We start from the raw sequence: 70,982 nt of genomic DNA, 5'->3' as shown, positions 1-70,982 counted from the left end.
GGTCTTTACATCTGATATCGTGCGCATAAACCAGGGATCTGGATTTGAGAAAGTCAAGAGGTCAGCCGAGGGCATTCCCAGGGCCTGGGAGTGTTGTCAGGGGAAAAGAGGAGAGAGGCTGAAGCTCTCCAAGACCTGTTGCTCACCCCCCCCATTCATTTGTGACATACTCATTCAACACACATGTGATGGGAAACTAGCGCTGGCCAGGAACTCTTGCAGATGCAGATAATGCAAAGATTAATAAAATACAGACCACTGGAGGACCTCACAGGCAAGCTGAAGTGGAGATTAGCACCCAGTCCTAAATTTTCTCTGTGTGTTCAGGGCACAAACGATGCCCTAGTTACCCCCTTGCTGCATCCCCAGGTGCTCCATCACTTGCTTCCCAGCTCTCTCCTTTTGGAGGCCCCTGCAGTGGCCTCAGCTAGGGCAGCACCCATCCCACATCTGCCCACAGGCCCCTTGTGGCCAAGATGGGAGCCAACAATCCAGACTTCTGACCTGAAAGTGACTTCTCCAGAGAATATGGAAAGAAGGAATTGTGAAACCATTTCTCCCCTTGCCTCGTCCCATCCACTGTCACACTCTGCTCAGATCACAGGCTTGGGTGCCAGGTAGGAGACTGATGACAAGCCAAGAGGAAACTCTGCTCAGAAGCTCCACGTCTGAGACCAAATATGTCCCAAAGCCTTGAAGGGAGAAGACGGATGTTCCCTCCCCCTGCTTTCTGGACACCTGGTGGGAGGGAGAAGGCTCTGCTAGCGGAGAACAGGAGGGGCTGGACAAAGCAGAAGACAAGGAGAGATAAGTCACGCATCTGGTGAACAAGGAGGAAGTCTCCTTTGATGGGCCCTTGGCAGAGAGGGGAAGAAGAGCAAAGAGAGCATGAAGGGATCCTGGTCAGGATGGTGAACCACGAGATCTGTCCGCTCATTGGCAGCTTCTCCAACTAGTCAGTTGGGGCTGAGGATACAGCTGGAATTCCTTCTTTTGTGGAGTCAGGAAACATTCTGCTCACTGCTAACAGCTGCCCACAAGGCTCCAAATAAAAGGGACACAGCTCCAGGGGTGGGGATGACAGGGGATAAAGAAATGGGTGAATGTTTCCTGGGGACAAAAGAGCACATCCTTGAGCCCAAGCATGCAAGGGCTGAACCCAATCAGGAAAATCTCCCCAGAATCGGGAAGGAGAGAGCAGCAGCTCATCTTCCTGGGGACAGGGAACCCCGTGGCTGTACCTAGAAAGAGGAGAAATGAGACAACTGGAAAAGCCAGAGGTGGGAGACACAATTGGACAGCAGGAAAGACAGGGTCTGGATGTTTAGGGAGCTAATGGTGGAGAAGAACCAAGCTGGGATGATAAAACCCAGGACTTACAGAGAGTGGCCTGCAGCAGGATGGAGGCCACAAAGCCCAGTATCAGGGTAATGACTGCAGCCCGGACCATGAGAGGCTTCCTCAAAACCAGGTACGGGTCCGTCTTGGGAGGAGGATCTGTCAGAAGAAGAAGAGAACATTTGTTGAAGGACCTGCCAACAGCGGAACACACCACAGCAAGCAGATTCTGAGCAGAGGCTGGTGCTTGCCTCGGGGCCAGAGGGAGATGTTCTGCTTATCCACGGTGAAGTGCGCATCCGGGACCTCACTCTCAGCAGCCTTCATCCCGCACGCTCACCCCTGCAGCACAGGTGCTTCCAGCCGGCTGGCTCCCTGAGAACCTTTTATCCAGAAAAAAACAGGAAGTGAGTACCAGAGGAGGTGATCTTGTCATCCCAAAGTTCCCCATTCCGGGTTTAGACACCTGGCCTCAGCCCTCTCTGCAAAGTTCCGAGCTCTCAGGAAGAGGCCATTTGTCTTCTCCACAGGCCTGTTACACAGACATTTTAACTCTACTGTCCCAGCACTATTCCAGATCTCTTATAAGACTCCTTTCAACCCTTATCGATCCACACAGGCATTCATACCATAAATACACATCGAGTGCCTCCTAGGGACCATACACTGTACAAGGACTGGGCCACAAAGATGACTAACTCATAGTCCGTACTCCAGCAGCTCACAATCTGGTAGGAAAGACAGACCAGAGCAAATCAATTACAATAGAGTGTGAAGGGCACATGCACCATTCAAACAAGTGCAGAGATGGAATAATGGTAAAAAGTTCCAGGGAGAAGGATTAGCATATTCAAAAGTAAGGGGGCATAAGACAGCACAGAGGGCCATTTGGTGGTGCTGGAATGTAAAGTGTGTGACAGGCGTGGGAAGGGCATAGGCCGAGAGAGACAACTGGGGTCATAATAAGCAGCTTGAATTTTGACTTATGGATGACATGAAGCCAGTGAAGGCTTTCAGGCAGGAGAGAGACAAGGACAGGGCAACTGAAGAAGGTTCACTCTGAGAGTGGTGAGGAACATCGAACAGGATGTGGGAAGCCTGGAAGCAAGGAGACCGACAGGGAGACCACTGGAATCATATACTTGCTGATACTAAGGTCTTCCACATGACAGAGCATCGCTTTATAAAGTGGGGCTTGGAGATGCAACATGTAAGTGTAAGATGGGGGTTCTCCTCCCTGCCTTCCTGCACTTGTGAGCTTCTCAAAGTGGGGAGGATTAGCCCCATCAGGCCAGGAACTGCTCCTTCATATGTGGGAGAAGCTCAGGGCAGAGGAGCTGAAGCGAGGCTCAGGGAGGGACTAAGATCTCTCCTGGGAAGATTCTCCTCTTTGAAGAAGTCTGCCACAGCTGAGAAGCCTGGCACATCACAGACTCTAAGCCAATATTACTTAGAAGAGAGGAAAGAGAAGACAAAAGAGTGAAGAGGAGAGAGGGAGATAAGGAGAAAAGGAAGGGACGAGGTCCAGATTAGATGGCTGGCTGGCTGAACAGATGGGAGATCAGTGGATGGATTTGATGGATTTGATCCATCCACTGGTGGCCGATCATTTCGCAACCCTGAAACCTCTAGTCTGTGGATTGGGATCTGTCTTCTAGAAGCTACCACTTCTTTCTAACTGTTCCCATTCATTTCCACAGCAAAAACACGAGACAACTGTGATTTATACCTTACTCCAAAATGCATGACACTTCTGACCACGGGACAAGAAAGCTGGCCCAGCCTTAATGAATCTGAGCCAATGGATCTGGATGACAGGGTGGTGTCAGGGACAAGGGCTGGAAATAAATGAGGAAGGCCAAGGAAACAGCCACCTACTCCTGCAGAGGCTTCTGCTGCTTTGATATCTGAGAGGATCCTACCTCCCTCCTCAGCCCGCTATACTTATGGGCCCCTTGCTGCTCTCTCCAGGCAGACTGGGCCTCACACTGGAGCTGCTCCTCTCATGAGATGAGGACAGACGCCCAGCTACAATCCTTTTCCCACGTGGTGGGAAAGAAACTGGGCCATAGGGGTGGTGTCCCTTTTGTCCTACCTCATCTCTTCCCTACCCACTTTCTGTCTGTAGCTTCCAGGACTGCTACCTCTTCTAAACTCTGACGTTGGTTCATCCCCCAAACTGAAGGCCTCACCCTAACTGACTGCTTGTCTCTAAACACTTATGACTATACCCACTCTCTTCAGGCTGCTCATTTGGTTGCAGAACTTTGGTTCTACCAGTGTTCAGAAAGGATTAGAATGTTCTGATTCTGGGCTTTCGTGGTTGGTACCCAGTCAAACTCCAGAGTCATCTCAGACCTTCTGCTCCTGGCTCCTGGCCTGACATTCACAACCTGTCATAGTCTAGGGCCTGGGGTAGAGAAGAAGCCAAGTTACTCAAGACTCTGGTAGAAGGGGCATCGGGGGTCCTGGTCCCCTTCTAAGGCATGGGAGGGGCAAAAGCCGCCACACAATATTACCTGGAGTGTGTGGCCTCTTCCCTGTCAAAGAGCTGACTTTTCCCAGACCTCTGCTGGTTTGTAGCATGAGGTACTGATGAAATGCCTCTATGCCCTCCCAGAAGAGGTCCAGAAGCCTCACCAGGATGGAGCCCACTGCATAAGAAGTCCTGGGTTTGGGCGGCATCTACTCTGAGTAATGGAAACAGGTGCCTCACATAGATATTCAGCTGATCCAGCATGAGGAAGCTAAGCAAGAAGCAACCGAAATCCCGGGCTGTGGGCCCACTGGGGTTTTAGAGATGGTGGATGTAAAAGTCCCAGCCATGAGGAGTTTCATTTCCCACTTGGCAGGGAAGGAGTGAGTCACGAGCTCTTTTCCTATGGCCGTGCTCATCTTTCCATAGGCACTGACTGAGCTCATCTCCCGTGCATCCCTCTGGGGGCCTTTCTGGCCCCTGAGCTGAGACCCTGGGAAGGAAAAAGAGAAGGAGGCAGGCACCTCAACCATACTTTCCTCCCAGGAAAATGGGAGATTCTCTTGGACACTCGGGCAAGCCCAGCTCTTCCAAACAGAGGAGGAACTTTAGGCCAGACTTAGAGTGACCAGAAATCACTGCTATGACGACAGGAAGGGAAGTTCATGGTCATCTCTGTTTTCCCACTCGCCGTGCCCCTGGGACTCTAAGACCTTCTTTGTAGAACGGCAGTGGGAGGAGACCGTTTGTCCACTTTTCCCCTTCTCTGGTCAGGACTCTCTTTCTGCTTGGGGTGGACCATGGACACAATCAGTAGGAGTGGAGAAGAGACGTGGGTTGCTTGAAATGCCCCAGCAGGACCAAGAGTCATCTCCAAGGAGAGGAATCCAGTTCCCTCCAGTCAAGGCATGGAGGAAACTAGAGTGGACAACACATTAGAGAGGGGTGGGGAAAAGAAGAGGAGCACAGAGAGGGGGAAATGGCTATGATGCGAGAAAGAAGACACTGTGACAGCTGGTCAGGCTTGTTCACAGCCTCAGAGGGCACCCTTGTGTATCATGGGATGCCAGGTTTGACCAGCAGACCCCAGATAATCAAAGGCTCCTAGGCTACCCTTTGGGTATGTGCTCTGGCAACAGGGGCAAGGGCAGAGAAACCAATAGGAAAGCGGTGCTAGGTGGGACCACTCATCCTTACATTCCTCTGGGACTCCCACTGTGCACCAGGTGTGAGGAGAAAGACAGCCAGAGACCCTGCCCACAGAAATAGTGTTCTTCTTGTTGAAAACATGTACATCTCCCAAGACTCTCCCAAGATTGAAAAGGACCAAGGGCCCTGCAGGGGGCCTCTCCTGGCCTTCCTTGACCTTGGGAAGAGGTTCCTCTTTTTTGGAACATTAGGTAGGGGCAGGTTTCTCTGAAACAATGACCACAGGCCAGACGTCAGTAAATATACCATTACATCTGGCGACACCATGTGCAGGGTGGTGTGGATATGAGCGAGTAGCCTGGCTCTGTGGGAGGATCGCTGTGTTTCAGGCAGAGGAAGCTGCTCTGAACCATCCAAGCCAAAGAGTTCTTGTATAATCATCACTTCGTTCATGAGCACAGGGATCCTGCTTGGCAACTGGAGTCAGGTTCCCAATGCCCAGAGTGAGTGAAACCCAGCCACTGTCCAGTTCTGTCTTGATGCGACTTCTGTGACGCACGTGCTACGCAAATCTGTACCTAAACCCACAAAAAAGAACAGGACCTCCGAAAACCCCAAATCCCACAACAACATCTCCAATGTCACAACAGGGCTTTCTGACCTCTGCAAACGAAAGCCACTAAGCCAATAAGTTTTAAAATCCCAATATATACCTACGCTCTAACAAATCGTAACACCATTCACTTTATGCCCTGATGCTGTGTATGGTTCCCTCCAACTTTCTTCTTCAACTTTAGCAATAGGTTTCTCTTTCCAAGTATTTCAATTTTGCTCCTTTGTAACAAGTGATGAGATAACTGCTCTCAGCCACCATTTTATGCTTTTAGGTGATTCTCCCAGCTTCCCTTGTACGAACTTCTTTCCCCAACTTAAGATCTCCAGCTGGCCCTTTAACTGGCTGTCTTCCTACCTGGAACCTTAAACTTCCTTTGCCTCCTGCTGCTCCCTAGAGACGGTCCTGTTTCCTACCTGCTGCGGCTTTCATCCAGGACCCTTAGGGTGAGTGTCTCCCATCCTGTCTCCGGATGTTCCTCTACGGGGAACATCCCCACGGGAATTCATGGTATTGCCTTGCATCCAGTCACCCCAGCATCTGTTTACCCACCCAGTGAAATTTATCAAGTACTTGCTGGGTGCCAGTCTCGACGCCTAGCTGTTGGGAGCTCCACCTTGAACGAAACAGTCATGGTTCTGGTCCTGCAGCAGCATGCAGTTCTCTCTGAATAATTCTTGGCATTCCACCTGGGTTCTTGCAAGGAAAATAAAGTGTATCTCTGATTAAGCCTAAAGCAACAATCAAAAAACCTGCAGTTTTAAATGGTGTAAAATATGACATTCTCCCAGACTGCTCCTATTTAAAACACAGTACAGGGAGTGGCACCTGAGTGTCTCAGTCGGTTGAGCATCTGACTCTTGCTCAGGCCATGATCTCATGGGTCCTGGGATCGAGCCCCATGTCAGGCTTCAGGCTCTGTGCTGAGTGGGGAGTCTGTTTGAAGATTCTCTTCCTCCGCCCCTCCATTCCCACTCTCTCCTTCTCTCTCAAATAAACAATCTTTTAAAAAAATCAAATCAAAGCAAACACAGTACAGAAATTTAGGTCCAGGAGCACCTGGGTGGCTCAGTAGGTTAAAGCGTCTGCATTCGGCTCAGGTCATGATCCCAGGGTCCTGAGATCGAGCCCAGAATCAGGCTCTCTGGTCAGCAGGGAGCTTGCTTCCCTTCTTCTCTCTCTCTGCCTGCCTCTCTGCCTACTTCTGATCTCTGTATGTCAATTAAATAAATAAAAAATCTTTAAAAGAAAGAAAGAAAGAAAGAAATGTAGGTCCATGCTTTCATTTCCTGCAGGTAAACTTTTTTCTCCTAATATATCTGACTTTCAACCACATGAAAACTATATGCTCACAGAGCTCCCTTCCCTGGGTGGGGTGGTAGAGCATGAGAGTTACGTGTCTAGGACCCAGTACAGGGGTCCTCAACTCATGGAACACGTTTGTTAAAAAAAAAAAAGCCAAGGCCACGCCCCCCAAATTCTGACTTATTTGGTGTGGGTTGGGGCTCAGGCATCAACATCTTTAATAACCCTTGAGTGAGTCCTACATGCAGTCAAGGTTGAAGACCTTCAATCTAGTGGGAAAACCTGAGTTCTAGTGGGAAAACCTGAGTTCTGGCATGGGATCTTGGCTCTTCCATACAGTGCTGCGTGGATGAGTTATTTAGGGGAGCATATGTCACCTGTGTAAGTTCAAGAGCAGTGAGACAACTTTCTATGGAAACACCTTAGTGCTGCATAACAAGATTTGCTCTGTCTAGATGACTGGTGGATGAAAATGCCTGGCAGCACTTGTCCAGAGTTAATGATCTTGAACTGGAAAGGGAAAAAGGAGAGAGCCATGTTGTGGCCAAGAAACCCAAACCTCAAGACTCTACAGCTTCATTGCTCTGGGCCTTGAAAAACAGTAACCCACAGACCTGGCAATCACTCACATAAAACACAAACATATTCACAGAGAATCAAAACTCTCACCAAAGGCATTCAGCAAAAGTCACCTTCTGGGTATCAGACTGCACTGGGTGGTCAGCAATAAACATAGGAGCTTATAATAAATATAGCCCAAATAAGTATATCACGTGCTGTGTTAAGTGACATGCAAGAAAAGGACAAGGAGCACTCAGAGCATGTGAATGAAAGACCTTGTCAGAGCTGGCCTTGTAGAACAACAGACTTGGGCCCTGAAGAGTCTGTTGCAGTCCCAGCTAGGAGACAATGCCTTGAAACACTGGGAGGTGCTCAACAGCATGTAGGATCTGCTTTAAAATAGGGCTTTTTGTGGGTGCCTGGGTGGCTCAGTTGGTTGAACATCTGCCTTCGGCTCAGGTCATGATCCCAGAGTCTTGGGCTTGAGCCCCGTGTTGGGCTCCCTGCTCAGTAGATAACCTGCTTCTCCTTCTGCCTGCTACTCCCCCTGCTTGTGTTCCCTCTGTCTCTCTCTCAATCTTGCTCTACCTCAAATAAATAAATAAAATCTTTTTAAAATAAAATAAAATAAAATATGATTATCTCAGGGCACCTGGGTAGCTCAGTTATTAAGTGTCTGCCTTCAGCTCAGGTCGTGATCCCAGGGTCCTGGGATTGAGCCCCACATCGGGCTCCCTGCTCGGCGGGAAGCCTATTTTTCCCTCTCCCACTCCCCCTGCTTGTGTTCCCTCTCTCACAGTCTTTCTCTCTCTCTCTCTGTCAAATAAATAAAAGCTTTAAAAAATAATAATAAAATAGGGCTGTTTCTTCCCCCACAGTACATGGATCTAGAGTATTTATACTAAGGAGTATAATTAGGTAGTTATCTCTCACATTGACAGAACATGACCCATCCTCAATGGTCTTACTTCCCTTCTGAAAGTCTAGATCTGCTGACTGGGGGTACCCAGAGGAGAGATACCCTGACTTAGGAGCTGGGACTGCTATCAGGCTATTTCAACACCTCATGCCACTGGAAAAACAGGCTTAAGAAAAAAATTCATACTTTTGGCAATGTCTCAGACTTGATTTTCCAAAAGCAGACACTGAGATGGCATTTGGTGTATAGGATTTTCTATGAAGGAGCAACATCTGCAGAAGGGAGTGGGCGAAGGCAAAATTAGGCAGAGAGAGAAACAAAACTGTGGAACTTCAGTACAGGACCAACAAACCCGAGTCAGCTCCATGAGGAGCTCCAGAGCATCAATGACTTGCCAGACTTGTCCCATGTTAGACTAAAATGTCCCTACCTGATGAACCCTGCATTAATTATTCATTGAGTGTAGGCCACCCACAGAAGTACAGCCCTGAAGGAGCTGACAGCTGGAGACCATCTGCTCACAGCTCCAACAACCAGTTCAAGCAACAAGCTCTTCTTTGAAGGGGGATCTGGGAAATATATCTCCATGTCTACCATGTAGAATGGTTGATCTGACAGTCAAGGGAAGAAGGTTCGCTGACACACAAATGGGATGTGGTGGCATCCTCTAAGATGGTCCCCAATGATCTCTGCCTCCTGGTAGTCATGCCCTGAGGATCTTGAAAGAATGACCCTCCCCCCACTCGTCATGTCTTCAGATGAGACCACAGTCGCTGGTGCCCAACAGCCGGAACGTAATCTCATGAGAGACACTGAGGCAGACGTGCCCAGCTAAGCCACACCTAGATTCCTAGCCCACACACACTGAGGTAAAGAGTGTCTGTTGTTAAAACCACTGAGTTTGGGGGTAATTTGTTAGTCAGCCATAGATGTCTAATATAGGGGGCAGGGAGGATTTTGACTGGAACTCAAGCAATAGATATACCCTGGGGCATCTTCTAGGTCAACCTGTCAAGTTTGGCATCCTTAACAAATGGGCTGACCAACAGAGGAATAAGACAGCTCAGAAACAAAAGTCACACTCATCCCTCCAAGTCAAGAACACAGGCAGTCGACATGCTGACTGAAGAGCAAAGGAAAACAGAATAAATGGTTATGGAGAGTGGTCACATGGCCTTGTGAACTTAGCCGAAACAAGGTCTAAAGCCACTATACCTGTATTTCCTTCTTGCTGTGTCATGTATCTTTTTTTTCTTTTTCTTTTTTTTTTTTTTAAGATTTTTTTATTTATTTGTTAGAGAGAGAGAGAGAGATACAGAGCGCAAGCACAGGCAGACAGAGTGGCAGGCTGGAGGCAGAGGGAGAAGCAGGCTCCCCGCTGAGCAAGGAGCCCGATGTGGGACTCGATCCCAGGACGCTGGGATCATGACCTGAGCCGAAGGCAGCCGCCCAACCAACTGAGCCACCCAGGCGTCCCTCATGTATCTTTTTTATTTAATTTCATTTTTCTTTCTTTTTCCTCTCACTTATCATTGGATACCCAGAGGGGGTCATGACAGAACTAAAGAGGACGACACGATCACTCAGTGATGCTGGACTTGGAGCTGGCTGCAGTAACTCAGAAGACAGTGGGCTGTCCACTCTTGGAAAGAAGATGTGTCTGGACAGCTTACAGCTTCACTAGGTCAGGCAAGAGCAGCTTGGGGAAGTGCCAGGATGAGGGAGAGTGTGTATACGGGTACTGGGCTGTAGAGATAACTTGTCTCTTTGTCCAGGATGGCAGTACCCTTCTTAATAATGAAAAATCTCAATATCAGTGGTAAATAGGACCACAACTCTGAGTCAGAAGACAAAAAGGATCAGACATTACTTCTTTCAAGCTCCCTCGAATACTACTCAGGCACAAGCAATCAGATGTCACCATCTGCATGACCAATACAATAATGCACTACCTCAGAGATACCCGAGACTTCTAGGGAATTCAAGGGAATTCTTGAAGGGAGTCTTCTCTGATGTCCTCCTTTCCTTGGTCCTGCCCCATTTTCCAAGCCTTCACACTGAGTCTGAGAACAAGTGGTTACCTTCTCAATAAACTTCTTATATGCTTAAACTATGCAGACACGGGCTTGTTGTTTCGATCAAGAACCTTAACTGATACACCCACAGACAGGTCTCCTTCCTATTAAGGTTGATCCAGTTTTCCCTGCCGTGTGTTAAATGGAACACTAGTCCAGAAGTATGGTCAAAATGGGTTCAGAGGTTAAATAAGTTTGGTAAACAGTCCATGCTGTATGCCTTTCTTGAAGAGTCATGGTAGCTGCGAGCATATTAAAGGTTCTGAGAAGTTCTGTGTTAAGAAAATCTGTTTAACATTGTTTATAAGAGGGTTTCCATTGCCATTTTTCTTTTACACTTAATTGATGACACTTCTCACTCTGAGAAACACTGTCCTGGAGCCAAAAAAAGGAAGACTCAGAGAGAGACTGCAGTTCCCTCCAATTTCTAAGTTCCAGTTTGTTTGCTCTTTGAGGTCTTGCCACTTCCCCAGCTGAATCACACAAAGAGTCATCACCCCCTTCCAAAGAAACTACCCATAGAATATCAGCCCCAGTCTGTTGAATAATATGTACCTTCCCCCTTAATTTCACATAGTTTTCTCTGACATTAATTATTTTCTTCTCAGGTCTGTCAAAGGCCTCTCTATGTACCTTTATTAACCTTAGAATGACTAATAATTGCTTTACCAAATCTGAAAACACAGCAGATCCCCCTTGTTAACCATTTTTGAAATAAAATTTTCTTAGCCATTCTTGTTCTTTCAAATTACCTTTTGGTGAAATACAAAAACAAAGTCCAATGCAATTTTATGCAAAGGTTAATTTTAGTAAATTTAGTAATTTTAGTAAAGTTGTAAAATAATTTAAGAAGACCTGACATCCTTAAAATAGTCTTCACATCTAGAGCCATATGGTATCTGCTTCTGTTATATCTGTCAGTCTACATTTTTGAGTTTCCTTCAGGCAGGTCCCAGGATTTTTCGTTTCAAGGGAAGAAGACAAGGCTATTATTATTTGTAGGTGAAATGATGTTTTCCCTAAGAATCTGAAAGAACCATCTGGAATAGTAATTTGAATTGATAAGAGAGTTCAATAATCATATGGACAAAACAATCCACATGAATAACTTTCCTGGGTACACAAAACAACCCATTAAAACTACAACTACATAGAGATATAGGGGAGATCCCAGATATATTTAGGGGCAGAATTAACAGGAGATGGTAATGGGATTGGTGTCATCTGTGGGCCCCCTTCTGCCCCACAATCACTCTCCAGAAAGAACCATATTGGATTATACAATATCATTTCAATTTTAGAGCCCAAATTTTATGTCTAAAGGACACTTTCAAAATTTTTGGCCTTCCTAGCTTCAGCCCTGCTAGTGAGGTCTTTGCTACATTTCCTCATCTCGTTCTTTTCATTCCATTCAGGCGGAAGTGGTTTGGTTAGCTGGTCAGCTCCCACCCCACCATTTTTCTCAAAAATCTGCCTGTAAGCCTCTCTGTGACTATGTCCCTCTCGCTCTTGCCTGATTGTCTGATGAAGCAGGTGGAGATGATCCGCTAGAGTTGCACTGGGAAACTGAAAAGAAGAATGCAGATTTAGAATAGCAGTAAAGAAGAATGGAAGAGGAAGCTCCCTGGGGGTAAGGAAATAGACAGACAGCCCTGAGAGGATGAATTCATACAGTGGCCTTGTACATTTCAAAGGCTCTCAGATCCTTTGAAAAAGGAATCTACCATGCATGGAGGTTGGCAAGGGAAATGACAACGTTCCTTTTCTGGACTAATTCAAAACCTCACAAGTTATACCTTCAGGAAAAAATATATCAATGTAAATATTGTTATCAGGACACTGACTTGTTGAGTGACAAGCAATCAGAATTACAGGCTTTCAAGAATTAAAGGTTACATTCACAGCATTTAACAACCTCCGAACTCCAGACATCCTAAAAGATTCCTTTGTTATATGAAAACAGAACAGGATTACACCTGTTCAACAAGTCTTCTCACTGACAAGGAGAATAAATTTGGTGTTCTTTGTAGATTTTCTCAATATACCTGTTCATCAGAACTCACTTTAAATAGGTCTGTTTCGGGGCACCTGGGTGGCTCAGTGGGTTAAAGCCTCTGCCTTCGGCTCAGGTTATGATCCCAGGGTTCTGGGATCAAGTCCTATCCTGGGATTGAGTCCCACATCAGGCTCTCTGCTCAGCAGGGAGCCTGCTTCCCTTCCTCTCTCTCTTCCTGCCTCTCTGTCTGTCAAATAAATAAATAAAAATCTCAAATAAATAAATAAATAAATAAATAAATAGGTCTGTTTCCCTACAGTTACGTGGGAGGGAATGCTTTCTGCTATAGTTTCTAAGATCTTTTTCACCAGCGAGCACGCTTCAGGTTAAACCTACTCTCAAGATTAAGTCCTTTAGTCCAGGAGGAAAGTCCTGGGAAACTTTAATATGGGGGGTGGGGAGAGGTAGAAGAAAATTTTAAACAAATGAAATATGCAGTAGTATGCTCAAAGACGTTTAACAACGGGCTCTCTAGATCTAGAGGAGAAACCCCGATTTGTAATATTTGCCAACTGTCATTGTGTAAATATTTCCACCACGGCCATTAAGTAACCAACACGATGTCACTGAAAGCAGAGTTGAGAAAAGATGTATATGATAGGCTCTTCACAGCCTGTAAGGGCTAATTCTAGCATACCACTAAGAGATAAGTAATGTTTTCTTCCTGTGCCCCAATCTATCTAGTTATGTGGTTTTTCTCCAACCTTGCACTCCAGGAAGGAGAGGAGGAGATGCAGCTGTAGGTTGGCGACAGAAGGACAGGGGTACCGTTAAATGCTATCAGGGAGACCCAGAGAGCGGAAAAGATTCAAAGACCCAGCATAAAATAGAAAGAATGAGTGCCCAGCCCTCTTGGGGGTCCTCCATTCTGAGCATTTATTTGTCCATTTCCACCAAAAGTGTGCTATTGTTTGTTTTAAGTTCTGTCTGTAAATTCCAGAAGGAACTGTTCCTCTTCCCTGGCCACAGGAGGCCTGGCTGTCCCCCACGACCACAACTCCCTGATGAGGGCACAGCTCCCTTTCCTGGCTGTGGCTTCCAATTACCTTCTTGGGAGTGTGTGACTTGACAAGGGAATCCCCGGGTTTCTGAGTACTTTCCCTGAAGTGAGAACCATGCCCAGTGTTTAGCCACTGCAGAAATGGGGTGGGGGTGGGGGGTAGCTATCTGTCTACAAAGAACAAAAACTCTTCCCATGGATATAGTAGCTCCAGGTACCTTGGGACATTTCCCAGGTATGGGAAGAAATGAGATGCATAATGGGATTAGGCAGTCCCTTGCTTCAAAGGATTCTCATTACCCTGGAAAGAAAATTAAATATCTATCATCTTCAACAAAACACTTCAGGATCTGGTATCTGTCTACCTCCATGTTCCTATCTCCCACCACTCCTTCTCACTGACTTTCTTCACATTTGGAAATATTCCAAGCTTGTTTCTTCCCCAGGTCCTTTGTACTTGCAAATGTATGTATGTATATATATGTATGTACATATACAAACTTTCTCTTGCTGAATCATTTGAAAGTGAATTGCAACACGGTAGCATTATTTGATATTTCTGCATTTATTCTAAAAACAAGGACATTCTCCTCCATAATCATAACCATTACCACACTCAAGGAATTTAATGTGGCTGCAATATCTAAACTATATATAAATGTCTAAAAAATAAGTCCCTTATACCTGGGGGTAGGGAGAAGGTCCTGACTCTAGGATCCAACTAAAGTTTGTGCATTGCATTTGATTGTCATGGTCCTGGAGTTTCCTATAACCTGGACCAGGCTCACTGCCTCATCCTCACATGTGTGCATACACACACACACACACACACACACACACACACACACACACACACCTCTTTTTATCATTCATGACACTGACATTTTGGAGAGTCCAGACCAGTTGCTTGTAGAATGTCTAATTGATTCTTCATGATTACAATCAACTTACGATTTTCTTTTTAAAACACTGTGCAGCTCGACAGTCCCTCACAGGTAGGGTGCTGAGTGGTGACTGAGCTGGGGATGCAGCAGGTGTGCACCAACTGTGGCTGAGCCTGGCCTCCAGGTGTCCCCTGGGATCCACCGTCCTGATGCTGCTCAGGTCTTGAGTCCTTCTAAGCTGGAACAGTAGTGAGGAATTTTTCAGCTAAGGGCCATGGAGCCAAGGATCTGTTGTTTTCTGACAGCAATATCTGAACCCCTGGGGCAAACATGTCTTAATGGAGGACAAAGAAACCAAGAAGTGGGACACCTGGCTGGCTTGGTTGGGAGAGTGTACAACTCTTGATCTTGGGCTCATAGATTCGAGCCCCACATGGGCATAGAGCTTACTTAAGAAGAAGAAGAAGTCCTCAGTAAGGAGTGTGGGAAAGGGAGGCCTGGGTGGCTCAGTTGGTTGGGCAGCTGCCTTCGGCTCAGGTCATGATCCCAGCGTCCTGGGATCAAGTCCCACATCGGGCTCCTTGCTCAGCAGGGAGCCTGCTTCTCCCTCTGCCTCTGCCTGCCATTCTGTCTGCCTGTGCTTGCTCTCTCCCCCTCTCTCCCTCTGATAAATAAATAAAATCTTAAAAAAAAAGAAGAAGGAGGAGGAGGAGGAGAAACAAACCAACCAGGAAGCAACTGTATCCAGAAAGCTGTGTCACAGGGACCGCTGACCAAGACTAAGAAGATGCCCCACAAAGCGGAAAGACTGTTTCCTGCCAGGACTGGCACTCAGTGTGTAACCTGGAACCACAGAACCAGACATGTCACACATCTGGGACACCAACCACACCTACCTATTGTGGGGAGGGATGAAATCTTTACTATGTGAACCCTGAGAGCAGAGGTTGGGCCCCAATCTCCCGAGATGCCCTGACACTCCGCTAGTGGTGTCTTAAAAGCCATCCAGGAACTTGGGTTGAGCTAGTTCAAAACTAAAGTGACTGAATGAAGACTTCTACTTCTGGCCAAGAAGGAATAACAGTGGAAGAAGAAACAACATTCAAGAAACCATGATCTGTAAGACACTGGACATCATCAGGATGCCTGGGTGGCTCAGTCAGTTAAGCATCTGCCTTCAGCTCAGGTCATGATCCCGGGGTCCTGGGATCAAGCTCTGCATTGAGCTTCCTGCTCTGTGGGGAGCCTGCTTCTTTCTCTCCCTACTTGTGCGCTTGCACACACTCTTTTTCTCCCTCACCAATAGATAAATAAAATCTTAAAAAGAAAAAAGACACTGGACAATAGGCAATAAAAGACGGGAACCCTGAGATGTAGGAAACAAGTGAGGGGAGCCCTACAGTTGCCCCTGCTGTATCTTGAGAGCTTCCACAGTGTACAAGGAAAGAATAGGCGGAGCCCAGCATACCCCCTCAGTTGACGGGACAGAACTGAGAGTCCGAGAAGACAGAGGCCACTACAGAGCACAGCACAGAGCTCCCAAGAAGAGAGAGCTGCACAGATGCTCAACTCCAGAGAGCTGCTGAGGTTCTCCTTGAGTGTCTGGGAGAGTACTGGCCACGTGTCTGGTCATTAAACAAAGATCTGTAGAGCTCACACTTCATTAATCAATATGTTGAACACTACATCAAGTACTAGTGATGTACTATATGTTGGATAACTGAACATAATACTAAAAAAAATCAGTAGGAAGAGTGTGGAATCCCATTCCCTACTGTCCTGCCTCTGCCTCTCCTTATCACAATTACACCATGCGTTCTCCATCAGAGGCCCATAGATGGCGCCATTACCTTTGCCAGGACACAGAATTACTCAAGGCTACCACTTAGAATACTGTTTTCACAATGTGTGTGAATCTGGTCCTCCTTAAAATTTTGTAGGATGGCATGATAGTTATATGAAATCCTGGTCTTCCAGGAATTCCAGACCCCTTAATAAATGTAGCAAGCAATACTAGTAATCCTGTCCCTATCCCTCATTCCCAGGCCAGGACCCATGAGGCTTCTGTAAAATGCATAAAGTAGGGGGATTCTTTGAACAGAGAGAGACAGGTGATGGCTTTATGGAATGGTCTTATCCCCAAAAAGCAGACATGAACAGTCTTGGCCTTCAGAAACCAGCCAGAGTGGAGGTGGCCTCTCTCCCACCAGCTGTGATTGTTCAATACAGTAAGCCCTGATGGGATCAGTCCCAACAGTCTAGAACATTTAGAAATGCCAGGTCCCTGTTGGGAGAAGAGCCCCTGCAAAAAGGGAGACAGGCAGCAGGGGGACTCCATGTTTGCCTGCTCCACCAAAGCTGTTCTTGCCAAGGGCAAGAAGACCTCCACCAAAAAAGAAAGACACCTGGACAGCAAGTGCCTCCTGATATGATCCAAGTACTACTCATGAGGTTCTATTGTCCAAAACCAGAAAAAAAAAAGAAAAATCAAACCTGAATCTGATAAATCCTCCAAATCAAACTGCCAGAGAACAGAGCAACATGGTTAAAGACACCAGAGGGGCCAGCAAAAGCCAGCATCAAAAATTTGAAGGATTTATTGTCTAGTTTTTACATGTGTGTGCATGCACACACAAAGTTGAACAGTTACAGACTTTAAAAGTCTAAAAGAAGGGCATCTGGGTGGCTCAGTTATTAAGCATCTGCCTTCAGCTCAGGTCATGATCCCGGGATCCTGGGATGGAGCACCTCGCCTTGGGCTCCCTGATCAGCAGGAAGCCTGCTTCTCCCTCTCCCTCTGTCCCTGCTTGTTTTCCCTCTCTCTCTCTCTCTCTGTGTCAAATAAATAAATAAATGCCCAAAAGAGTGTGTCCGACAGATATGGGTTTTTCTTTTTTGGGGGGATACTGACTGAAATAAACTACTTGTAAAAAGACATAGGAGATAATATAGAAAATATAGACAATGACTAGATATTTGGCAATGTAAGAATTAGTACTAATTTATAGCTATCATTATTGCATTATTGTGGTTATTCTAAAGAGTTCTTCCTTTTTTTTTTTTTTTGAGAGTTCTTACTTCTTAGAAAGTCATACTGGAGTTTTTGTAGCAAAATGATATCATATGTGGGATACGCTTTAAGACAATTTGAGGGAGAACAATAGGAGTGGAGATCAAATAAGATCAGTCAGTTGTTGAAGCGGCGTAATTGGTATATGGCAGTCATTATACCAGTCTCTCTGCTTACGTATTTGCTTAATACATAATAAAATACATAATAAATAATAAATACATAATAAAAGGCTAAAGAGAGAGAATTTCTTAGCAAAGTGCCCCAGGCAGCCACAGTCAACCAATCAGAGCTGAGATGATGGAGCAGCCTTCTCTGCTCAGCTCTGGGCTGGGGCATGGTAATCCTGGCAAAGAGACTGTGAACCAGGAAAGAACCCAGTGGTCTTAAAGGTGAGTCTGTTCGGATAAGGTCAGAAATCTGATCCTTAGAACCTGGCTATTTTTAAAGAATGCTTGCTTACTTGCTTTCCTTCTTTGTGCATGTGTGTGTCTGTGTCTTTTCGTTGTTACTACTTTTCTCCCTCAATCTTTGGTAAAATTCTTTTATGAAAATTCCAACTTCCTTCAGAGGTAATCAGAGGGACCAGGGAAGTTGGGTTCGCTTACTAAATGCTAAGACCTGCACTCTCATACCCAGCCCTCTTCTCCCGCTGGCTCCCAACCTGCTGGCAACTTCGCCTTTCCCTCCTAGCATGAAACTGGGAGGAACTTCTCTGGGGCATCTGACCAGTCCAGGAGACATATTTTCAAGGCAATGAAATGGATAGAGGTCTGGGAGGAGCTGGAGACTTCCAAATGACCATACACATAAGGACCAGATTTATCGGGCATACAACAGGGTTTGAGGTCAAACGTTTGTTTGCCTGTGTGCAGTTTGGAGCAAGCTACATTTCCATGTTTTCATGTTTTTATATTTTTAAGGAGCCTGGGCCATGTCTGTTTGCCTCCTCCCCCAGATTCCACGAGGAGTGGGGGGTGGGGGGCAGACCAGCTTGGAGCAGGAGGGGACATGAGGCATGATTGTAGCTCTTGGCATCCAGAACAGAAGGGACAGTTTTGACCTGGAGGCCACATAATATATTTTTAAAACTGGGATTTCAAGGTTATTCATACAGCATGAGACTCACAAATAACATCCCTTAGCCTCTCAATAAGTACCCGATTTGATGTAACTTTGCCTTATTCTCATTTATTGCCTACTATTACCTTCATCTAAGTGTAGCTTCCTTTTCTCTTCCGTTTCTATTAGGTTTCTATAATAATAATGAAGTTTTCTTTCCTTGTGGAAACCAAAACACAGCTGTTGTTAACCTTTTGTTCAGAATACCTCTTCTGCATATTTAATTTTCTCTCTTTCTATGACTTCTGTTATCTGGACTCTGGCATTTGTACTTCTACTGCCATACCTCTTAACTTCAATTCAAAATTTCCTAATTATTTATTCTTCACTGCTTCCTTCTGTAAGACATCTGATCCTGCAATATTAATTGTGCCCATTCTATTATTTATCCCATCTGTTGTGTTATTTCAACTATTGTATTGCTCACATTTAATATTTCCTCTCACTTCTTTTTATAATTCCTTATTCTTTTTTTTTAATTTTATTTATTTATTTGACAGAGCGAAATCACAAGTAGGCAGATAGGCAAGCAGAGAGAGAGAGAGAGAGAGAGAGAGAGGGGGAAGCAGGCTTCCTGCTGAGCAGAGAGCCCGATACGGGATTCGATCCCAGGACCCTGAGATCATGACCTGAGCCGAAGGCAGAGGCTTAACCCACTGAGCCACCCAGGCGCCCTGATTCCTTATTCTTATATTATTAATATCTTCCCTGCTTCCTTAAGTGTATTTATTGAGGTTATTTTAAATTATTGGTCCATCTGTTCTAATACTTCAAAAGATACATGTTATCTCCTTTGTTACTTTCTTTGAGAAACTTGTTTTCCTCAGGTGTCTAGCTTTTTTGGCTTGTGAGGTCATATTCTCCACAAAATTCCAACCACTCTGTCTGAAAGTGAGTTCAGGGAAAGAACCAAAGTTCAAACTCTGGTCCTTCTCAGCCATGTGAGCATAAATGGAAGGGAGAAGATGAGCCTGAGATGAGCACCAGAACCACAGGTAATCACACCTGTGTGCTCTTACCCCACTTTTCTACTTCGGATCCCATGGAATGGGTAGTCTCTTGGGTGACCCCCTAGCCCTGGGAGTGTAGAAGAGGAAAAGTAGAGAATAAATGCAGAAGGCCAGTCAGTTCCCAGTGACTTTCCCAGTTACCCCAACAAGACCTGTTCTCTGTCCAAATAGTACCCTAACGACACCTAACCAAGCTCAATGGGTCATTTTCACAGAGTGAGGGAGGACATGATGTTTTCCCAAAAGCAATAGAGTAGGGACAGGCCAAATCAAAATTAAAATAATATTCTGCCCGAAATTAAACAGACACTTTCATCTCTTTGCGGCTTTTTAAGTTAATAAGTATCTCAAATACACACAGACACACATACACACACAGTGTCTTATCATCAGATTCCAGGGTCCTCCCCCAGCCTGTGACCCTAATGTCTAGGTGGCTACAACACTGTCCATGTTGAAATCCTCCCCATTTTTACAACCCACCAAAAAATGCCACTTCCTTCATTATGCCTTCTCTGAGCACCACGGCAAGAAGGTCCTCTCCTCTCTGAACTCAGCCCACATTGGCAACAGCCTTTATAGGTCCTGATGGCTTTCTACCACACAATTTCATTATTTGTATATCTATCACATCTCCTCTGCTCATTCATTTGGCCTTGAGGAATGCTACTTTGCTGAAACAGGCCCAGTATTCAAAACACCACAAATTCCCAGTGGCATCATCCAGGCTCACTTTAGATGATTCTCATGCACAGAAGCCACATATTTGCCCTTCTGAATGGCCCCCAGCCACTGTCCTGAACACGTGTCCACCACATCCAGGGCAGTGACGTGAGGAGCACCAGGATCTCACGTGCCATACCATTTCCTTCAACTTTACATACATGACAAAATGGAGCCACAGAAACCAACAGTCCAAAGTGACCAGATTTAGAGATGACAGCAACAGCAACAGCCTCTGACTCTCTTCTGTGACTGTTTTCCTGGAGAACAGTACTTAGTCAGGGAAGGCCTTCTCACAGGACAGAAGAGCAGGCTAGAAAAATCCTGTCCTCCTGATCTTTCGGAGAACCCAACTTCCCCAACATTTTCGGTATTTTTGTTGTCATATTTTACCTGTTCAGCTAAAGACAGCAGTTGTCCTCTTGTTAAGTTGGCAAACACAGTTAAGAACTGTTGCCCCATGGTCTTGAAGGATCTAATCTCAAGCCACCTGCCCAAGATGTGTGACAGGAAGCTCAGGAAAGAGCCAGGTGAGGCCTGGAACAAAGCAGACACAAATGCACACATCAGAACTGCCCCACCCCCATCTGTCCTCCTGAGGTCCTTCTGCACAAGAAAGTTCCACCCGGTGGGCTCTTACAGAGTCTACCGTGCTTGTTCAAGTGTAACTTTATGGTGACCCCTGACCCTCCTGGTACCAGACTTGTTCTTTATACTCACAGTTATTCTCATATCATCAGTCTGTGCTATTTGCTCCTGTATCTGTTTCCTCTACCAGACACTGAAAATGACTACACTGAAGGGAGAAGGATGGTGATGTCAGGCCACAGGGCGGCCTGGGGTGGGGGTTGTCGTTGTTCACTACCACAAGGTGGGTGTTTTCATCATCCTGGTACCCTCAGAACTCAGGAAGGGCTTCAGAAACCAATACAGAATGCCCTTGGGCCCCGCGGCCACAGCTCTCTGGGCTCCGGGTGGTAAAGTCCCGCCCCCTTGCCACCCCCCGCCGAGGTGCCGGGGTTTAGGGAGAGCGGACTCCAGCACTTAGCGCAGACAGATAAACCAGAGAAATGAGACCCGCTCCTGGCCTCTGTTCCAGGCGTTCCCGCCGACTTCACCGGGTTCTGCATCCGGCTCTAGGAGGCTGGGAGAACCAGGAGGGCCGGCGCCCTCGCCCAGCGCGCATGCGCAGGGTCGTCGGCGCGGGGCGAAACCCCCTAGTCTCTTAAGCTCGCAACCAGCAGGGGGCGACACGAGGACGCCTCCCTGCTTGTAGACGGGAGCTGAAGACGTCGTGGCTGGAGGGTGGGCTGGCACCTCGCTGGGGACGGCGAGGAAGAGAAGAGAATCGCCCAGCTTCTCCCGGTAAAATTAGCGGAAGGATAGGACGTGGCAGTAGAGAGCATGCTGGCGCGACCCCCGCCGTCCCCGCCACCCCGGACCGAGCGCTTACATGCTCCCCCCCACCGTCAGCGTGGTGTGGCAAGGGGTTGAGAGGTGCAGTGGCTGAGGAAACAGGCTTCAGCCTGAGACTGAAAGACTTTCAGCCTCACCGTTTACTCTGATTTTAGGCACCTTATCTGGCCTGAGCCCTGGCTTTCCTACCTATTAAATGGGGGTAGTAGACCCCACTTCACTGGGTCATTATGGAGCTCGCAAGCACACAAGTAAGTGCGTAATGTTAACCCTTATCAGAGCTTTTCTTCATACAACACTGTTGCCTGTCTGTGCATCTCTGTACTCCCCCATGAACCCCCACCCGGACCCACCACATGGCCTGACTCGGTGAGCTCCCCTGGGTACATAGTGTGGGTCAGTCAACTTGGTATTACCATGCACAGCACCAGCCCTGGTAAAAAAAAAAAAAAAAAAAAAAAAAAAAAAAAAAAAGAAAGAAAGAAAGAAAGGGAAGGAAGGAAGGAAGGAGGGAGGGAAGAAAGAAAGAAAGAAAGATAAAAGAAAAGAAAACCTGCTCAGGGAGCCAGGGAGAAGCCAAGGTGCTGAGTTGAGATGAGATCCCAAAGGGTCCACACGGGGTCCTACAAGAGCCCCTGCTCAGATCTCAGTCCAAATCATTTGCTCAGATCCGCAGACTCCAGCCCCATGGAACCCAAGGGCTTTGCTGTGTCCTAGCAGCCTAACCTCTCTGCTGTGTGGAAGGATGGGCTGCTCCCTCCCTGAAGCCCCCTGGTCCACCTAGCCCTCAGGGGGTGTTTAGTCCTCCCCAGAGTGTTTTGTCTGAGTCTCCACCCACCTCTGTGTCTCAGACTCTGCCTGACTCTTATTTGTGCTTGTGTCTATCTCTGAGGCTGTAGATCGGAAAAGAAGAGGAGGAAACACCACCTCTTTCTAGTTCCTGCCTGAAGTTGGTATATATGATTAGCCCAACTCAAGTCTCTCCCCAAAACACAGCTGGAATCTCAGCCCTTACCTCAACCTGCAGCCTGTGAAAATTCTACTCTTCTGTTCACTGCACAGCCCCACTCAGGCTCAGCCCAAAGGGACATGGAGTAGGATCTCCCTAAAGGGGCTGCAGAGCCCTGAGAGACTGCTGGCAAGGAAAACATGTCCTATTCAGGAAGAGATGGCTGGCGAGAGAAAGGTCCTGGGGACTCTCCACTGGACAGTTTCCTTAGTGAGCCTAAGGCCAGGGAGCCCTGGGCACTCTCTTCTCCCTTGTGGCTCAAAGGCAGGTCCACCTCTAACGCACGCAGCACCCTTGTGAAAATTAGCTCAGGCTGGTTTTCAGTCCCCATTTGCCTTCTAGGCCTGGTGACCTTGTATAATGCCCAACCTACTCAAACTGTACATGGCAGAAAACTGCATCCTGCTAGTCCCCATGGAGTGTAGAAACTCAGACTGTGAATCAGGCAGATGTCCGCTTGTCCACCTCTACACTCCAGGACAGTGATGGGGGCAGTGACTGCTCCTATAAGAACATAACACTTCTGGGGCACCTGGGTGGCTCTGTGCGTTAAAGCCTCTGCCTTCAGTTCAGGTCATGATCCGAGGGTCCTGGGATCGAGCCCCGCGTCAGGGCTCTCTGCTTATCAGGGAGCCTGTTTCCTTCCTCTCTCTGCCTGCCTCTCTGCCTACTTGTGATCTCTGTTTGTCAAATAAATAAATAAAATCTTAAAAAGAAGAAGAACAACAACATAACACTTCTTACTCCCATCAGGGGACCCACAGCTCCCTGTGCCTCCCTCCAAAACCTCTGACTCTGAAACTGATGGAATCTACAGGACAGTTTCTGGAAGCTTGTGGCCTCTTCCCCCACTATTTGTCATGTCTTGGCCAGGAGGGTCGACTACTCCTCTGTGCTCAGCTCTGCTCCCAGGCACAGTCCTCACTGCCTAACTAGACCTGCAATGCTTTTTCATATTTCTAAAACCAAGAGCCCCTCTCGGTGATGCCTTCTTTCTTCCCAAACTCTTGTCTCTGATTCCCTGGTCTTCATGACCTTTGATTTGGCAATTGTTTCTTAGATATAATACCAAATATATAAGCAACCAAAGACATAGATAACTGGACTTCATCAGAAGTAAATATTTTTGTACTTTGAAGAACACTATCAGGAAAGTGACAAGACAATCCACAAATAGGAGATTTATTTGCAAATCATATATCTGATAAGAGACTTGTACCTAGAATATACAAACAATCCTTCCAACTCAATATATAATGACAAGTAACCCAATTAAAAATGGTCAAAGGGTCTGAGTAGACATTTCCCAAAAGATATACAGATGGCCAACATAAAGACAGTCAACATCATTAATCATCAGAGAAATGCAAGTCAAAGCCATAATAAGATACCACATCATACCTACTAAGATGGCTGTGATCAAAAAGACAGGTAATAACAAGTAACAACAAAAATGTAGGGGAAACTGGAACCCTCACATGTTGCTGGTAGGAACATAAAATGGTGCAGCCATTTTGGAAAACAGTGTGGCAGTTTCTCAGATAGTTAAACACAGAGTTAACTCTTCAACCCAGCAATTCCACTCCTAGGTATTTAGCCAAGAGAAAGGAAAACGCGTGATCACACAGGAACTTTTACGAGAACATTCACAACAGCATTATTAATAATAGTAAAACAGTGAAAACAACCCAAATGTCCATCGACTGATGAGTGGATAAAATGTGACAACCATATAGTAGAGCATTATTTGGCATTAGTAAGGAATAAAGGACGGCTACACGCTAAAAGGTGGATGAATCTTGAAAACGTGATGAGAAATGCGAAAAGCTGGTCACAAAAGACCACACGTTATACAATTCCACTTGTATGAAATGTCCAGGAGAGATAGGTAAAGCTACAGACACAGAAAGTAGATTAATAATTGCCCAGGGCTTGGGGCGCCTGGGTGGCTCAGTGGGTTAAGCCTCTGCCTTTGGCTCAGTTCATGATCTCAGGGTCCTGGGAATGAGCCCCACGTCAGGCTCTCTGCTCAGCAGGGAGCCTGCTTCCCCCTCTCTCTGCCAGCCTCTCTTTCTACTTGTGATCTCTGTCTGCCAAATAAATAAATAAATAAATAAGATTTTTTTTATTTAAAAAATAATTCTAATTGTCCAGGGCCTGGAGGCATGGGAGGATTGAGTAGAATAGCTAAAAGCTTCTCACTGTAATGATGAAAATGTTCTAAATTTGATTGTGGGCATGGTTGCACAACTCTGTGAGCATCCTAAAAACTGTTAAATTATATACTTTATGAGACTGACACGCTACCTACTGCACTAACGAGGCACCTAAATTATATACTTTAAATAGGGAACTGTATGGTATGTGAATTATATCTCAATAAAGCTGTCACAAAACAAAACAAAACAAACAAGCAAACAAAAAACCAGAAGCCAACTGAAGGGAATCCCATTGACTACATTTGGAATAATTTGCAAATTAAATAATGATAGTAACATATTATAACCCATTGAATAAAATATGAGTTCATTGTACTTATTGTTATAAACAATGCTTAGAAAATTTGATGAGTAAAAGGATAGATATTTCTGTAGTCTCTGAGTTCCTCCCTGAAAAATATTTATTAATTACAAAGGAAAAATATACTAACTTTAGAGAAAGAAACTTGGCAGACACAACTTCACAGAAATGATCAAAATTAACATCACCCATAATCGGATAAATAAAAATCATGTCCCCTCTGACAGGAAAGAGTAAGAGAATTCAGCACCAGTTCAGTGGTATTCCCACCAAAGATGCATAATCTAAATTGCATCACAAGAAAATATCAGATAAACCCATAATAACTGGCCATGGAAGTCAAGGAAAGACTGGGACTGTTAAAGATTGAAGATGAATAAGGAGACAATGACAATCGAATACAGCATGTAATCTTGGTTGGATCTTTTTGCTAGAGAGATTGTCAGGAAAACTGGCAAACCTTAATGAGGTCAAATTTGTCCATGGCAATAATGTTGATTTTATTATTTTGACGATTCCATTATGATTATGAGGGACATGCAAAATAAAGCATATGTCAGCAATCGATGCTCAGATGGGGCCAGGGCAGGGTGAATTCTTTATACCTGACAACTTTTCCATAAGTTTCAGATTGCTTAAAATAAAACAAGAAACCATAATACATTTTAAAAAAATACCTGGCCCATGTTCTTCAAAAAAATATCTGTTACAAAAAGGCAAAGAAAAGTTGATGAAATGTTTTCAGCTAATGGAGACTAATAAGAACTCAAAAACTAAATGCAATGAGTGATACTGGATTAGATCCTGGATCAGAAAAAAATAATAAAGGACATTATTGGCACAAGTGGCAAATGTTGAATAAAATCTGAAGATTATATTATAGTATGTTAAATGTCCTGATTTTGATCATTGCCCTATGGCCACGTAGGTGAAAGACTTCCTTCTTTGGAAATATAAGGAGACATGGGGTTGCCACTTACTCTCCAATGTGTCAATAACAATAATTTTCTAAATATATACGGAAAGAGAACAATAAAGCAAATGCAGCTAAGAAATGGGTTTATTGCAGTTCTCTGTACTACTCTTGTAACTTTTCCATAAATCTAAAAGTATTTAAAACTAAAGTTTTTCAGAATAATATTTAAAAAACAAAATGAAATATAAAAGCCAACACACATGAATGAAAAGCACACGCACAAAAAACAATGCATACTTTGTGAGAAAGTATAACAACAAAACGTACATTCCAAACACACCTCAATGGTTCCTTATTGAATGGGGGAGTGGGGTGGGGAGGAAAGTGGGAGCTTGTGGCTAAAGAGAACAAATAAAACAACCTTTTAAAGACTGGAGTGGGGGTATTTAGAGGAACAAAAGTCAAATTTCTGACTTCAAACTCCTGAAGAATAAGGTGGGATAAGAGTGGATGGAGGCAAACATGAAGAGGAGAAACATCATACAAACACAGGCTGTTTTGTGTTTTATCTTTGTGTTTCGGCATTGTTTGAATTGTTTTGTGATATAAAATATATTCATGTATTATTTATGTAATTTTCAAAATAGAGGAAAAATGGAACATCCATATAATGTAATCTAAAGGAGCTATTGAAACTGAGATAGAGAGAGAGGTGTCCCTGTCACTCGGTTAAGCATCTGCCTCCCACGGGGAAGGCATGATCCTGGGGTCTGGGTCCTGGGATAGAACCGCATGGGGCTCCCCACTCCACAGGGAGTCAGCTTCTCCCTTTCCTTCTTCTTCTCCCTCCCACCCCCCCTCGCTCTTGCGTGCGCGCGCTCGCTCTCTCTCTCTCTCTCTCTCAATAAAATATTTCTTTAAAACACTGAGAGAGAGCTACATCCAATGATATATAAGAATGTCATGGTCTACGGTTAAACTTTTTTTCCAATAGCGATTTGCTGAGTAGCAGGAATAATATAAGCAGTAGATGAAAAACACATAGTTTGTACATGCAACATTGTAACTATCAGCTATGTTACTTAAGGAGGGAGGATTAAGGAGAAGGGACTTATGTACATTTCAGCCTGGTTATTTTACAATGAGCTTGTGTTAGCATAATTTTTAACCACAAAATGCATGAATATATTCTCATTTTGGAACAAAATCAAGAAATATATGTATGGTTTTAAGATACATATCACTGTAGCTAAGGTAAGAAATTGTTTCTTAAAGGACAATTGGAATTTATTTTAAAGGGAATGTAAATTCCTTTTTAACAAAACACTACTTAAAACAATAATTATGTAATTTCGTCTCTGTTCCTATAGCGGACAGTTTAAATAGTGCATACCCCTAATGAGGAGGTCGTTGGTTTCCAATTCCGTTGAATGAAAGGTGAGAGTCTTACCTTGCCAGAGTTTCTCAACCACCCTCAATACTCCCGCAAAGTATAAGTCTCTTCAAAGTTTGCCCCTCCAAACCCAGAAAGCCCTCCAGCTACCCAACCTGTGCACAGGAAGGTCCCCATGTCGCTCCCTCGGTTTCTACTTGACAACTCCTGCCTGAGGCTGCCGGGACATCACCTCCACTGGAAAGTCTTCCTTTCTCCAGGCAGGAGACGGAATCTCCAGTCCTTCTCTCCTCCAGCCTCACCAGTCCACCCCACTAACCCCACACCCTCCCCATCTTCACCTCCCTTCCGTTGTGGCATCTTCCCTCCACCTAGAGGGTTCATCACTTGGCGCACTGACTCTCGCTTCGGGGACCTGTCTCAGCAGAGGCATAGGGTGTGGGGAAAATGTTTTAAGGCAGTTTGGCACTGTATTAACAAGAGCAATGCAAAGGTCCCTATCCTGTGGACCTAGTAAGGAACCTAATGAAATACTCCTCCCCAAAGGAGCAAACTACTTATTTGAAGATTTTGGTATGAGCATCATTTTAATGCTGAAAAACTGGACATGCGGAACATTTAACAACTGATTACCAGGAACAGCCTATCTCTTTGCCATTGAAAAGTACGGACGAGGACAATAGCACATGTCAAATATTTAGTTGAGACCTCAACTAGAAAATGCAGAATATAAAACTGCGTGTTCACCATGATTAAAACGATGCAAATTAAGTGTGCAGTGAAAAGAAGAGTGGGTTGTTTTTTGGTTTTGTTTTTGTTTTCCTTCTTTCCCAAGAAAGAAGATGATGAATTTAGGTTTGGGCACTAGGATTTTTTTCCCTTCTCTCAATTCTATTATTATTGTTCTAACTGTATGACTAGTGTGCAGAGGCTGGAAGAAGCGTTAAAAGGAGTCTCAACCTTGTTTACAAGAGGACTGCTTTTCTTTTCTTTCTTTCTTTCTTCCTTTTTTTTTTTTTTTTTTTTTTTTTTAAGGACTGCATTTCTAATCGAGGGATTCCGGCACCTTGACTGTCCAATGGGGGCTGGGGGCCGGGAACAGGATTCCCAAGGTCTTTTAGAACAAAGCCAAGACCACCAAGTGCACCTGGAAGAATTGGTACGAAAAGGACCCCTTGCCCACTCCGCACCTGCGACTCAGGTCAGGCTGAGCGGAGCCGATTGCCGGTTAGTTGAGTGCATGTATTTCTCCAACGATCCGTCCCTTTAAACTACCTTCCCCATTAACAACCTGCCAGTTCCCACTGAGACCAGCCGGCCTTGGACCAAACCGAAGAAATCGGGAGAAACTGGGGGAAAGGCCGATCACTCTCCGCGGAGACCAGGCGGCGCTTTGTCTGGATCGCAAGCAGCCTCCCGGCTTCCGGCTCCGCCCCTTCCCACTCTCCCTCCCCCTCTCCCCGACTCAAGCTCTCGCTCTAGGGCTCCCGCACCCTTGCTTTCACGGCTTCTGCCCCCTCCCCTCGGCCTCCTCCTTCCCACTCTCTCTCCCTTTCTGCCATCACCACCCACCCAACACACACACACTCACTCACTCACACCTCTCCCGCGTCTGGACCTCCAGCACAGTCTTCGCCACCACCATCCTCCCAAGGATTTGCAATTTTTGTCCCAGGGAACGGACCCTAAAGAAGGGGTCTCTGCGGAAAATCAGTAGGACTCAAACTTTCGTGGAGATCAGGACGCCAGCCATAGCATCTCGGCCCCATCATTCCAGACAGCGCCGGCCGCGTCCCTGGGGAAGGGAAGGCGAAAGGCTCAGGCAGGTCTCTGGAGAAGGAATGACGGAGTGGGAGGACACTAGAGTGGGCGACCAGGGTGGGGCCGTCTCCACTTGGTGACTTTGAGCGCTATCCGTCGTCTATCCCAGCGTTTATTGGGGTTTGGGGATGATCTACCAAAGCCAGGATTTCCGAGGGGAGAGCCCACGTCGCATCCCCCGACATCCCCAAGTTTGTTCTCCAAGAGTGTCAGGGGGAGGTGGGAGAGAACGAGCTAAGGAATATATCAGTACATTCCTATTCTCCTTAAAAAAAAAAAAAAAAAAAAAAAAAAAAAAAAAAAAAGGTCAGGTCAGGGGCTTCAAAATGACACACATTCCCCCAAACACTCGCTTTTTTCAGGAGAAGAGCTGGCTCTCTCGGCGGTCCTCCTCCACGCACATACAGGACACAGAAACGTGTAAAGGGTGGGTCGTGGTTATTTTTACACAAATGGTGTGACATTCCGCGATTGTCCCGCAGCGGAGGCCGCCGAAGCGTGCCTCGGGAAGGGAGAGAGACGAGCTCTTGACAAAAAATTCCTTCGCACTGCTCGGTACTGTCTGTTGAACCATGTATGTTTGCCTAAAACGTATTTTACCTTGTCAGAAAGAAAAAAAAAATATTAAAAATAAAGAAAAAGAAAGGGAATTAAAATCTAGAAGAAAAATAGGTAAACCCTGTTCCTCAGACACACATGCGCACAGGCGCGCCTCGGGAGCTCGGGCACATTCGCTCTTTATTCTTTGAAATTGCTTCGGACTCATCTCTGGGCTCTCTTCGCAGCCCCTCATTTAGTGTGGCCGAGGCCCAGAATCCGGAGGTGTCCTAGTCCCGCGGCCGCAGGAACCCGTCCTCTAGAGCCTGCCAAGGCCATCCACGGGCTCGGAACTCAGGCTTCTGCGTGCAGCCTCCCGAGATCGCAATCCCCCCCGGTGCTGTCCCCAAGCCCGGCCCGCGGATACCAAGGACCTTGACCTCGAGGGGACCTCGTCGCCTCGTTTAGCTCTCCCTGACCTGCTTTTGAACCCGCTAATCCTGTCCGAACTCTCGCCCCGCGGCGATCCCTCGCCGAGGCCCGGCGCGCTAATTCCCACTGACCCCGCGGCCCCGCGGCCTCTCTCCACTCCCCAGGCTTTGAAAGGGCGGCGAGGGCTTCAGCCCCCGAGGGCGGTGCGGTGCGCTGCGCTGCGCTGCGTTGTGGCGCGCGGGTTAGGATGCCCGACCTCGCTCCAACCCACATACACGCCCTCGGACCAAAAAAGCAGTCTCACACATTCTCTCTCTCTCTCTTTTTTTCTTTCTCTTATTTCCCCTTAGTTTAATTCTCGTTTCTTTAAGAAACCCATCAGATCCACAGAGATAAAGATTTTAGGTAACATACTGAACTGGCGAGGCTGTGGGGAAGCGGACACTTTCGCACGAGGCTGGCAAGCAACCAGGGCGCAGAAAGGGTAAGCGGGAGTCGGACTATACCACCGAGCAAGGCGCGGGCGAAGGCGGGAAAGGGCAGGAGGGAGAACAGAGGGACAGTGTGACTTCGTTCCTGTTTTTAGGTGACGGCGGGTACGTCTGAGATGGGGCAAGAATATGGGGCTTCTGGGATGGGGCTGAGGATCTGAAGAGAACCCTGTTTGTGATTTTATAATCCTTTGTGCTGGTTAGAGGGTTTTTTTTTTTTTTTCTCAGATGAATGCTTTCTTTAAAAAAAAATAAAATAAAGCTGTTTAAAAGTTAATTAAATTCATGCACAACATACACACTTAGGAACAAAAGCCACACAAGCGCGCACACACCCAAGGCATGGGACTGCATGTTTGTTTGGGGTTTTTTGTTTGTCTGATTGTTTTCCTTTGTTTCTTTAGCCAACTGAACGGGAGAAAATGCATTCCCCTTCTTGGATTTTCCTTTACTACAGAACCACTAAGGCTGCCCAAAAGCACCTCTTTCATGGGTTATTTTCAGAGGCTATTTTCTAGTCCCCAAAACAAACCTATGCTTAGTCACCGGCTGGTCTGTGAGTCTCAGCAAACCATCAATCAGGCCAAGTGACCCCTCAAGACCAAAGATACAGGTCCCCTGCTATGACTCCATTTTGGGTTTCACTATCTAAGGGAAGGTTAGCTGCCCCAATAATGTAGGATCCCCAACTGTGGGGATTTAGGTCTGTTCGGTTCAAAAATGTCCTAGTACCTGACATTCTGTCCAGAAGTAGTAGTAGCTCAATAAATATTTGTTAGAGGAGGGATATTCCAAAGAGTGTGCAGTAGATCCCAGTAGATATACATTCTTAGCAACATGCGGGGGGGGGGGGGGTAATAGGACACGCACCCTAAGGGACTATCTGGAGGGGGCCTTGGCTAGCCATCAGGGTGTTCCCAACATTCCAACAAGGCCCAACAGTCATCCAACATAGGCTGCCAAGCAGCTCCTTGATCTTCCACACTTGAAGTTCTTTCCCAGGGTCAGGAGATGGAGAATTCCTCCAGGTTCACCCCATGCTCATGGCCAGCTAACTTCCTTTCTTCATGGCAGCAGATGCCAGGCCACCCAGTGAAGGGGCCTCAGATGCTCAAATCTGGACCTGTGTGACCCAGAGAGCAAGGAAGTTTCAGGTGGAGAGGTAAGGGAGTCCCTAGATCCAGAGTAACTGCTGAAGGGAGTACCAGGCATCTTGTTTCTTCAGCTTCCCTTTCTCCAACGTAGCCTGGAACCCACTTTGGGGGTGATGTTGATGGCAAAGGATCCCTTCTTGGGACTAAGGTTCAAGACTAGTGGGTTCCCTTGGGACCGGGGTGGTTGGTGACCCTGAATGTGCAGTGTGGCAGCAAGCACAGCAAAGACAAAAAGGAACCCTGTCTACAGGGTAAGTCACTATAGGCCAGCTCCCGGAGGCACAAAGTAGGGGAGGAACAAATAAGCACCTGTCTTTGATGGGGCCATCAAAACAAAATACCTCTTTAAACTTATTCTAACAACATTTAAAAGATTGCTTAACTAGATTCATTTGAATTATAACACCCCACAGATTCAAAGGGTGTGAAAGGATATAAAAGCCACCATTGCTGGCCTCCAGGCTGCTCCCCCAAAGGTAGCCTAAGGAGCCATTCCTTCTCTCTCCTGGGCCAGGTGTGATGGGAAAGGTGGGGGCCAGGACACCTCTTGCGGGGATCTCCCTGCCTCTAGGCTTCGGGGCTCAGATCCTTCCGGGGTTCACATAGCCCTTCCTTCCTCACCTGAGCCATGGGCCTGGGTCTTGGGAAGGGCTGTAGGCTGGCTGGGGTTCTTCAACCAGGAAGGGTAAAACCTAGCTTGGCGGCAGAGGAAAGAGTGGCACTTTAAACACTGAATGCTCCGCAGTGTCCATGCCATTGGATGACTGAGAAACACGAGGCTGGATGAGAGCAGCAGATTTGCTATATAGAGGCCTTGGCGGTGAGATGCGTTTCTCGAACAACCCCATCCTGACCACCTAAGCAGCTGGGCTTGAGGGCCTGGAATCTGGGTTCCCAGCCCCAGGTCAGAGAACCTCCCTCTGTCCCTTTGGGCATGGCTAAAATCTTCATTCTTCCATCCATCCAGGAGAAGGGGAGAGGGGGATAAACTCTTGCAACCTGTGAGCTCTGGCCCTAAGTCTTAAGTGATAAAAGCTTAAATTTTCTTCCCTCTAGCACCCCACTGAGTCCTAGGTACCAGGTCAAATGCTCTACGCGGATTAATTTACCCCTCATAACAACTCCAGGAGTTTGATACTAACATCCCCATTTAATGGATGAGGACAGTGAGGCACAGAGAGGTTAAAAAACGTATTAGCAACTAGGTAGTGGTAGAACCAGGATTCTAACCTAACCTAGTCAAAAGTCGAGGCTCTGGATCTTTTTTTCTTTCTTTCTTTCCTTTCTTTTTTAAAATTTTTTTAAAGATTTTACTTGACAGAGAGAGAGATCACAAATAGGCAGAGTGGCAGGCAGAGAGAGAGGGGGAAGCAGGATCCCTGCCCAACAGAGAGCCTGATCATGACCTGAGCTGAAGGCAGAGGCTTAACCCACTGAGCCACCCAGGCGCCCCAAGGCTCTGAATCTTTACTACAGAGCTAGAATTCCTACAAGCCTTCAGTCCACCCATCCCCTCCTTACTGGACAGGAATGGAAAGGAGGCTTCTGGAAAGTGAACCATTCGCTTGGGACATACAGCCAGTGCATGCCCCAACCCTGAGCTTCACCATGCTCCTCCCAGAAGACCTCCTACCTCTTCTGAGGTACCAGTGGAACACCTTGAGACAGAGGTGTACCCATACTCTCCAACAGATAGGTAAGGTAGAAACCATCCAAATGTCTACCAATAATTAATGGAAAAACAAATATGATAGAATCATACAATGGAATGTTATTCACCCATAAAAGGAATATAGTACTCATATATGCTATAACATGAATGACCCTTGAAACATTATGCTAAGTGGAAAAAGCCAGACACAAAGGTCAATTATTATATGATTCCATTTGTACGGAAAAATCCAGAATAGGCAAATCCATAGAAACAAAGTAGATTGTCGGTGGTTGCTTAGGGCTGGGGGTGGGGGCAGTGGTGGGAATTTGGAGTGTTAGCTAAAGGGTACAGGGTTCCTTTTAAGGTAATGAAAATGTCTGAAAATTCGCTGTGGTGACAGTTGCTCTATACATCTGAATATTTACTACATATTTGAGTATGTCTGTGAAAATACTAAAAACTATTGAATTGTATAGTGTGTGCAAATTGGATGCTATATAAGTTATATTTCAATTAAGCCATTACCAAAACAACAAAAAACAAAGCAACACAGAGTAAAGGGCAGCTACATTCAACTCATCTTCTGCTCTTTGAGAGCCTAGGTCTCACACTCTGGGTGAGCAGGCTTCTTTTGGTCTCTCCAGAGAAATCACAGCTCCCCTCCAAGCTGCCAAGGCACCATGTCACTCAATCTGAAAGTCCCCACTCCAGCAGCTGAGCTAGGAGCCACCAGCATGTACCAGGGCCATCCAGTGACTGAGTGAGTTTGGGGGGGGGGGGCTAGCGGGGGATGGGGGAAGCCCAGTTCTCAGAGTGAAGTGAGAGACTAGGGAAGAGATTTTTGTCTTAGCAGTGCCCTGGGTTCCCACACCTGCAGGTGAAGCCACACAAAGTAGGTATGTAACCTCGGTCTATTTCCTTCTCTGCAGAAGGGAGCAACCAAGTCCCACTCTAAGGGGTGTTGTGACTCATTCATGATAGTATTAGTGTTGCACAGTTTGGGTCACTTAGCCCTGTATCTGTCGCTAGAAGACAAATAACTTGTCAATTGATTTAGAGAATGATCCAGATCAAATCAGAGTGTGGTAGGAGTGAGTGGCTTTTGTTTGTTAAGAAAGAAGGAAACATTTTTGGAAGATACTCTCAAGTCCCAAGCTTTTTCATTGGTTTAAACTCTGCACCTGGCTGGGATGGTTTTTTCCTAAGAAAGATGAGCAAAAGTGGGTACTTCTGCCCCAGCTAAGGGGAAGGCTGATGGAAAGTGGGGGAATTTTGGAGCCAAAGAGGGAAGGCGGAGAGAGGCGAGGGAGAAAAAGAAAAAAAAAGCTACGGAGGCTGAGGGGCTGGGTGGTCAAGGCCATACCGGGAAAGGAGGAAGACTGGAGAATTAGAAAGAGAAAGGAGGTGGAAGGAAGATGAAGTAGCAAATTATCAGAGAAGAGGCAAGGAAGAAAATTCACTGAGCACTACCAGGGAAGAGGAATACGAAGCCAAGAAAGCTTTAGGGAAAATCTGTCTAGAGGAAAGCAGAGAGGATCAGCAAATCAGGAGAATGCCCCCCCATGCCGCCCATGCCCCCCACTCCCACTACCACCACCAAGCCCCTATTCTAGAACCTAGGAACACCCCTTCCTGCGCTAGTAGCTAACTCTACTTCCCACCCTGCCCAGCCAGCCGCCTGCTCTCTCGCCCTTGGGTAGCCTCTCCTCTGGAGAGACCAAAGGAAGCCTGCTCGCCCAGAGTGTGAGACCTAGACTCTCAAAGAGCAGAAGATGGGTTGAATGTGGCTGCCTTTACTTTGTGTTGCTTTGTTTTTTGTTGTTTTGGTAATGGCTTAATTGAAATATAACTTATATAGCATCCAATTCGCACACACTCACTAAGAGAATCCGGAGTCCGTGGGTGGGGGGTGCTTTTCAGATCGGGTTAGACACCTGCGTGTTGGGTCCAGCTGTATCCTGGCCAAGATGGTTCACCCTCTCTGATTTTCCTACCCCAAAATTGCCCTCACTCCAGACCTCTGCTGGCTTCCCTCCTCTCCCACCCACCCAAAGTCCTGTTTCTCATTCCCTGATTACCGCATACTAACCACTCAAGATATTTGCTTCTGGGGGCGCCTGGGTGGCTCAGTGGGTTAAGCCGCTGCCTTCGGCTCAGGTCATGATCTCAGGGTCCTGGGATCGAGTCCCGCATCGGGCTCTCTGCTGGGCAGGGAGCCTGCTTCCCCCTCTCTCTCTCTGCCTGCCTCTCCGACTACTTGTGATTTCTCTCTGTCAAGTAAATAAATAAAATCTTTAAAAAATATATATATATATTTGCTTCTGGCTTTCATCCAGCAATGCATGCTTCCCCTACACTCAGCCCAGTGCAGGGGTTCCCAGCCAGGCTTCCCCTGGAAGCCTTTTAAATATCAGGAACCCACTGCATGTGTGGATGTGTTGGGGGGAGGCGTTGCTAGATATAGGCTCTGAGCCCGGGCTCTGGCCCAGCCAAGATGCCTGCCAGGCCATCCTGGCTCCTGGGCTGCCCAGTGTCTAACAACAGAGGGGACGGATTGCGTGGGGCCACTGGTCTTCCACCCACATCCTTTCCTCTCTGGAGACCTTGTCCTGCAGGTCTATTTCCTGAGCTTGCTGGATAAGGAATGCTGGGTGCCCTTGTACCCAGTGCGGCCATGTGGCAGGGGTGTGCAGGGTTGGCCTTGCTGAGCATGGGTGCACGCTCACATGTTGGGATGCCGTTTGGTTCTGGGAGATCCTCCTACCAGAGCAGGACACACAGAGCTCCTGGTGTTGAGCCCACCTGGCATGAATTGACCGAGATCCAGGATTCCTCACCCCATGGCACTGGGACCAATGGCCTATGCATCCTATGCTTTATGCTCTCACTGCCAGTCTACACTTGCAGGGTCACTGTCATCTCAACCTGCTCAAGATCCTAGGGACATGGAAAATGCTCTCTCTACACAACCCCTTCCTTTTTGTAAAGTGATTCAGGCACCTTCCTGGGAGGGATGTGTGTGGGGGAGAGGGAAGGGACAGGGACATAGCCTTGGCTTTCCCTGTGCCTCTGACCCTTCTAGGCTCCAGTGCTGACAGACCTCAGGTGTTGATCCAGCCCTTTCTGGGTCCTACAGAGTCCACAGCTTATAGCGCAGGTTCCATCCCCACTATGAGTCTCTGTTGGTCTCTGCTGGTCCCAGAGAAATAGTGGGCTCCTGCTTTGCAGGATGAGGAGGTCTGGTTACAAGGAGCTGCTATTTTCTGGGCTAGAGTCCCATGATGCTCTGCCACCAGGTGCTCCCTGGCCACCTGGTGGTCCAGGTTCCTCCACTCAGCTGTAGGAGTGGGGGGGACAGCCAGTCAGGAAAGGACTCCACCAACCCAGCACTCTCCAGATGCTTCTTAGTGCTAGGGGTCCAGAGGGTTTCTCCAAAATGGCCTGAGTTGGGGAAGGAGGCTATCCTCTCTCTAGTCTCACCTTGCTTAACTGCCATCTCTAATTCTTGCTGATTTTTCTCCTGGAGTGGGCTTGGTCCAGTCTTTCTCCCAGGATCCTCTAGGCCCTCCCCATCCACCTTCACCAGGCCTTCTAGCAGTTTATTGAGTGAGCCTCTGTCCTTCTGAGAGTTAAGTTCCCTGCCCCACCACCTCGTGTATGGGTAAAGAGTCTCCCTACCCCCACCCTGCTGGGCAGCAGGCCTCATAGGATCAGAATATGTCACCTATCCTGGGTTCTCGGGGAGCCAAGGTGTGCATATATTTGAGTGGGGGTTGGAGTCCAGGTTCCCCCAGGAGCTCCCTGTATCTCAAAGCCAAGCCCTTGGGTCCTCCATTCACAATGGGCCTGCAGCTCACAGGAGCCTTCAGCATCCCCTTCTGTGCTCAGAACCTGGAAAGTCGGGGCCCCATCCTGTATCTGGTTATTCTTCCTTCTTCTGTATCCCTAGGGTGCTCTGGCAAGCCCATCATGTCCCTCTCCAGGCCTGGACCCCTGAGCCCAGCTCAGCCCTGCTCCTTCTGTGGCCTGGGCAAAGCTTGCAGCCTCTTCGGGTGCCTTCCCCAGCTGGCTTCCTTCCTGCACCCCTCCTCAGCCTCTCTACCTCCGTGCTCCCTTCTCTCAGCCTGCGTTTCTCCCTAGTCTTTTTCTGGAGGCCTAGTGACTCAGGAGCCTGGGTTCCTCCACCCTGCCTCTTCCCCCTTTTTGTTTTGGTCTCCTGTCCATCATTCTTCTTCCTGGTTTGAGGCCCCCCACCACACACAAAGGTCCTTGGGAATCCTGGATGGCTAGGCCTGTAGAGCTAAAAGAGTCTGATGTCCCGGGGAGGCCAAATCCTACCCCGCAAAGAGGGAACGGAAAAAAAATAAATAAAGTGCGGGAGAAAGAGGAAGAGCAGGACGTGCCCCGAGTGAACCCTGCAGAAGCAGGAAAGCCCTGCCGGAAGCTAAGGAAGGGGAGGTTGCCACAACTGCCTGGGTCCTGTCTCTCGGGTTTCTGCCTCTCCCTGCAGACCGGCCCCCATCCCGCCCCCCCCCCCCCGCCCGCCGGAGGATGCAGGCACCCAGAGCCCATTCTGGACGTCGCAAGAATTTCCCAGACAGAGACCTGGAGTTATTGGCACTGGGAGATGTTATTTGTAGAATGAAAATTTACAGGGTGAAAACAAACCTGGCAGGGCTCAGCAGGTGCTGTTCCACTCTTCTTTGAACAGAAACTGGGGCTGCGCCTGTGGGCAGGCAGAAGAGTGAGGGCTTGGGGGCCCGGGAAGGTTGGAGCCTAGTGTTTACTTTCTGCTTCTTACGTGAATAACAGAAACAAGTAAACTTGAGAGAGTCAGAGGGGAGAAAGACTGAAATGCAGAACATGCTGAGCGAAGGCAACCAGTGACCTACTGGGTTACGACGGAGGATGCCCTGGCCCATGTGGGGGTCACTGAGGAGTTCTGCGGGGCCCCTCCAGTGCCCGCCGCATAGGTCCTTCCAACCGAGAGCTCGGACCTGCGAGGTCGCACTGCTCTGGTTCCTCCTCTAACTATAAACTTGCCCTCCTCAGTGCCCCAGGGGCCACCAACTGTCAGCGCCAGGCAGCGGGTCCAGCCTGCCCTCCCTCTGCACACACTGCCCAGCACCCCAACACCATCCCGAGGTCCCCTGCCCTACCTAAAGTACCTAATAGACAAGTTTCTTTCTTTACTAGGTTCCTTTCTGTTAGAACAGAGCGGCAGTCCTCCTCCCCTGCACCCTTTACCCTCCCCTCTTCGTACATCTCAAACCCTTCACCAAGGCACTGTTAGTCACCCAATTACATAACTGGGGTGTCCAGCCCATCTTGCTTTCTGCTGGGGGCGTTTGAAATTGAACAGAATCACACGCACACTGGACACACGCTAAGGCACCAACACAGGCACATTCACAGAAAGGCTCATCGAATCATGCAGGCTGCACCAGGACACATTCAGCCCGGCCACAACCACTTACCCACAGCACATCCATGGGCCTTGCCCCCAAAGACACTCATTCAGATCCCCCCTGACAGACTGGGGTACCCTCGCTCACCGAGTCTGCCGGCGGGAAAAGGGAAGCAAAATCTGTAATTTACGGCGCTTTAGCGGAGTTCACCGACCCTCCCGCGCACACACACCTTGTACACGCGTCTTCGCTGAGGTCTCTCAATCTCTCTTCAAGCCCCTTTCTGAGTCACACGAAGGGAACGAAGAGCCTGGCCTCTCCTGGTGCTGTCAAAGGAGAAGCCAGAATCGGGTGAACCCGGGGTCCTCAGAAAGAGCTGGGGACCGTGACGCCTCGGAAGGCCGAGCGCTCTGCCCAAAGACTCCCAACCCCTTCGCTTCCCAGCGCAGCTGGCTCCTAGCCGCTGTCACCTCCGCGCTTCGCTTCTCTCAGCCCACGAAAGCGGGACCTGGGACCAGGGCTGGGGTAGGAGGCAGCTCCACGGAGGCCGGTGGGGTAGGGGTGGCACAAGGAAACGCCCACCTGCTAACCCAGTCTGAGGGTGCGGGTCGGGGAGCCGCAGGGGAACCGGGCGTTTGCTGCCTGCCAGTCTCGGCCTCACTCGACCCTCTGGGCCCCTGGCCCCAGCTGTCTGTCTGCACGTGTTTCCTCTCCCGCGGCGGGTGCGCGTCACTCCGTCAGCCCCCCACCCCCACCCCTGGCCTCACTCAGGCTCACTGACCACATTCCAGGCCTTGCCCTCCCGGGAACGCCGGGACCCGCCTGAAGTTTGTCGGTGTTCTTGAGTGTGGGTGGAGGTATGACTCTGGGGGCGGGGGTGGGGTACTGAACCCCAGGCCCGAGTCCCTGCCCCCAGCCCCCGACCCCGCCAAGTGCCGGAGCATGGCCAACCTCCTTTCTGCTTGGTCTCTCTGGGGTCGCCTTCCTGGAGCACTGCGGTTATTGATCCCGCTGAAAGAGCCGGAACGCGGAGCCTGCTTCCCTTGGGATGAAGGGAGTGAGGAGGAGAGTAGGCAAGGGGTTGGGGGAGGGAGTTGATAAACTTTAGGGGAGGACGTAGGGCTAGGACAGCACTCCAGGGCCGCCCCAGACTCGCTCTGCCAAGCTGGGTGTGGGGCTAGACTAGGGGTGAAGGAATGGGCCACCCTCTCCCTTCCTCCCCACCCCCGCGCCGCGCAGCTGCCACGGAATCCTCTGGGAGTCGGAGAACCCCGACTCCTGCCCAATCAGCAGGGATGGGTGGAGCAGCCGGGCAGGGGCGGGGCCGGAGGAGGAGTCGGGCGGGGGGCGCGAGGGGAGCCGGGGCGCGGGGGCGCCAGGGGCGGGGAGTCGCGGGCTTGGGTAGCGTAGACTGGCCAGGCGGTGGCGAAGGCGGCGGTGGCGGCCGGCATGGGCGATGGGGGCGCCGAGCGCGACCGCGGTCCCGCACGCCGGGAGTCGCACGGCGGCCGCGGCGGGGACCGAGGCGGAGCGGAGGACTTGGGTACTGATGCCGGCCGCCGCAGCCCCAGGGAAATTGCAGGGACCTCTGCTTCTAGCCCCGCGGGCTCCAGGGAGAGCCGCGCGGACAGCGACGGCCACCCCGGGCTCGGTGAGGCAGACCACTGCCGCCGCATCCTGGTGCGAGGTAAGCGGACAGCGCGCGGTCCTGGCTCACCGGATCCGCCCCCCCCCCCCCCCACCGCTCTTCTGCTGCCTCCACCTCCCAATTCATGTACTCAACCAGTCAGTCATCACTCAGTCATTCATTCAGCTAGTATTATTCTGAGCGTCTATTGTGTGCTGAACGTTGAGCTGAGTGCAGGGGACAAAGCGGCGAACGGGACCAAAGAGATCCCCGTGTCACTGCCTTATATTTCTCAGCCTCTCGGGCCGGCCGCTCACCGTAGGCCCATCCCAGCCTCTGACGGTGGCGGGGGCACAGACGCGAGCGCGGGAAGCCGAGAGCCGGTCCCCGCCCCGCGTCCCAAACGGCGGGTGCGGAGAAGAGCGTCACGAGCGCTCAGCGGGGTCAGGGCAAGGAGGGACCAGCGTCCGGAACCCCGGGAGGAAAAGGCCGGCGCTCCGCTCAGAGGCCAGGCGCTTCCTCGCCGCCTGGCCAGCCTGGTTTCTCATTCCCAGCGACGCAGGCTGCACTGGTTGCTCGCGGGAGAGGGCACCCGGGCACGGAGCGCGGGGTGCGCGGCGCTTGCCCGCCTGGGCTTCGCTCGCTCCCACTTCCTCGCGTCGCCCGGGCCCAGCCGGCTCTCGCTGCGGCCTTCTCCCGGCCTGGCCTTTCACCGCTCTCGCTTTCTCCCTCGCCATTCGCCCTCCTCTCTTCTTTCCTGGCCTTTTTCTCTGCCGAGCGCTCCCCAGCCCTCTTTTCCTACAAGCGCTTCTGGACTGCGCCCGAGTACCCGGCTCCTCCTGGCCTCCTCGCTTCGAGGCCGAGACTTCCCAGACCCCTAAAGCGAGCCTCACTGGAAGCTGCAGGCTCAGCTTTCGCCGGATCGGGGCCTCGCCCAGAGAGATGGGAGGAGAAAGGGAATTCCGGGGTCTCTCGGTCAGCCTGTCCCTAGGCCTCGGCCAGAGCCTTGAGGTCTGTTTCCCCCAGCATCTCGGAGCGCGGGCACCCGCAGACCGAGCGCCCAGAAGAGGCCACACGCCTGTAAAGGCTCCCCCCAAGGCCTCCTCCAACTCCCTAGCCCGGCTTCCTCCCGCTTCTCTTTTACTGCCTCTGCTTCCTGAGCGCCCTCTTGCAAGCCGCCAGGCTTTTCGAGGCCACCGGCCAGAGCTGATTTCCCTGGCCATCAGGTCCTGGGGAAGGGAAACCAGCTTGCCGCTGGCCCCAGGACACTCCAGCGCCAGGATCCCGAGTTTGTCTGATCTGACCTAGGCCACCCACACACAGATGGGGGGCACCTTGGCCTGGTTTTGCACAGCTTCCCCAGAGCCGCTGGGTTTGAGTGGCTCTGGGAATGGGGGACAGAGCTAGTGTTGAGCATGGAGGCAGCCCAGTGTAAAGTCAACTGATAGACTGTCTTGTACACAGACTCAAGGACCCTGGTCTTCTGGAAACACTCCTGGTGTCAGGTGTGGTCCCCTAGAGATGGGGCACTCAGCGCTGTTCTGAGGGAAGGCTTGGGCTGAGGCAGTTACAGGACTGGGTATGAGGGCTAATTCCATCAGGTGTGTGGACCTTTTGGGCACCTGGGATTAAATTGGATCCCTTCTCATAGACTGTAGGATGCCCTGAATACAAGATGTCAGCAGCCAGCTTGGAGTTCCATTGAGAAAATCTGCAGGGCTTCCGGAAATGAAGAAAGAAATCAGCCCTTTAAGCCCACACTCCGAGATTAAGACCCTCAAGTCCTTGGCTGCCACACTCACCACCTCATACACTATCTGTGGGTATTTGTGAGTTCCAGACCATCGTGAGTTCTATGCCACCTATCATCGCTTCCACTCTACTAACTCTGCATGTAGAACAAATAAATTCTGTGTACAGATGGCCAGTTTAATAATTCTCAGTTGTAAACTCACAGAAGGTAGGAGTGTGGTAGCGTGGAGGCCACCCACGCTAGAAGCAATCCACAGCGGGACAGAGAGGAACACCCCTCCAACACACACAAACTGTATGTGGAACAGCTTGTGTGCATTGTCAGGAGATATGTTTTTATAAATGCATGTGTGCACATACAGCAATGCATTATATTGGCATAATATAAAAAGAAAGAAAGGAAAGGTACATAAGGTCCTCATAAATCCCTCTGCCCTTTCTCATTTAATGAAAAGAGGTTATTTCAGGCCTGAGATACCTGGCATGTCATTTAACCCTAATTACTCCTAGCCAGGGTCACCTGCGTCCCTCCTGGCCCCACCTGGGCTCAGGGTAGAGGCTCTAACAGATGAAAAGCCTGGCATCGGGATGAATGTTCCTCTGGTGTGCTTTAAGTAGCAAATGCATTTTGCCCTTGATGTCCCAGGGCATAGCGTCCCAAAGTACTTTTGGAGGAAATCATAAAAATGTAGAAGGGAGGTGTTTGCCATCACAGACCATTAGGTTGCTGATGGGGTGAGAGTTCTGGGAAGGAACCCCACTTCCTCTGGGTCTTAGCACTTCTTTCTGTTTCTTTCTGCCCTGATCTATTAAGGGGAGTTCCAAGGCACAGGGGGATAGAAGGTAAGTGTGTGTACTGGAGTTAAATGAAGTTGGGTTGGAATACCAGCCTTAGAGGCTTTTAAATTTAAGCCACTTTCTTTACTGCTCTGTGCCTCATTTTCCTCATTGTACATAGAAACCCAGAGCTGTCACCTTGAAAGTCAGTGCTAAATATCAGAGGTGATGTCTATAAAATTGCAAACGCCCAGCAGGATCTCCAAAAATATTCTATCGAACGAAAAGGGGTTGCTCTGAGGTAACCCACAAACCACTCAGGGAATGAACCTCCTTCCTCAGAAGCTTCCTCCAGCTCAGCTCAACCCCGCTATCGGGGACTTGGTGTCTTTTTGCCTTGGCAAAATGCTGTGCAGCAAAGGGGTTGAGAGCTGTGGAAAGGAGGATTAGTGCTACCTTGCAGACCACGAGGTGTGGCCTTCCCCCAATCACCTTCAAGAACCCTCACTCCACCAATTGCTCAAGTCCCCTGCTGCCTCGGCGAAATGCGGGTCAGGGAGCCAGGGAGGCCCACCTTGCTGCATCCCCACCTCAAAATGGAGGCCGCCTCAAGCCACACACGGACACAAACAAGGCCACAAAGATGACAGGCGAGTGTGCACAACAGGCATGCCTGCATACCCCCCCACCCCGCGTGTACACAGCCAGGCTCCTACGAGATGAGACAGCCCTGCAGGCCACCACACACCTCTGCGTGCACAGCCTCTTGTTGGTGAGGAGCATGGATGGGGGATCCTTTTGTTTTATACTGGAAACGGCGCGCCAACCATGAGCTGGAGGCAGTCTGACAGACCGCCTCCTAGCCTCGGCTCTCACCGCACAGGGCGGACCAGATGCAATGGCCTTTTCGCTGGACCCGGGACATCGGCGGCTGGAAGACACGGACCAACTCTCACCCGAAACATCCAGCAACCTCACAATCTCTGTTCACGCCCACACACTCAGATGTGCCTAAGTGATTCCCAGATTAATCCGGATGCAAATTCAACAACCCTTCTGGATAGAGCCGGCAGGGTCGCCTGCTAGTGTCACCGACTTCTGTGAATAATGCTCAGGACCTCTACCTGCTACCCTGAAGGGGTCCCTCAGGCCAATGGGTGCCAACCCGCCATTCTGGTTGCATCCTCTGTCCTCAGCTCAATGTAAGCACCTTGGCCCCGGTGAAACAGGATCACGCTGCACCCCCCCAGCACTCCCCTTCTGTGAGAAGTGGAGAACCCCCTTCCTCATTTCCACACACCTCTGGTGGCAGGAGGACAGGAAAAAATTAGGGACCCCATGACTGAGTGAACAGCTGACCCGCCCACCACCACCCACTCGCTGAAATGCTTTCACCTGGGAGCTTGATGGATGCACCCGGTGTCTAAGGACGTAAGAAAACCCAGGAAGAACAGGGCCTTCAGCACCATCTAGCAATTCTCGCTGTGGGTGTGGGGAAGGGAGGCACTGAATTTAGTGGAGTCCGTGCCCACCGCCCATCTGCGGGCAGTGCTGCTGTGTTCCAGAACGGGGAACCTCCAAACCCTTAAACAGGCTAGGCAATGGCCTGCACCAGGCAGGGCCCTGGCTGCCAGACTCATCCGAAGACGCTGGGCAAGAGGCCAAGGCCTCTGGGGCTTGAGCTGAGAGCGGCCTGGGTGGGTGGGGGAACAGACTCCCCCTCCTGCAATCAAATCTGGGCTCAGCTTCGCTTCGAATCTGCTTGCTTTCTGCTTGGATTTACAAAAGCCACTGGACGCACAGCAGCTCAGCCCTGACCTTGCAGGTCTCACCCTACAAGTTGGAGCAGCTCCACAAGGCACACCTGCCCACTTGCCCAGCGGGCATTTAAACAACCGAGAAGGTGGGGCAGATTGTTTTATGTAAATGAGCACAGGATAGTGAGACCCAGCTCTTGCTTGGGCCGTGGGTGGACCTCAGGACCCTGGCCTCAATCAGAGTCTGTGAATACACGTGATTACCCAGGCCCAGGCCCCAGGCAGCAGTTGAAAGGTTTGAATGGTTCATACAGGGACTGTATGGAATTTTGGTTTTATATGTTATTTTTAGTTTGGGGGCGTGTGCGGTTGTATTAGGGTTTTTTTTTTTTTTCTTTCCCTGGAATTGTTTTTGTTCTGTTTGTTATGTTTTTCCTTTTGCTTTGTTTTGGCAAAAGTACCCGCATTCTCCTCAAGGGTCTAGAGCAGGTGCTATCCTTTTGGTCTTTATTTTCCCCTTTACACACATGCCGCCCCCCCCCCCGCCCACACACACACAGAAGCAGTCCTGGCAACCGAATGTGTCCTCTTATTGATGTGTTTTGCGTGCAGTTTGCATTTTTAGGGAACTCTGCCAGGCTCCTTGTGTTTCGTGCTGTTTTTGTTGTTCTGGGTGGTAGACTGGGCTCTAGTGCCCGTGGACCCACTGCCACATCGCCCGGGTGTGTACCACACCCACGTGCAAACACACACATATACACACACCTGCAGGGTTAGAGCTTCTAGGTGTCCCCCTACCCTCAGCACCTCTATCTCCTACCTCCACCCCTTCACCTGCAGAGCAAGGAGCCTAGGACAGTTGAGGGAGTACTTGCCCTGGAGGGGAGGGAGGGGACCGTGGGTGTGTGTGTGTCCTTGGGCTGGTATAGATAGATGGTTAGCTCTGGTTGGGAACATTGGCCCACTGTGCACCATCTATAGGGAGAGGGAGCCTTTATGGGTCCTGCTGGCTCTAGGCCATTTCCTCAATGACCCTGGACTGAGCCTGGGGCTACAGTGGCCCTGAGCTCCCTCCCTATATCTCTTTGATTTGCATGGGGGGGGCACAGGAAGCATACTAATTATACTTCTATTTCCTGTTTGCTTAATATAAAATAAAGATTGCCCTGGGGCACCTGTGTAAGGCAGTTGGTTAAGCATCCCATTTTTGTTTTCTGCTCAGGTCCTCATCTTAAGGTCAGGAGACTGAGCCATGTTTTGGGTTCCCCGCTCAGCGCAGTCTGCTGGAAACTCTTGTCTCCCACTCCTCTCCTCCTCTTCCCCCCGCCCTGCAGCGTTCTCTCTAATAATAAATAAATCTTAAAAAAGAAAATAAAGATTGACCTCACTCCTTGTTAAGCCTTAGGGCTACACAGCGTGTATCCGCCCCACCCCACCAGTTCCCAACCCCAATTTGAGAAACTCTGATAGAGGACACCGAGACAGGGTGGGCCTGCCTCGGAATCCCTGAGAGCTGAGTGGTCTCCCCCACCCATCCAGGAGGGAGGTTGGAGGGCCTGAGGGTGTCAGGGTGGCCTCCAACAATGCGAAAAGGGAAAGACAGGACAGCGCCAGGACCGGATCTGGTCTACAAAGCAGTAGAGTGGACAGCGGTGAGAAAGCCAGGGCCTGGAGCGCAGGGGTGGGTGGGGATGGGTCTGGGTCGGCTCTTAGGTGCTAGCTGCCCCCCGCCCCCCGCAAAGGCCTCTGGAACCATTTCTCTCCCAGGTTCTCCTGCGGTCTTGCCTTTCACTTGATTGTTTTCACAAACATCAGTGAATACCTACTAAGTGCCAGACCCAGGCGCTAGCGCTCAGCTTCCCAAACAGGAGACTGTCTCAGACACTGTGAAGTGCGGGGTTCCTGACCCGCCCACCCCAGAGTTGTCAGGGAAGCGAGGCCTAAGCGAAATTCCAGGGAGGCAGGTGCTGGGATCCAGGGACCTGACCCTGCGCCAGGACCACGGAAGAGGTCACCGTGCCGTCCAAATCCACCATCTCCCCATCTCTTAGCACACAATACACAGTATTTATGTAGTGAATGAAAGAAGACAAAAAAGCAGTCAACGTCACCTATTTTTTTAGGTGTAAGACTGCAACGCCCATGCCCGGGAGCAACATTCATTCTGAGATGACGTCCTCATTTATTTGACGTTACAATACCGTTTCTTTTATGAAACCCTGATGGTGCCAGAACCCAGAATAATTGTTAAAACATAAAATTACCAATGCAAAAAAAAAAAAAATTACCAATGCCATATTTTTGGAATTTTGTGCAGCCCTCTACTTTGCAAACCACCGACATATAAAACGTGGAAAACCTTGAATATATTTGTTTGACTCATCGCTGGGTCTCCAGGGCCGGGGGGTGGTGGGCCGCCTAGAATCCGGTCCCGGCCGGAGCAGGGGGTCGTGCGAGGCGCTGGGCGGTGAGGTCGGTAGTGAGTCTCCCGCTTCTCTGCGACTGTTAGTGCGACGCTCCGCCCGCAAAGCCAGCGGGGGGTGAGAAAGCAATAATACCTAGGTAAATCCGCGCCCCTCGCGCCCTCCGCGCTCAGTTCACAGGCCTCCAGCCAGCCGCTGGAGCTGCACATCTCTGGGTGACCAAAGCCGGCGTGTGCGGCGGGTTTCGCCCCTGCTGCGGCCCAGCGCGGCGGCACGTGGGGCTGCGGGCAGCCCGGGCCGGGCTCCAGGGCCACCCTCACTCGGAGAAGGACCGGCGGAGGATTGCATTTCAAAAAGCAATGGGGGCTCCGCGTAAACAAAACAAAGCCTGGAGCGGCGGAAGGCTCCCCCAGATGGCCACAGTTCGCAGTTCCAGGTGCGTCCTTCCAGATTCTTCTACTCTCGCAAACAAACGTTGAAAAAGCGGAATCGTCTTACAGAAGCTGTTTGGCAACTTACCTTTTTAAACACATTTAATCCGCAGGGGTCATCTTTTCGGGTCAACCATTTCGCGCTGTCCCGTGACGGAACCAGAAGGATCCCTCCGGCAGGGGAAAGCCCGGCTTCTCCCAACCGCTGAAGGGCTGTTCCAGTTGTTTTTCCCCAACAGAAACACCGTGCAATAAACTCCTAGGGCGCGGGGCTTTGCGCCCTTGAGTATTTCCGTGAGATAAATTCCTCGCCGTGGGACTGCGGCACCAAAAAAAAAAAAAAAAAAAAAAGGTTTACGCACAGCACAATTTCTAAAAACGTGTTTTTGTTTCATTCCAAAAGAGTAACTAACTCCTATGATTCGGAGCTTCAAAACCTGGTGGTGGTGTTTTACGGACGCCGGGAAGTATCTCTCCCAGCCCCGCCCTCCGTCTTCCCGTTACCACCCGGCTCTAAGGCAGCGATTTTTACTTTCTCATTTGTCCTTCCAAAACCATTTCATGCTTAGGCAAGTCAGGGCCCCTATTTTATTTTTTCTTGCATTTATTTATTTATTTATTATACCCATATGGTGACATTTCCATACTTTCCAGCACCTTGCTATTTTTCACTTACCCATATATTTTGGGATGTGAGAAATTTCTCGTCAGTTTTTTCCCAGATGCATAATATTCCATTTATATGGACTGGGTGGGCCATAATGTATGTTGCATAACCCATGTTCTATTGGTGGGCATATAGCTTTGTTCTCATATGTTGCTATTATATACAATGCTGCAATAAATAAACTGGTTCTCAGTCATTTCTACGTGTGTAGATATGTGTCTAGGGAAGTTCCTAAAGGCAGATTACTGGGTGTGTTTGTAATTTTTTTTAAAGATTTTATTTATTTATTTGACAGAGAGAGATCACAAGTAGGCAGAGAAGCAGGCAGAGAGAGAGAGAGAGAGGAAAGCAGGCTCCCTGCTGAGCAGAGAGCCCGATGCAGGGGCTCGATCCCAGGACCCTGGGATCATGACCCGAGCTGAAGGCAGAGGCTTTAACCCACTGAGCCACCCAGGTGCCCCTGTGTTTGTAATTTGGAAGATAATGTTAAATTGCCTTCCGTCTATGGTATACCACCCCACTCCCTACCCACCCCCACCCAAGCTCCAGCTTCAGCAACAATTCCTGTAAGTGCTTGCATCTCCAAATCTTTTTTAAAAATAATTTTTAAAAAAGATTTTGTTTCTTTATTTGCCAGAGAAACAGATCACAAGTAGGCAGAGAGGCAGGCGGGGCGGTGGGGGGGAAGGAGGGAGGAAGCAGGCTCCCCGCTGAGCAGAGTGCCCAACGCTAGGCTTGATCCCCGACCCTGAGATCATGACCTGAGCGCAAGGCAGAGGTTTAACCCACTGAGCCACCCAGGCGCCCCTGTATCGCCAAATCTTGCCACCACAGTTTGTATTGTATATCTTGATAGATACTAATTCTTTGCAATTTATACCCTCATATTGTCATCTTGTTCTTTGTAGTTTACATCCTCATCTTTTCTCTCTGCCCATATTGGGCATTACGCATCTTTTTTACCTTTGTCAATGGTATAGGTGTTAAGTAGTGCCTCACTGGCATTCTAATTTTTATTTCATTTATTATTAGTGAAGCTAACTATCTTTTCATATTTACTGACCAGTATATTTCTTCCGGTGTTATCTATTAACTCGTTTCTTTTGACCATTTTTAATTTTCAAATATTCCTTTCTGTGCTGATGGGTAGAAACTCAGCATTAAGGGTAGTAACTCATTGCTTTCAATATGTGTTGCAGGTTTTTTTAAGTTTATAATTTCCTTCTGATGTCTTATTTTCTGACGGATAAAATAACCTTCCAATGATAAAACCAACCATGCTGTTTTGCTAGATCATGTGTAAGTGGAAACTTCTTTTCCCCAATAAATCATGTATACTCCCAGGATATCACCTCTCAAATTTTCTCTACTAATTGAAAAATAGAAAGATGTAAGTGATATATTACAAGAGTAGGGATTGTTTTTGCAAAATTTTTTCCATTTTATAAACATTTGTAGACACCTTGCTCTCTAGAACTGTCTTGTTCTTTGTAACAGCAGCATGATATTCCATACTTCAGATATAATTAATTTAGCCAGTCCCCTATTGATGGATATTTAGGTTGGTTCTACTTTTCCACTACTACACACAATGTGTCAGTGAACATCTTTGTATCCTAATTTGGACAGATGATTTTTTTTTTAAAGTTCCATTCATGAGACAATCTGAAAAATGTGGAAATGTGTAGGACTTTTTTATGTTAAGGAATGATAGGTAATGTTTTTGGTTGTGACAGTAGTACTGTAGTTTTTTTTAAAAGGAAGTCTTTCTTAGAGATACACAGAGAAATATTTCCGGATGAAATGATATGATGTCTGAGATTTGCTTAAAATTAATGAGGACAGAAGAAACAGGATTGCTCCTGAATTTATAATCGTTGCAGTTGGGGAATAGGTACATCAGAGCTTTACTATTTTCTCCAATTTTGTGTATGTTTGAAATTTCTCATAATAAAATGTTTAAAATAATAAGCATATTTCACATGTATCATATTAAAATTATGATAAGTATTTCCAAAATTCATACCAAAAATTTATACTCCCAGCAATTGTGTATAAATGTGCCATTTTCCTCATTCTTCCAACCCAGGTATACTGACTCTTAGAGTGAAGTTTTTTCAAGTGAAAAAAAAAGTATTTTTATTAGCATTTTTAATTACTAGTGAGTTAAGCATGTATTCATATACTTAGTCCTCATTTTAATTTCCTCTTCTGTGAATTTTTTATTCATGTGCTTAGCTATTTCTGTGTTTATTATTTTCTCATAGTTGTGAATGCTATTTTTCTACTAAAGAAATAATACCTTTTCCTGTGACATGTGTTGCAAATACGCCCAAATCTTTTCCTTTTTAAAAAATTTGCTGTGAGTTTTTTTTTTTTTTCCCTGCACTCAAATTTAAATTGTAATCATATCTAATGGTCCTTTCTCTTGGGTCATTTAGTTCTGTTAGAAAGTTCTTGTTAAACTGAAGATAAAACTCAATTTTGTTACAATAGTCTTTGCAACAAACCAAACAAAAATGTATGCAAGGTAAGATTAGGGAAAATTTTTCCTCCCTGACCAGCTTCTGATCCTGAACAGTGAACAGAAGAGAGGTGTTTATCCTGCGGACTTGATTCTATGTAGGAACAAGCATACACACCCAGACACACACACACACACACACACACACAGTGTAGTCTTACTTTTTGCTCTTTGTAAAAACAGGTTTGTACATACTTGCTGTTTTTGTAAAGTAGCATGTAAGGGGCATCCATCCAGACTGATATATGGGGATGTACCTCATTCTTGTTAACTTCTGCATAAAAGCCAAAGGCATGACTAATATTGTGATTTTGTTAACAATATTTCTACTGATAAACATTGAACCTTTTCCTTTATTTTTTCTCTTACAAACCATGCCCCAGTGGGTCTGTCTTTATCAAAGTGTATCAATATTTCTCTGGCATAGAAACCTCTATCAAATTTCTAGGACAATGGAATTATTGCAGTTTTTAATTTAGCTAGGTATTGTGAAATTGCCCTCTACAAATATTCTTATAAAAACGGAGCTTGAAAGGGCCTATATTTCCCTCATTTTTGCCAGCACATTTTCCCCAGGCTGATAGATAAAATATGGCATCTGGAAAAAGAAAAAGCTGCATCTCATTTGCTGTTCTAACTTTCATTTTCTCGGATTCCCTCTGAGGTTGAGTATTTTTTCATAGTTATTAGGCACTTGAATTTCTTCTTCTCTGAATAAACCTTTCATAAAATTTGCTCAGTTTCTCACCGCTGGACTTTACTCCTCAGTTTCTAGAAGCTGTTTGTACCAGACATTAGGGCTCTGCTATGCAGGTATTATGAATATTTTCTCCTAATCTGTTTTTTGTCTTTTAACAGTCTTGTCCTGCAAAAGCTTTAATTTCTGGGTACTCAAATCTGTCCTTTATTTTCCTTTTTAAAAAATTGTGTTTTTCTTCAATTTTTAGAGCTTATTTTTATATGAAGATTTTCATCTATCTTGTGTTTATTTTTGCACACAGTGTGAGATGAATTATTTTATTCCAAATAATGAGCTAATTGTCCGAATGCCAGGTCTTTTTTTTTTTTTTTTTAAGATTTTGTTTATTTATTTGACACAGAGAGAGATCACAAGTAGGCATAGAGGGGGAAGCAGGCTCCCCGTTGAACAGAGAGTCCACATATGGGGCTCCATCCCAGGACCCTGAGACCATGACCCGAACCAAAGGCAGTGGCTTAACTCACTGAGCACCCAGGCACCCCAAAATCCAGGTCTTTAATAATCTTATCTTTTTTCCCTCTAATCTGAAATGTTTTCTTTTTTTTTTTAAGATTTTATTTATTTATTAGACAGAAAGAGAGACAGTGAGAGAGGAAACACAAGCAGAGGCAGAGGGAGAGGGAGAAGCAGGTTTCCCGCCGAGCAGGGAACCCAATGCTGGGCTCACCCAGGCCCTGGAATCATGACCTGAGCCGAAGGCAGGTGTTTAACAACTAAGCCACCCAGGAACCCCTGAAATGTCTTCTTTATAAAAATCCTCATATATGCGTCGATTTGCTTCCAGATACTTGTGCCGGCATCATACCATTTTAGTTGCTGTAGATTTGTAATATGTTCTACTGGCGGGGTGGGGGATAAAGCAATCATTTTCGCCTCATTCTTTCACATTGTTTCCTCACTATTCTTCCATTTTTAATTTTCCCAATAAACTCGAAGATGAATTTTCCATAAGGAATTTTTATAATAATCACCTTGTAGATTAAAAAAGGAAGGACCTTGTCACGTTTTAAAATCGGCACATTACCAGCTCATCATGCAAAGGAACTACCCGGGTGCCAGGGGTTGAAATCAGGAAGGGCTCTGTGGGCATCCACTGGGCGAGGGACCAGGAGTGGGTAATATTTGGTCCTAGAGGTCAGGGGCAGTGGCTAGCCATTATTAGTCAGAGATGACCACCTCCCCCAAGGCAAAGTCTCCTTTGACTGGATCACCCTCTCCCATCCCCCTAGGACTCAGGCCTCTTTGAGGAGACCAGAAAGGCAGCAAGCTTCAGGGGTGCATTTTCATCCTAACAAGTCCCTACCCACAAGGAGGCCCTGGAATTAAAGCTGTCCCTCTTTCTGGGTCCTTCCCCCAAACTCCACCCAGAAAAGGAAAAATTCAGGGAAGGGGGCTGTGTCCAGGGGGCTAGGTTTTGCCTCCGAAACAACCCCAAATCTTAGAGTTTGAATAAAACACAAGTGTACTTCTCACTCTCATGATAAGTGCATCACAAGTAGGCTCAGGCTCAGTTTGGTACTCTGAGATCCAGGCTGATGACCGGCCATCTTGACTCCTATTTCCAGGACCTTCCCAGTGAGAGGGAAGGGCCATGGCAGATTATGAACCAGTTTTTAAAGTGTCCACCTGAAGGTGACCTTTTCTTTTCTTTTTGGCCAAAGTCAGTCATATAGGCATTTGTAATTTCAATGTGCAGAAAATTAGTACAACCCTACCATGTGCTGGGGAGTGGTTGGAAACACTGGTAAATGGCATTCATAATTTATCCATTAACTTAACTTTGATGAGTAGTCTTCTCTGTTATAGCTAAAGTAGCAACTACACACACACACACACACACACACACACCCTATGGTTATTGGGTTTTGGTAATTTGGAGAGGGTCAGCAATATCCTCTTATCTTGTTTTATTGTCATCCCAGCATTTGTCGTTACATACATACTCAATTTTAAAGTTTATTGTTTTTCTCTGTCCACAGTACAAGGTCTAAGGAAACAAGGAACTTGTTTCTTTTGCTCATTTCTGTATCTCCAGACCCTGGAATAATATTTGGTACATAGTAGGTGCTCATTAAATATGTATTGAATGGTTTGATATGAATATGTGTTTCATTTACTTAAGTGGGATATTACTGCATATGTTATTCTGAAACTTTGTTTCACTTAATGTCAGTTCATGTAAATACTTTGTCCTTCTTTTAAATTGCTGCACACTATTTTGTAGTGTGAATTACCATCATTTGTTCAGTCATTTCCCTTGTGGGGAACCTTGAGGTTTCTTTCAGATTTTCAATATTTTGAACAAAGCTGTAGCAAACATACTTACATATACTTTGGAGCACTTGAATGTATGCTTTTCTGAATAAATACTTACTAAAATAAAATGCTAGGGCAAAAGTTACGTGTGTCTTATGTAGCCTAAAAAGGTGGTGACAGGGGCGTCTGGGTGGCTCAGTGGGTTAAAGCCTCTGCCTTCGGCTCAGGTCATGATCTCAGGGTCCTGGGATCAAGCCCCGTATTGGGCTATCTGCTCAGCGGGGAGCCTGCTTCCTCCTCTCTCTCTCTCTCTGCCTGCCTCTGCCTACTTGTGATCTCTCTCTCTGTCAAATAAATAAATAAAATCTTTAAAAATAAATAAATAAATAAATAAATAATGAAAAGGTGGTGACAATTTACAGTCCTACCAACATTAAATGGGAGTGTGGCACCTCCTACAGTTCATCATTGATTTATTAACCATTAATTAATGCCCTTCCAGTCCTACGGGAGACAAATGATTTTCCATCATGTGAATTCGCAGCATCCTGATTTCTGTGAAGCTCTGCTCATTTTTCTTACGTTTATTGGTCATTTGGCATCTTTTTCTCTAAATGGCCCAGATAAATTATTTGACCATTTTTCAGTCTAGACTAGACAACTTGCTTTTTAAAAAAATCATTTATTATTGCATTATAGATAATTTCTTTACATTTTTAAAAAGGTTTTTCTTCAATTTAAAAATAATTATCTTGGGGGCGCCTGGGTGGCTCAGTGGGTTAAGCCGCTGCCTTTGGCTCAGGTCATGATCTCAGGGTGCTGGAATCGAGTCCCGCATCGGGTTCTCTGCTCAGCAGGGAGCCTGCTTCCCTCTCTCTCTCTGCCTGCCTTTCCAACTACTTGTGATTTCTCTCTGTCAAATAAATAAATAAAATCTTTTAAAAAAATAAATAAATAAAAATAAAAATAATTATCTTGGTAAAATTTTTGCTTTGGTCCTACAAAAGGCATTAGCTTTAATATAGTTGGTTATATTCTTTGTCTTTCCTTTACAGCTCTAGTTTTATATCTTTTTTAAAAGATTTTATTTATTTATTTGACAGAGATTGACACAGTGAGAGAGGAAACACAAGCAGGGGGAGCAGCAGAGAGGGAGAAGCAGGCTTCCTGCTGAGCAGGGAGCCCGATGTGATGTGGGGCTTGATCCCAGGACCCTGGGATCATGACCTAAGCTCAAAGCAGACACTTAACACCTGAGCCATCCAGGTGCCCCTTCTCCCAAAAGTGACATTTTGCATATCTATAAAACATTATCAAGGGGTGCCTGGGTGGCTCAGTTGATATCCCATGGACTAGCTGTACCCCTATTTGCTTAACCACTCACCTGCTGAGGGACATTCAGTGGCATGTTTCCATGGGGGTGGTTATTATAAATAAAGCAGCTGTGAACATTCATGTATGGGTTTTGCCATGAACCTAAGATTTTGTTTCTCTAGGATAAATGCCCAGGAGTGTGGTCACTGGGTTTTATGGTAATATATATTCAACCCTTTAAGAAAGTTCCAGGTCATTTTCTAGTGTGGCTGTACCAGGTATGTTCCCACTGGCAGTGCCTGAGAGATTGAGTTTCTCTGCATCCTCTGAGCCTTGAAACTCTCAGTATTTTTTATTTTAGCTATTCTAATTTATATCTCTTGTGACTTTAATTTGCCTTTTCCTACTGGCTTGCGATGTTGGGTATCTTTTCCTATGCTTGTTTTAATAGCCTGTTTTGATAACTAACGGGCAAGTTGCCTATAGGATTCCTGCCTTCCCTGACCCTGAGAGGAAGAGCTGACCTTGTCTGTTCCCTGAGGCAGGAATGCTCATCTCGGCTCTTCTACAAGGAGGAAAGGACAGGGGACATGTGTGATTTGACCCCAGTGGTCAGGAACACAGGCTCAGGTGGTCTCCAGAGGCTCACTGAGGGATGTGAAGCTGCCAGCACCACATATGACAGCTGCCACCCTTCCTCCAGTCTACACACCCCAAAACACTTTTAATAAAATCAAGGCCTTTGGAGATGGAGTCACTTGGGTGTTGTGACAAAGTTCTGAGACAGGTCTCGTAGTTGGAAATAACAGGACTTGAACAAAGGGGACCCAGTCAACGGGGTCACAAATACTACCTCCCCACCTTTTCGGAATGTAGAAAGTACCAGTCTCCTAGATCATATGGTGGAGGATAGGCGGGGAGTGGGTCAGATTTACCCTCTAGGGCAGAGATTCTAGAAGCAGAATCCAGAGTGGTGAGGCTCACAGGAGTCCCTTGCCAGACAGCACATCCCAAACTCAGGTCCTTTCCTGTACCCCTGACCAAAGTTGTTTTTTTTCCTTTTCTGTATCCATGACCAGAGTTCTCGTCATTATAACCTATCCACTGAATCATTTTTTTTTTAAAAGATTTATTTATTTATTTGACAGATAGAAACCACAAGGAGGCAGAGAGACAGGCAGAGAGAGAGGAGGAAGCAGGCTCCCCGCTGAGCAGAGAGCCAGATGCGGGACTCGATCCCAGGACCCTAGGATCATGACCTGAGCTGAAGGCAGAGGTTTTAACCCACTAAGCCACCCAGGCACCCTATCCACTGAATCATTACGCATTACCAAAAGATGGTCTTCATAAGGTAAAGTGAGGGTATTTATACAGCCGATGGAATAGTGTCGGTGCGGCCTCAGCTAAGTTACTTAAAATGTTTTCCTCCACTTCCCTATCTGTAAAATGGGACTAATAAATAGTTCAGCTCCACTGAGACATTAGGAGGGTTTGGGTGCGTAGAACAGTGCCTGGCCCAGAGCACACATGGCAGAGGTGTCTGTTTTTATTACGCCTAAAACATGAGCAACCCCGCCATATGCTTCTAGAGGGAGAACACAGATCATCTCTGCCCCTATAATTAAAGCTGAGGTATAGATAGCAAGCCCCCCTTCCAATTCACATTTTACTTTTGCCTCACATTTAGTTGTTGTTTCTCAGTTCTTTGAGTGGGAATATCTAGTGAACATAGGCTTCAGGGATTTCAGCCACTCTTGAGGAGGCTTCAAAATACTGGAGACCCTGTGCACAGATGGCATTGGTTTAGGACCCAGGAGGGTGGTCCTATTGCTCAGAACTAGGTACTAGGGGAGTGGTAGAAATCTTGTCTCTGGAAGGCACTGCAGCAGCTTGATGTGGTGGCGGTGGTCCTTGGGCTCTTTCCTGGGGATCCCAGCTCCCTAGGCTGCCCCCCACCCCACACTGGCTAGCTTCCTCATGGATCCCAGGAGGGTCTGTGGACTGAGTGTTCCCCCATGCATGCACATGCCAGCACAGGGCTCAGGACCTGGTCCTAGATGCCTCCTCCAGTAAGCCTTACCTGAGTGATCAGGTCCGGTTCTAACCCATCCCTTCCTCTGCACTTGAGGACTTGGTATATCTCTGTCCATTTGTCCTTCTACTCTGCCGAGGGAACAGAATCCTGGCTGAGTCAGAGTGAGTCCTTTCTGCCCAGACTATGGTAGAGGACTTGAAATTTGTAATGAGGCCCGTTCACATATATTTGCCCAATAGATACAACACACTGCATTGGATGATGAAGGAAGCTCAGCCCAGAGAGGGTAAGCCACTTGTCAGACACCACATTGCCAGACCCAGGCGGAAGAGCTCCCCATTAGATCACACTGCCTCTTGTGAAGATGATTGTTGGTGGTCTAACTCCTTGCCTAGTGAACTAACTGGCCTCTTTTTACGGCCCCTGCAGATGCCAAGGGGACCATCCGGGAGATCGTCCTGCCTAAGGGCCTGGACCTAGACCGGCCCAAGCGGACCCGCACGTCCTTCACGGCTGAGCAGCTCTACCGCCTGGAAATGGAGTTCCAGCGCTGCCAGTATGTGGTGGGCCGGGAGCGCACTGAACTGGCCCGTCTGCTGAATCTCTCCGAGACCCAGGTAAGCCGGCAGGGCCAGGCTACTCCACCCGTGGCCTGCAAGCCTGGGGACTTTGTGGGGGTGTGAGGCCTTGTGGGCTGCTACTGGGAGACCCAGCTTGGGAGGACTTCAGACATGTATCAGGGAAAAGCTGAGAGTTAGAGGTAAACCAGAGCAGTAAATACAGTGGGAACAAGAGAGCACTGGCGCCAGTAGGCCCACAGGGGGCCTTCTGAATGCATCTGCCACTTTGGGGTGGGATATGAGAAAGAGCCAGAGAAATAGGAAGGAGGGGGTCCAGGATGCAGAGAGTGAATCGGGGGTGTTGGTGCTGGAGGGACCTTGCAGGAAAGGATGGGGAGGGGTTGGCTTGCCAGGAGAAAAGATTCCAGGAAGAGAAGAAACATCAAAGAACTGAGTTGGGGGGTGCCTGGGTGGCTCAGTGGGTTAAGCCGCTGCCTTCGGCTCAGGTCATGATCTCAGGGTCTTCGGATCGAGTCCCGCATCGGGCTCTCTGCTCAGCAGGGAGCCTGCTTCTTCCTCTCTCTCTCTCTGCCTGCCTCTCTGCCTACTTGTGATCTCTCTCTGTCAAATAAATAAATAAAATTAAAAAAAAAAAAGAGAAAAAAAAAGAACTGAATTGGGGACTTATTTCCCCATTCTGGGCCTTCCCTGTGCCCCCCCTCCATACATACCCTCCATACACACCCTTTATCCCACTGTGCCTCGGAAGTTCTTGCTGGAGAGGAGTCTGAACACCCCCTTCACCTAGGAAGGGCTTAGCATTTTAACAATAATAAGCTTGACCCAAAGGAGAACCTTTTGTAAAGTCAGCATGCATTCTGTGTGATTGGAGGCATTTCAAGCTGTAACAGATGCATGATAACAATAATGGTAATAATACCACTGAGGACTTGCTGTGCCCAGGAGCTGCTCTGTGGGCTCTGTGCAGAGTAATTCACCAAGGCCTCCAGGCAACCCAGTGCAGTTAAGTCAGGGGTGGCTGCTGTCCTGCAAGCCTGGGCCATCTCCACCTGGACCTGTTTTCTTGCAGCTGCTAGTCGCAGACCCCCGAACCACCCGGCAGATGGCCCCGGGCAACAAGGACCCTTACCCCAGCTATGCTCAGTACAGAGGCTGGCAAGCCCGGCTCTGCCAGACAGAGGGCTGCAGTGGCTGAGCCAGGCCAGAGCTCCTGGAACGAAATGAGGCAGAGAGTCACCCCTCTGTACCTGCCCCTCCCTATCCTAACTGCCCTCTGCCTGGCCTCGCTTTGCCCACACACTATACCTGGAAACTCTGCTCCTTCTCTGTCCTCATCCTTCCCCTGCTCTGCGCCCTAGACACCATAGTGTACCTGCCCTTGATGGTTGAGGGCAAACCCCTCCTCTTCCAGGAAGACTTCCATAAAACCTCCACCTGAGAGACCCTTCCATATGGTGTGTAGCGTGTGTGTGTGTGTGTGTGTGTGTGTGTGTGTGTGTGTGTTGGGCACTAGCTAGCATACACTTCCGGGGGACAAGAATGTGTTTGAAAGCCACATCTCCTTTTCAGGTCTCTTTGGGGAGCTCAGCACACAGCTGGGCAAACAGAGACCCCCACCTCCACCCAGGGAATCCTCAACTTAATGACTCTTGCTTACTCCCCTCCTTTCTCTTTCCCCAGCCCCAGGCCTTGTAGGTCCTATAAGGCACAGCTGACCTTTACCTTTACCGGGTCCTCTGTACCAGGCTCTAAGTACTCGAGGTGGCCTAACTCCTGTCGTCCTCACCACAACCTTGTGGGAGGGGAGGGAGGTATTTCTTCAGACTGTACTTCTGACGCCCAATGTGTGGTGTTTCCCAACACCAAGAGCAACCAGTTCTCCCATTGTTTCCCACCAACTGGGTGTCAAACTAGTCAATTCAGTTCTGACGCAGACTCCTGCAGTGAGCACAGACACAGCCACGTAAGGCTCAGTCCCACAGGACAATCTCCCATCTGGTGCCAGGTGCAAGTCCCCCCTGGGCCACCTGTACTTCTTACTGGCCAGCTGGAAAATTGGGGGTTCCCACATCTCCCTCTTCGGGTTTGGCGGTGTGTTGGAATGACTGGCAGAACTCAGGAAAACACTTCACTTTCATGTACAGGCTTATTGTAAAGGATAGAACTCAGAAATAGCCCAGTTTGGGGCAGGGGAGAGAGACAGCCAAAAGAGATCCATAGAGCAAGCTGTTGGGGTGAGGGTGTTCGAGGAGCTTCTGTACAGTTTCTGGGTGTGCCAGACCCCAAGACTCCCACATGCTTATCAACCCAGAAGCTCTCTGAGTCCTTACTGTTCAAGAGTCTTTATAACCCAGCCCCCTCCCCTTCCTGGAGACTCCAAACCTTTAATCATGGAGGGTGGTGTCTTTCTGGGACCAGTGCTGCCACCTGAAACTATGCAGGGCCCACCCTGAGTCACCTTGTTAGCATAATCTCAGATGTGGCTTAAAGGGACCCGTTATCAATGACAAAAGACACTCCTATCACTCAAGGAATTCCCAGGGCTTTAGGGGCTCCCTATCTAGAACCAGGGACAAAGGTCAAATATGTTCACTTTTTTTTTTAATTTTTTATTTTTTACAAACATATATTTTTATCCCCAGGGGTACAGGTCTGTGAATCACCAGGTTTACACACTTCACAGCACTCACCAAAGCACATACCCTCCCCAATGTCCATAACTCCACCCCCTTCTCCCAGCCCCCTCCCCCCAGCAACCTTCAGTTTGTTTTGTGAGATTAAGAGTCACTTATGGTTTGCCTAAATATGTACACTTTTTAAATACTAGAAGAGGCCTTTATTATTTTTGCTTTAAAGAGAGGAGAACTGAGGCACAAAGAAATTAAATAACATGTTCAAAGTTTTGTTTTTGTTTTTTTTTTAAGATTTTATTTATTTATTTGACAGAGAGAAATCACAAGTAGGCAGAGAGGCAGGCAGAGAGAGAGAGAGAGAGGAGGAAGCAGGCTCCCTGCTGAGCAGAGAGCCCGATGCGGGGACTCAATCCCAGCACCCTGAGATCATGACCTGAGCCAAAGGCAGCGGCTTAACCACTGAGCCACCCAGGCGCCCAACATGTTCAAAGTTTAAGGCAGGAATATTTGGGGAAAGTGGTTGGCTCAGTCAGTGGAGAATGCGACTCTTGATCTCGGGGTCATAAATTCAAGGCCCACACTGGATATAGAGATTACTTAAAAATAAAATATTTTAGGGGCACTTGGGTGGGTCATTTGGTTAGCATCAGCTGTTGATCTCATCTCAGGTCTTGATCTCAGGGTCATGAGGTCCCAGCGTGGAGCCTACTTAAGAAAAGAAATCTTGAAGAAAAATAAAAATCAAGTAGGCACATACATTCATTAGTTCAACCAATTTTTACAAAAAGATGGCTTTATGGGTAGTACTATCCCCATTTCAGGAAAACTCAGAGAGGTTAGTAACTTGCTTTAGGTTATATAGTTAAAATTCAGTGGAATGCTCCATATAGTCACCCATACCTCTGTTCAAAAATATTACCGAGGGGCGCCTGGGTGGCTCAGTGGGTTAAGCCGCTGCCTTCGGCTCAGGTCATGATCTCGGAGTCCTGGGATCGAGTCCCACATCGGGCTCTCTGCTCAGCAGAGAGCCTGCTTCCCTCTCTCTCTCTGCCTGCCTCCCATCTACTTGTGATTTCTCTCTGTCAAATAAATAAATAAAATCTTTAAAAAAAAAATATTACCGAATACTTACTACATACAGGTACTGTTCTTCACTGGAAACATAGCCCAGAGCACAACAGACCAGGCACTTAGCCTCATAGCAGCTTCCATTCTGCAGAGAAAGACAGATAGCATTTATTTATTTATTTATTTATTTATTTATTTATTTGACAGACAGAGATCACAAGAGAGGCAGAGAGGCAGGCAGAGAGAGGAAGGGAAGCAGACTCCCTGCTGAGCAGAGAGCCCCATGCGGGGCTTGATCCCAGGACCCTGGGATCATGACCCAAGCCATAGACAGAGACTTTAACCCACTGAGCCACCCAGACGCCCTGACAGATAGCATTTAAAGAGTGATGAGTGCTATGAGGCAGATAAAACATGATAAAATAGAGACTAGACATCTTTCCTTGGGGTCATCAGGGAAAGCTTCTTTGAGGAGATGGGCTGAGGTGTGAATGACAGAAAGGAAACAGCCAGAGGAAGAGCCAGAAGAAGAGGAGTCAAGACTCAGAGTAAACTGGCAAGACCTGGAACTAGCATAGAATGTTCTGGAAGTGTCAGAAGGCCAGTGTGGCTGGAGTTGGAGGGTAATAGGGAAGATAGGTAGGGCAGAGAAGATAGTGTTTAGGAGCCACAGTGAGGTGTTGAAGAGAGGACTGGCATTTTACAGAGATCACTCTGACATCTGGAGAATGTGGATGAGAGGGCAAGTTGGGGCCACTGCCATGTTGTGTCAAGCTCCGGGTGATGGTGAAGGAGAGAAGTGAACTGATCTGAGACGTACTCTGATTTGGAGATAGAACCTGTTAGGACTTGCTCATCATGAATTATGTCCACTGGGCAAGGGAGAGAGAACTGGTTGGGACTGGAACAGATGTATGTGGAAAAATGGTCACATATGCCACATCCCACATGGAGAAGTTGAGAAAGCCGGGGAGGAGCAGGACAGTGGGAGAAGAATCTAGAGTTTTGTTTTGGATCAGTTCAGTCTGAGATCCAAGTGGAAATGTCAGGAAGATATGTCTGAGTTTTTTCACGGGGTTGATGTTTCTCTGATTTACCTAACTGTCTTGGTCTGGGTTCTTCTGGGGGAAAGGATAAGAGATTACTTCAAGTGTGCTCAAATGATAGATGGACTTCTAAGGGATGAAACAGGAGGCACAGTCTTGTGGAAATCCCAAAACAGGAACCATGGTGTAGCAGGCCTAGTAGAGAATGGAAGCTGAAGGTCATTTTGGAGCCGAGGGCTTCAATGCTAAGTACAGCCCTGCCCTCTGGAGCTCCCAACTATGCCCCCCAACTGCTCTCCAAGCAACTGCCTCTGTCCACTTCTCTTCCTCCTGCCAACAAGCATCTTTGCCCTCTTCCTGGGTATCAGGAGGGTCCTAATTCAGGCAGAGAGAGAGCATGGGCTTACTCAGGGCCCGTTCTCATTCCCTCTCTCCTCCTTAACCTCTATATGCCAGGTAGGTTGTCTGCACTTTTAATGAGAGCCCCTTTATAGGACCTGGTGGGCAGAACAGCGAAGCCTTCCCTCTCCACCTGCCTACAGAGTTCTGCAGGCTGAGGCATTCTTCAGATGTAGGGACAGTGAACCAGGCAGGACACAAGTGACCTCTGGCCCTGGCCTTGCCGAGACCCTGAAGGCTGGAGAGCAGGTGGGGGTCTCAGAAAGAGCTATTTCTTGGAACCATCAGAATCACCTCCCCCCACCTCCCCAAAGCGACATGTGCTCTTCCCCACATCAGAGAACTAGGATGGTCCCACTTAGCCCAGTTCTTGCTATGTTTAGAAACCCCCTGATACACTTCGTCCCCATGTTCATTTCAAGGAGAACATATGGTGCTTGGTTAAACCAGTGTTTCTCAAAGTGTGGCCTACAGACTACCTTTGTGGAGAACCCCCCCCCCCCCGAGGTCCTCATTAAAATGCAGATTCCTTGCTCAGATTCCACGCTCAGCCCACAGGTTCCAAGTTAGAATTTCTAGGGAAGACCTAACAACCTCTGTATTTTTCAAATGATGTGGTACCACACTGCTGGAAAGACTTCAGCACCTGCCAGACACTTTACTGAATTCACTAGTGTTAGCTCGTTGAGTATCACCCCAAACCTATGAGGAAGCATTATTACAATCCCATTTTAAAGATAAGGAAACTGAGGACCAGGGAGTTTAAGTTACTTGCCCCCATGCCATTCTCACTAATCAAGGAGAGGCCGGAGTTGAATCCAGGTCTGTCTGACCCCAAGATCTTCACTGTCTTGTTTGCTACTTCTACCAAAACATCTACTGTCTTGTAACTCTTACCTGTAACTCTTGACCTGTCCATTTGCCCTGCGACTGGTGTCTGAGAGGTAAGTGGGTGAGTTTTAGGTATTCCTGTTTCCTCAGCACCTGGCAATGCCGACATGGGCTGGATGCTTGCTGTTTATGTGTTGTATGAGGCAGAGCCGGAAACAAGAAAAGAAGACTTTGGCTTTGGAGAAAAGGAAGGTGGGAGGCTAGCTCCAGGACCCCCGTCACTCGGCTGACCTGGGGGACTTTTTCAAGGCCAGGGCCCCAGACAGGCTGGAGGCTGAAGACAAAGGGCCACATCCCAATACTGACTTGGTCATCACTTAGCTTGGATAAGAGCAGCTCTGGCTCCTCGACAGTTACCTCAGCCCCATACCCATCACCTCTGCCCCAGATGACTTCATCCGGAACCGCAGAGTAGGGGGTAATTTCCAGGTTACAAAAACCAGGGCCATTGCAGATATGCAAGTACTGTTAATAGGTTTGGGCCCACAGTCACAGGAAGCAGCCTCTTCTTCTTCTTCTTTTTTTTTTAATTTAAAGATTGATTGACTTATTTACTTGACAGACAGAGATCACAAGTAGGCAGAGAGGCAGGCGGAGAGAGAGAAGGGGAAGCAGGCTCTCCACTGAGCAGAGAGCTGATGTGGGGCTCAATCCTAGGACCCTGAGATCATGACCTGAGCCAAAGGCAGAGCTTTAACCCACTGAGCCAGCCAGGCACCCAGGAGGCAGCCTCTTAAAGATCAATGCCATTTCCAAATCCACAGTGAGGCTTGGGGTTTAAGGCCAACCATGAGCCCAGAAGGGGGGACAGATGATCTCCCAGAAGACATCTCCCTAGTCCTGGCAGCCGGCTAGAAACCACGCCCCTAGGGACGCCTGGGTGGCTCAGTTGGTTAAGCGGCTGCCTTCGGCTCAGGTCATGATCCCAACGTCCTGGGATCAAGTCCCACATCGGTCGGGCTCCTTGCTTGGCAGGGAACCTGCTTCTCCCTCTGCCTCTGCCTACCACTGTCTGCCTGAGCTCGCTCGCTCTCTAACAAATAAATAAAACCTTAAAAAAAAAAAAAAGAAAAAAACCACGGCCCTCCCCTTGTGTGTGACTCACCGACTTACTGACTCGCCCTGTGGTCCCTTGCAGGTAAGAGGGCCCCAAGCATTCACTGAGTTCCAGGGGAACCAGGAGAGGGAGGAGGCAGGATGGCAGCCTGCAGGGAGACACAGCAGGGCACCAAGAAAGCAAGGGGAGGCCAGCATCAGGAAGTATGCTTCTGCACAGGATCCAGGCCCATCCAGTATGCCATCGAATTGGGCCTTAAAGGATCTGTACCCAGATTTACCCCTGAGAGAGGGTGGCCCTGGTGGTGGGATTGAAAGCTTCCTAGAGGAAAGGGGGGCGGGGGACGAGCCCAGAGGCTATGAGCCTGTCTCTTACTTGTTTGCTGAGCCTTACAAATTGGCCCTTTAGGGACCGTGGGACTGATGATAGGAAGTAGATGGGCCTGGAGCCTCACCCCCACCTTTGCAGCTCCAGCGTCTTCTACCCCAGTTCACACACCAGAATCACATCCAGAAAGTTTTTAAAAATATGGATGCCTAGGCCTCCCCCTGTAGAGATTCTGAGCTGGGATGAGGCAGGGGCATCCAGCTTTGCTAGAAAATGACTCCAGGTAATCTCAGGGATTGACAGCCCCTGATGTGGCTCATAAGGGCCCAAGAAATGGGCATGCCAGACCCCAGCCCCGCCCCCCCTTCCCTCTTCCCCAGGAGACTTCCCCGACCTGGGGCCAACGCACATGTCCCTCTCCCTGCTCCCCTCCCAACCCACGCAAGCTTTGTCATTCCTCATGGATCACATTCTTGTTACTGCCACTCCCTTTGCTGCCAGGAGTGGGTCAGGGCCACCCTCCCCCTGGACCCTCAGCTTCCCCAGGACAGGAATCCTGACTTCTGGGTCTGTCCTCTCCCCCTAGTTCAGAGCCAGGAGCTCACATTGGGTAGGCCAGGCACCATGCGGAGCCATCTACATGGACTTTCTTATCTGATCCCTGCAACAGCCCAGGTATTTTTGTCCTCATTTTTTTTTTTAAAGATTTTATTTATTTATTTGACAGACAGAGATCACAGGCAGGCAGAGAGGCAGGCAGAGAAAGAGGAGGAAGCCGGAAGCAGGCTCCCCGCTGAGCAGAGAGCCCGATGCAGGACTCGATCCCAGGACCCTGAGATCATGACCTGAGCCAAAGGCAGCGGCTTAACCCTCTGAGCCACCCAGGCGCCCTTTTGTTCCCATTTTTGAGATGAGAAACTGAGCTGGGACATTCTTGGGGTGGTACCTCGGTCCTACAAGAGCCACTTCCCCAAGGGTCTGGAGGGACCCTTTCGTGGAGTTCCAGGGAGCGACAAACTCAGGAAGGTTTTCTTTCCAGTGGCTTCCTTCAGCCAACTTAGTCGAATGCCCTTGACCTTCCCTTACTGCTATCTCCTTCACATGTCACCTCTTCAGAGAGGCCATGTTTGCCACCCACGAAGTAATGAGCTAGTCCCCTCCTCTCCCTCTCCCCCTCCATCCTGCAGCCTTTGCCCAAACCAGTATCTCTCCAAGTGCGGTTCTCAGGGCTGGCGTCCCCCGCAAACTGTTCCCTGTCCAGGACGCGTCAGGGGCACAAAGTAAGTGTAATTCGTTTTAATTGTATTTGACAAAAATATTGGTCCACAACAGCCTGGAAACTTTAAGGTGGTTCCTCAGCACGAATAATTTGAGGGACACTGCCCAAAGCCCTTCACGCCCCTTGACAGTCACGCTGTTATCCTTTGCCCTTCTTCGTCTCCGGCTCTCCCTCGGTGCTGTCCCCTCTGCACCAAGGATTTGCTCTGCTTTCATCCCTGCTCATTCCCCGCCCCCCACGTCGAGGGCACCGCCCAGCAGGTAGTAGGCACTCAGTACATAGCCACTGAATGAATGATTGAGTGAATGAATGAAGGAAGGAGGGAAGCCCTCAATCTCAAGTACATCCCATAACCTTCTGGTTATTTCTATCATTGAAACTCAGTCCGGTCCAATTTAAAACACCAGACTCCTGTCTATTTCAGAACTCTTCTTCCTCGCCTTCCTGACTCAGAACAGGTCTGACTCACCATTGGGGGCGCTAGAGGGGTGGTTGCTCCTAGGAGGTGGGGTCTCCAGGCATCGCCCCAGGGGGCCTCCACTGGGCCCTCATCCTCACCCAGCCAGCCCTCCCATTCCTGCCTCCTCTTTCTTGCCTCTGGGCTCCTTCCCCAGAGCCACAGGAGTGGCTGGCCTCCCTTACACCCTCGCAAAGCTGGAATCCACCAGCAAGGCCACCCCATCCTTTTTCTCTTGCGCCCTCCTCTCGGTGCCCCCCCACCTTGTCCTGCGGGCACATATTGCCCCAGGCAGCTGCCAGCCTCTGAAACTTCCAGGCCAGAAGCAAGCACAGCCTTTGCACTCCTGGGCCACAAATCTGGGCGCAGCCGTGCTGGGTTGACAAGCGTTCCGGCTGGGGAAGGAGTTCAGACTCTCCTCTCAGGCCCTTCCAGTCCCTACAAATGATTCTTCAGTGCTCCTGGCCCCCCGTGAGGGGCACACCCTCTCCTTCTCACAGTGGGGAGGAAATCCCGGCACCATGAGGGCTGACCACTGAGCTTCGCTCCCAGCCTCCACTTTCTTCTACAGACTAGAACGGGGCCTGGAGCAAAGGTGTCGGGTGGTGGGAGAGGCTGTTCCTGCCTCCTCTCCTAGACCTAGACCTGGAGAAAGGGGCTCTCTCTGCCCCCCCTTTTTAAAAAGATTTTATTTATTTGAGGGAGAATGAGTGAGAGAGAGAGAGCATGAAAGAGGAGAAGGTCAGAGGGAGAAGCAGACTCCCCAAGGAGTTGGGAGCCCCATGCGAGACTTGATCCTGGAAGTTCAGGATCATGACCTGAGCCGCTCAACCAACTGAGCCACCCAGGCGCCCCTCTCTCTGCCCTTCTTTTGGTGGCTGCACTTAGATGTGGAGGACTTGGCACCTCTTCGTCCCCAGGTTTGAGTGTGTGGCCCTTGGAAGCCCCCTTGGCAGTCTTCTGTATGCTGTCACACCTGGTGTTGCCTTAGGAAGCCTGGGGGCCTTTATAGGGCATGAGGGGGGAGGTGGCTGCAGAAAGGTTCACACAGATGGGGACAGAAAGCTCCCTTCAGAGGCAGTGTGGGGGTCGAGACCAGGAGCAGTGGGATGGTCCTCACACTTGGCAGCTGATCCCTGCCTGGGACCCCATGCTTCCCCGGGCCCCTTCTCGGGCCATGCCCCTCCCTATAAGGTGAGTGTTCTGCGAGCCCACAGATGCTGCCTACTGGGAGTCTGTGTCCACCTTCTAGATCACAACCCATGTCCATGATCTGGAGGGTGGGTCCCTTACTGGTTCACCCCGAGCAGGCTGGTGTGGGAAGACCTTAGTGACATTCTGGATGCTCTTCTCTCCCCCTTTCGCTCCACCCTTGCCCCCCACTCCCCACTCCCTGGCCCTCCTTGTCCTCCCTCTCCTTCTCTCCTCCCACCCAACCCCTCTTTCCTTCACCTGTCCCCTCTCCCTTTCTGGCACCCCTCCCCACCCTCTGCCCCAAGGTGAAAGTCTGGTTCCAGAACCGCCGCACCAAGCAGAAGAAAGACCAGAGCAGAGACCTGGAGAAGCGGGCGTCCTCCTCGGCTTCCGAGGCCTTTGCCACCTCCAACATCCTGCGGCTGCTGGAGCAGGGCCGGCTGCTGTCCGTGCCCAGGGCCCCAAGCCTCCTGGCGCTGACCCCTGGCCCACTGGGCCCACCTGCCGGCCACAGGGCCACCTCGCTGGGTGACCCCAAGAACTCCTCCCCGTGCCTCAACCCATTGACCTCAGCCTCGGCTTCGGCGTCCCCGCCACGGCCACCCCCTCCACCAGCGCTCTGCTTTTCCACGGCTCCTGTCCTGGACCTACCCGCCTGCTATGAACTCAGCTCCTCAGCCTTTGAGCCCTACAGCCGGCTGGAAAGGAGAGGGGGCAGCCCTGGAGGTGGCAAGAAAGCCAATGTTTAAGCCTCCACCACCCTGTGACACTGAGTCCCCAAGCACTGCACCGTCCCTGCCTGTCCTGCCCCGTGGGCTGCCCCGGAGCCCGGCTCCCAGAGCGCGGGGGCAGCACGCGTCTGGCCCCGCCAGCCCCCCAGCTCAGAGACTGTCCACCGGAACGCCTTGGTCCCGCAGCTTGTGTGTGTGAGTGTAGTGTGCGTGTGTGTGCCTCTCACGGAAATAAAAGGAAAACAATGACAAGAAGGGAAACGGAGCCCCCACAGCACCACCGCTGCCCTCAATCCCTTCTTTCCTTCTCATTGGGAAGAAGAATGGGCTGAGCCTGGGGAGCTCTAACGGGGCAGGGGGGCAGTGGAAGCTGGACCCATGTTCACAGTTAAGGGGAGGATCAGGTACCACACGTGTGGGAGAACAGGCACTGCAGGCCTACTCCCAATTAGAGCTCCCACCTGGGCATTCCAAAGCCCGAGGAGGCAACACTGACGCATTGGTTGGTTAAACATTGCTCTTTGTAAGCTCCTCCTTGAAGCAGAAATACCTAAGAGGTGGAAATGTTAAGTCCCCAAGAGGGGTAAACAGTGAAAGGCGGAATCAGGATCCAGAGTGTTAGGGTAAAACCAGGCAAGATCGCACGTGCCCCAGAGTGCACGACCCCCACAGTCACCACCCCCACGGTCACCACGGTCTTTTTCTTCAAGTAAGACGCTTGTGTTTAACTTTTTGTTTGGCAGTGGCTGTGGATTTATAGCAGGTTGCAAAGAAATCTTTGTATCCTTCGCCCTGTGTCCCCCAGTAGTTGCATTTTCCATAAGCGAAGTTTGCTATTGGGAGCAGGAAATGGATGTGGGTGCTGTGTGGGCATGGTTACCTGTCATTGTATCCCCTAGGTGAGCTTTGTGGAACTACCACACTGCAGTCCGGTTGCAGGGTTGCCAATGACCACAAAGGTCCCCTCTGCAAAGTACCCCACCACACACATACCCCCAGGAGATGTTGAAAGAATGGAAATACTGAGAGAGGGACCAGGGACCCAAAGTGGGTCCTCAGGCCAGAGGTTGGAGATGAGATTTTAACCTTTGGGGAAGAAAAGCTAAGCACGGTCCGCCCCAGTCTGCTCTGGGGAAGACATATTTTGGTTTCGGATTGGCTGGCCTGAGTCACCCGGACAGGGGTCCCCAGACAACCGAACTTCCTCCCTTCCCTCTGCGTTGGCGGTACAGTTTACCAGCTGGACATCCCGAGTCTGGAATGAAACATGGGAGTGACCAGGGCAAACCTTCCGTTCAGTGGATTGAGCCACTACCTCATGCCCACCTTCACTTGTCCAGCAGGCCTGTGACCCCATGACTCTTTAAGCCACTAGATACCAGGAGGATTCCTCCATTTGTACGTTCTGCTCTGAGCTGAAAAATGTCAGGATAGGTCTGTGGCATGACACTGAGCAGGTGAAATATAAAAAGGTAAGACAGTCCTAGGAATGAATGGAGGGAGACTTGCCCCGGCTCCCAGAAAGCTCTCAGTATTATGAGACAGAAAGACTTAAAGAGACCAAAGTCTGAGGGAGGAGACACAAACTCAGCTCTCTGGAGGCTCAGAGTCTAGGGGCAGTGATAAGAGACAATTCTCCAAAAGGGCATGACAAAGGAAAGACACCAGATGAGTGGTGAACGCAGGGAAGGCTTCCTGTAGGAGGTGGCCCTGAAGCTGGCACAAGAATGGGGAGACAGTGAGGAAGAGACGTGTGGAGAGAGCAGCCTGCCAGAAAGTGCATGTGGTGTGGAGAGTAGGAGGAGATGTGGTCTGGAGCAAGGGGAAGAGCGGAGTTCACACTGGCCACAGACTGGGGGCAAATGGACACCCAGATTCAGAGGTTAGAAGGCCAGCCATACCCCTGCACTGCTACCCTCCTGGCAGCTGCTGCTGGCTATTGGC

The 70,982-nt window shown here is 48.6% G+C and overlaps 2 protein-coding genes across 4 annotated transcripts in view; one reads left to right on the top strand and one right to left on the bottom strand.

Moving 5' to 3' along the window:
* The window catches only part of CD207 (CD207 molecule), a 25,473-nt gene extending 4,010 nt beyond the window's left edge, over positions 1–21,463 (bottom strand). The window contains exons 1-6 of one of the 3 annotated variants that reach the window (XM_082744035.1): positions 21,022–21,463; positions 20,695–20,838; positions 6,129–6,272; positions 1,590–1,721; positions 1,381–1,497; positions 1–38 (exon numbers count right to left, since the gene is read on the bottom strand). The exon at positions 1–38 is cut by the window's left edge and continues 337 nt beyond it. In XM_082744035.1, coding sequence (XP_082600161.1) covers positions 1–38; positions 1,381–1,497; positions 1,590–1,665 — 231 coding nt within the window. In that variant the 5' untranslated portion in view covers positions 1,666–1,721; positions 6,129–6,272; positions 20,695–20,838; positions 21,022–21,463. Of the gene's footprint in view, positions 39–1,380; positions 1,498–1,589; positions 1,722–1,967; positions 2,048–6,128; positions 6,273–20,694; positions 20,839–21,021 lie in introns of those variants that run through there. The other 2 variants (XM_082744034.1, XM_082744036.1) reach the window with 2 other exon arrangements.
* Positions 21,464–40,448: 18,985 nt separating this feature from the next.
* VAX2 (ventral anterior homeobox 2) lies at positions 40,449–69,371 on the top strand. Its single transcript, XM_082744037.1, has 3 exons — positions 40,449–40,739; positions 57,805–57,992; positions 68,613–69,371. Exons 1-3 carry the CDS (start codon positions 40,502–40,504, stop codon positions 69,054–69,056), a joined length of 870 nt encoding a protein of 289 aa, XP_082600163.1. The 5' UTR covers positions 40,449–40,501; the 3' UTR covers positions 69,057–69,371.
* The last annotated feature ends 1,611 nt before the right edge of the window (positions 69,372–70,982 follow it).

This window comes from Mustela nivalis (genome assembly GCF_964662115.1).
Source record: "Mustela nivalis genome assembly, chromosome: 8".
In the NCBI taxonomy this organism is placed as follows: Eukaryota; Metazoa; Chordata; class Mammalia; order Carnivora; family Mustelidae; genus Mustela; species Mustela nivalis.
This window is presented reverse-complemented; position numbering and strand designations above follow the sequence as displayed.

Excerpts from the sequence above, each read along its gene's own strand:
- VAX2 (XM_082744037.1), top strand. The coding sequence starts at position 40,502 with ATGGGCGATGGGGGCGCCGAGCGCGACCGCGGTCCCGCACGCCGGGAG. Across the intron at positions 40,740-57,804 it reads CCGCCGCATCCTGGTGCGAG|ATGCCAAGGGGACCATCCGG; the intron begins GTAAGCGGACAG and ends CGGCCCCTGCAG. Across the intron at positions 57,993-68,612 it reads TGAATCTCTCCGAGACCCAG|GTGAAAGTCTGGTTCCAGAA; the intron begins GTAAGCCGGCAG and ends CTCTGCCCCAAG.